General features: G+C 40.0%; 3 protein-coding genes across 6 annotated transcripts in view; all 3 read left to right on the plus strand.

Annotated features, from left to right (window-relative positions):
* Positions 1–18,365: 18,365 nt before the first annotated feature.
* MDM1 (Mdm1 nuclear protein) lies at positions 18,366–42,049 on the plus strand. Of its 4 annotated transcripts, none has more exons than XM_056516289.1 (15): positions 18,366–18,793; positions 19,831–19,936; positions 21,905–22,257; positions 22,775–22,891; positions 24,687–24,830; positions 26,387–26,520; positions 28,651–28,750; positions 31,881–31,919; positions 32,280–32,455; positions 32,853–33,134; positions 34,813–34,925; positions 35,041–35,141; positions 36,041–36,275; positions 37,338–37,406; positions 39,609–42,049. In XM_056516289.1, exons 1-15 carry the CDS (start codon positions 18,638–18,640, stop codon positions 39,713–39,715), a joined length of 2,232 nt encoding a protein of 743 aa, XP_056372264.1. In that variant the 5' UTR covers positions 18,366–18,637; the 3' UTR covers positions 39,716–42,049. The 4 variants fall into 4 exon arrangements, with proteins under 4 accessions (XP_056372264.1, XP_056372265.1, XP_056372266.1 ...); XM_056516290.1 differs by lacking the exon at positions 18,366–18,793 and adding an exon at positions 19,190–19,306; XM_056516293.1 differs by lacking the exon at positions 18,366–18,793 and adding an exon at positions 19,311–19,390 and having other exon boundaries at positions 39,609–42,048.
* Positions 42,050–51,340: 9,291 nt separating this feature from the next.
* IL22 (interleukin 22) lies at positions 51,341–53,773 on the plus strand. The gene is made up of 5 exons (XM_056481898.1): positions 51,341–51,535; positions 52,283–52,348; positions 52,444–52,587; positions 52,797–52,862; positions 53,261–53,773. Exons 1-5 carry the CDS (start codon positions 51,341–51,343, stop codon positions 53,372–53,374), a joined length of 585 nt encoding a protein of 194 aa, XP_056337873.1. The 3' UTR covers positions 53,375–53,773.
* Positions 53,774–66,868: 13,095 nt separating this feature from the next.
* Positions 66,869–71,355, plus strand: part of IL26 (interleukin 26) — a 6,141-nt gene continuing 1,654 nt past the window's right edge. Inside the window, exons 1-3 of the mRNA XM_056482634.1 lie at positions 66,869–67,039; positions 67,407–67,463; positions 68,873–69,004. Of these exons, the coding sequence (XP_056338609.1) occupies positions 66,869–67,039; positions 67,407–67,463; positions 68,873–69,004 (360 nt within the window). The remainder of the gene's footprint in view (positions 67,040–67,406; positions 67,464–68,872; positions 69,005–71,355) is intronic.

The following is a 71,355-nucleotide window of genomic DNA, read 5'->3' on the forward strand; positions in this document are numbered from 1 at the left end:
CCCAGAAGACTTGCTGAAGGCAAATTAGAGTGCAAACTCTGAAAGACAAGAGTAACTGCACTGCTGCTGGAGAGTGTTGCTGGAGGAGCATGTCATCTCAGGCCACCCTACCCGGGCCCAGGAAAATGCTGTTGGATGCTAGCTTGGTGCCAGAAGTGGGTGGTAGGTAAGTCTCTGCCTGCCAGAGAAGAAAACTCCCCTGTCAGTGCAGCTCTGTGTAGCAGTGGAGACACTGCATGTCCTTGGGGGAGCAGAGAAAGCCTCAGGGAACTCTGTGTTGTGTTTTGCCAGGACATCAATTTGCTGTAATCCAGCTGTAATGTGTGTTTTAGCTAGAAACCAGGTGCTTTAGCTTCCTGTTGCCTTGCTTTCTACCATCCCTCTTTTCAACACACACATAGACAATTCAAGTAACTTGACTCTTTTTCTTTGTTATAAAATACTAAATGGAAAGACCCTAAAGTGTCTTCTCCCCTTCTAGCAAAGCAATGAAGAAATAAGCATGCCAATCTCATTTAAATATTTGCTGGCTCTGTTGATATAGGAATGTTGAGCTAAGTCCCCAACTATATGAGAAAACAACAAACACAGCTAGTAAACTATTGTTTTTCAAACAGTGTCTAACAAAATGAGCACCATATTTTAAATGTTCACCCTCTAGATCTATCAAGCCTAATCATGTCCTTTATGAAAACAGTTTCTTTCTCCCATGCAGGAGCAGAAGAAGGGATAGAAGCTGTTCCAAGGACGTGGACAAACAAACACAGACCCTCCTGTGAGAGCATGACAGTGGTATTGGTGTAATGAGCTGGTTTTGGGTAGGTTAACACAACAAATGGAACTAATTCCCAGTGAAGGGTCTGGGTGGCATGCTCACCCAACACAGGAAAGTCAGGGATCTTCCAGCCCAGAGCCTGCCTTTTAGCATCAGCCAGCATTAGGTCCACAGACAAGCCCCAGTCAACACAACTGGTTCACAGAGCTCAGACACCAGCTCTAGTAAGAAGGGACAGAAATGCACCAGCTGCACTACCTTATTTTTCCCTCTGTGTCAAAACTTGTCTGACTCCTGAGAAGCACCTCCCATTATGTACTATAATTTTACCTAGCATGTTGTCTTTGACCTGTGCTGGCACAGCACATCTATCTCTCCTTGTGTATAGCTAATGTGTATAAATTTAGCTGGTAAGGTTGAAGTATTAGTGATTTGCAGCCATTTTGGACGACATTTTTACACTATGAGAGGCAGATTTCAGTTTGATGTTCATTGGAGCTGGTGATCAAAAAGCATGGAAGGGCAGAAGTGTTGCTAAAGCATCTTCAGGAAGCATTCATTTTGAATCTGAGATTTTTTGTTTTGTTTTGTTTTAATTGATATTTGACATTTCACCAAGCCTGAAACCTCCAGGACTTAATTGCAGTAAAATCAATGATACAGCAAGAGTAATGAGGTGTACCTGAATTACCCTGAAATAGATATAATTGCTGTGTAACTCACCCAGCAGGCCCCACTTTCCCCAGCCACAGCCAGCATCTTGTTGTTTTCCAAAAGATGTCAGGAGCCAGTGGGATAGAGCATAATCAGTCAGGGTGCTCTTGCTGTTTTGCTTTTGAATGTCATGTAGTGAACAGCATTTGAGAAGAGGAAAGGGTGCTGGAAGAGGATGATGGTTAGCTGGCACCCTGAGGGTGCTTCACACTCAAGTGGTGGGGAAGATGACTGTGGAAGTGTGATGCCAGGGTGGAGCAAGCACTGGTGCAGAGGACTTCATCCAGCTGGGAGGGAGGTCTGTGTAGATAGGAATGGTGTTCTCCTTAGAACTGAGTCTTGACTTTCACTGCAGGACAGAAAAATCCTTGCTACAGGCCAAGAAGAAATGCTTCATAAATTATCAGCTGTCACCTGCTGGAGTCACAGCTCTGAGCCATGGCAGTTCATGGGGATGAGGGACAATAAGGTACCTGGCCAGGAGAGCTATAAAAGCTACTGCAATTAGGGAGTCTGTTCTGCCAGGGGATGCTGTGGTACATACATCTCTGCTCGGGAATTCTTGCAGCCACATCTCTGCTTCCTTTCTTTCTCCTGAAGAGAAACATTCCTAAGATGTGGTGAGTCCAGGCTGGATGTCTTCTGCTGCCTGAGGATGCTTGACACATTCTCTGCTGGAGACCAGCTACACACCAGGTTTCAACTTCTTTTACTGCACTGCCTCTTCTACTGCAGAGGTTTCCTTACACACAGAGTAACTCTGCCTTGATTAAGCTGGGAAGGCAGGATTTGCAGCCTGAAGGTGTGGTTTGGTGTGGGTGTTCCTGCTGCTGCAGCCACTGAGCTACAGAGGCAGCCTCCATGGCCCTCAGAGCTGTGCTAGATTGTCAATGAAACTTATTTTGTTTTTGAAGGGCAAGTAATTTGATAATTTAAGTATTTTAAAGTATTTAAAGTATTTGATAATTTAAGTATGTTTTGAAAGCTCAGGGAGATGTAATGGGAATACATAGTCATCTAGACTTCTATAAAAAATAATATAAGATAAATTTACCTAATGAGTTCAGCTTGCATATGTCTTAATAGCCTTTCCCTGGTAGTTTTATACTGGCTCCTATCATACATCAATGCCTCTTTTGGCACATGTAAATAATACACAGGGCACAATTCAAGATCCCAGAGAAAGCAACTTCACAAACAGAAATAAGTGCAGCAGCAATTACATAGATGCATTCACGCAATAGATCAAAAGCTGGGCCAAATTCTGCACCTTTTGCTCACAAAAATAATCCCTACTGATTTCCTAATGTTGCTGTGATAAACTGGGCTAGATTTTATGAAAGAATTTATGTTGCAATATTAATATTTAATATTAATATTTCATATTAGGTCCCAATGCCAAAGGCATTTTTAAAACCTTCCATATGTCTACCTAAAGCATAGTGGATGGGTTTCCTACACTAATAGAGAACATAATCAACTATTGTAAAGACTCTCTCTATATTCACCCTTAGTCATATGTCGTCTAACTGAAGTGCTACCATTGCAAGACTTTTAAAATAGCCTATTTGTCAACAAAGTAAAGATCTTAATCCAAATACCCTGTATCCATCAGTGTGGCTTAGAAAAGCAGTTTGGATAAAAATTTGAGGTGTAAATTTAAATATGCTATATGCCTAAGCGTGGTGAGCTGGGCCCACTCTTTGAACTCAATTTAGTCTGGCCTTTCCTATGCTGCTCAAAGAAGCAGAGCAGTGTGTCACATGAAGCCATATGCAATGTTCACTTCTTGCAGGGGCTATCCTAATTCACAAGTGTCACTGGGCACCATCACACAACACCTCCACACCACAACTCACTGCTAAGTTAAACCTGAGCTTATACTGTGGTCAAGTTTGCAAGCTGCACTTGCAAAAATGTGTGAAAAAAATAATTTTCAGGTAGACCTTCTTGAATAGCAGTGTCCAAGGTGGCAAGGGTAGCAATAACAGCATAAGGTTTTGTTTCTGCCTTGAGATCTAAGTGATTAGGCTGTGATAGATTTTCATTTTTTCACTCTAATTTCGGTTTCTGTGATGATGCCCCACTTTCTTACCAGGGAATCAGGAATGAGCTTGTAGGGGTAATGTGTGAGAGACAGATATTTTCTGTCTGATCCTTTGTAACACATGGCTTCTTCCAAAGTATTTTTATCTGGACAAAGCACTATACACAGTTTACTAGCAGAAAGGGGCTATGAGTATGAAAGTGTGAAGCAGAAGTAGCAAATGATTATCTCCTTCACCTTGGTGTTAATCTGTATCTTCAAGGACTGATCCTGTGCACATGCAGATTGTGCTGTTGACTTCTGTGGGATCAAGTACTAGAAACAAGCAGAGGGAATGATACAAGAAAGTGCTTTATAGCCAGTCTGCATGGAAGGAATTAGAAATACCAGGTGCAAGTTCAGGGAGAAGAAAGATGCAGATGTTGCGTTTTCTCCATTTAGAAACAGGCATCCAAAAATCAATATTCTTTATACATAGTCCTGAAATACGCTGCCTAAGGTGACTTGGACACTGCAGTGATGTGTGTCCTCGAAATCAGATCAATACAAACATCTGCTCCAAAGTCTACCTTAGTCATAACAAGTACAGCTACTGACTCCCCAGGACACGGGCAGCTCCTGCAGAAACTAAGCACAGACATGGTCTCCAAACATGTGTGTTTTTTGGGGATCACACTTCAGGTACAGTTTGCCTGATAATTTACTCACTGTAGGAATTCCAGCAGAGATCAGACATGCTTTGGAGGTGCTCTGCAAGAAGTAGAAAAAATACACTCAGTGCAGCAAATTTTGATAAATATATGCTGCACTGTTTAATTCAAATGTATACACTTGCTCTTTTTCTTCTCATAATCTAAATTAATTGTGCAGGCATATGAAATAAATATACCAAATTAGCAAGGTATCTGTCCTAGTACCTCTTGTTTCTTAACATGACCTTACAAAATCATCAAATTGAAAAATGATGGGAAGCAGTGAGACAACTGTTATAAGGGCAATGGAAAATTTCTCAGGCATTCCCGAAAATATTTCCATATTCAAAGGAATTCCTTCTATCTTGAAGTGAATATTGTTCCGGAACATTTGCCATTTTATGACACTCTCATTCACATTCTTCCAATCACCAGCTTTCCTAGAAAAACCATGCTTAACTCATAAGGCTAGATTTGTATACCTGTAGAAGTCATGGAGACTGAACTTGTAGGAGGACACACACCCATAAAACCTTTCTGGCCTCTTGTGTTTCGGGTGAGGTGAACTAATATAGATATTCTCCTTTTCTACACCAATGGAAAAAAAATTTGCCAGAAATTCACATACTTGACACAACAGTCAGAGAAAAATAGATGAGGAATTTCATAATTCACTCCCAATCTCACCTGGGAGCACACAGACTCCTATTATTTCTATAGTACTGCATTGACAGTCCCACATCAGCAAACTCTAGGCTTCAGTAGGGAATGTCTGTTTAAAGGAGACCATGTTGCTATAAAATATGTTTTTAGATTTTTTTTGTAGGCAGTTAAATAGCCTGTACCATTCAAATATGGCATGATGCCACCTAATACTTTTATATAATAATGGTATAGTTTGAATGGAGTATCTGTTGCTTTAAAGTAATTTTGCTCTCAGGAACTAAGGCAAATTGCATTTGTTTTTCTAAAACAGTTACCCTTAATGAGCCTGCGAGGAATCTATTTCTGAGAGGAGCATATTTGAGTGCAGCACTATTATTCCTAAGAAATTAGTCATATTGCATCATCAACACAAAACAATGAAACTAAAGAGCCAGGGCCACAACTTGCTCTCACGCACACTGTGTAACTCCACTGGGTCTGATTTTTGGGCACACCCGAGCTGAGCAGGGATGTGTCAGAAAAGCCAGCTATAGCCCCAAGGCTGCTCTGCTCTCCTGAGAAGAGTGTCCCACTGGCCTGGATGGCAGATGGGATGGGAGCACCATGGGCTTGGCCGTCTCCCTCCCTGCCCTTCCCGTTCCGATGCACCAAGGGTACGTGGCAGCCTGGTGCTGGATGAGAGCTCCCCAGGGAGAGGGCAGTCAGGTCAGAGACTGGCTGTTTCCCACCTTCCTTTGTCCTATGGGGCATTCAAATATTGAATCAGACAGAATCACTCCCCTTCCTGGCATAGAACAATTGCAGAAGGTTATAGTTTCTTATGCCTGTTGAAAAACAAGAAAGAAATCAGTATATTGTGGTAGACTTTGGAGAAAGATGCTTTTCTTCCTCTTTTCAAATACTACAGTGGTCTGTGTCCTGATAGACCTTTGCAGTATTAACATTTGTAAAACATATTTTTTAATTAAAATGGGCTGGAACAAATTTCCATTCTTGGTCCTGGATTGAGCACTTTGATTCACACTGTACTGTCAGTGAGATTTCCAACAAAACATTTGACACTGTGGAGCTACTTCAGATTTCCATGCAGAGAATTAAGATCAAGATCTACCCTTGACATCTGAGCCTTCCTCCAGTATAGATCAGGAGTTTTGACACTAATCCATGTTTAAGACTAAAATCTCATTCTATTTTTACTATCAAAAACCCCTCTCCTATGCTCTTTTTAGTAACTCTGCAACTTTATGCTTGTGAATATACCGTAGAGAGAAAAATTGAAACTAGTAACTAAAATAGCAGGAACACGATCTACTAGGCATCATCGTCTGAGCAGTTCTTTCCCCTTCCCCCACATGCCAGCCTGTTCTCGAGTATTAAATCACATTGTGAAGGCTGCCCTACAAAGGAGCACCTGAGGAAAGCAGCAGTAGTACACTAGGGCCACTCACATCCCTACGTGTGTACTTGTAACTGTGACAGATGAGGGTGAGAAAGCTACGTGGGCAGGGAAGTAATTGGAAGCAATCACAAAACAGACTTGCATAAGTGAAATGATGCATACAAGTAGTCTTTGGAGATTAAAGATATTTGGGTTGGGAGAGGAGCTTTAATTGGAATTGACCTTGTAAAACATGCTGCCTTATGTTCAGGCTTATAATCATGGGTGGGCCATCTGATCTATTTAAAAATGCCTGGTTCACATTAACCACCCAGGTTTTAGAGACAGCTTTTAGATGCTTGGTGGTATCACAGAGAACAAATTACCGTGTTTGAATATTGATCCAGCGCACTGGCAGTTAATGGAAATGAGTACAGATGTTTGGTGTAGCACCTTAAACAGCACTACCATGCAATGCTCTGACCTAAGAAAACACTTTCCTCCAGGAATATAAAATACTAATGATCCTACTGCTTCTTCTAGGACAGCAGATTGCCAGTTGCTGATCTCTACATAGATTTTTAGCTGTCACAGATAAAAAGATCTAATAAGCCCAGCAATTGTCCTAGGAAGATTTGGTCAAAATGAGTTCCTTTGATTGTAACACAGATTCAAATATTAAGACCAACAGTAACAAACATGCCATTTTGCTCAGGAAAGCTAAAAAGAAATGCTGTATTTTTGTGCACTCTGGGTTGGGGCATGTGAAGGGTGGGGCTGGAAAGGGGAAAAGCAGATTTTTATGAGGAAGTCCAGGGCTGCACTTTCAAGGGTCTGGATGCAACGAGTGCCTCTTTTGATCTCAAAAATAGCACACACCAATTGTCTGTGAAACAGCCCAAATTCCCACCCCTCTTTAGAAAGGAAGAGGGTGAATATTGGATGTTTTGAATTTGCAGAGTTTTGATTGTGAGCTGGAAGGCGCTCTCTCTCTCTCTCTCTCTTTTTTTTTTTTTTTTTTTTTTTTTTTTTTTTTTTTTTTTTTTTTTTTTTTTTTTTTTTTTTTTTTTATGTGATTTTATTTATTTGGCAGATATGAGTCCCAGCAATTCACTCTGCAGGTACTGTTTCAAGGTCTGCTCCCTGGGCTGTTTCCTGCCCTGTCACTGCCGTGGGACCAGGGAAGCCAGTGTCTCACAAGGGGCACTTCCAATGGGAAATAGGGTGAGACCAAGCTCTGCTCCACAGACAGGGGAATAGGATGGTGAAACATCTCTGCTTGAGCTGAAAGCCTGATAGAAACAAAGGTTCTTGTGCAAGCTCCTGCCCTGTGCAAGCTTCAAACTTCAGGGTTTCTAAGTGCCCATGACACATCTCTTGCTAAATGGCATATAATTGACAACTGCATGTAAATTGTAATCCTTCTCGGGCAAGGGACTTGCAGTGTGAGAAGACACAAAATGCCTTAGAAGAATTTGAGAATTGATGACTGAAGCTTGTACTAATGAAAAGCCAGGTTTTAGCAAAATGAAGTTTTTTCTCAGAAAAAGTTTGCTTTCCTCTATGTAATATATAAAGGAGTATTTCTCCCCTTTCTTACCTCATTGGCCAAAATTGAGAACTTGCTTTATTTTCTGCCAAAAAAAACAAGTTTCCTGTAAGGAACTCTTTCTTTCTTACCCCTGCAGTTTCTGACTGGCTTCATGTGCATAACCTCCGTGACTGCAATGTCTGGGTGTAGCATCACACTTCCAGGAAACCAAACCAAATTCACATTTGACACAAATGACTCAGGAACTTAGAATAATATATTAAAGTATGCTGTCTGTGTAAGAAATGGGAATTGTTAAACCTATTTTTAAAGGAAAAGTCTCTGATCTTTTTTCTTCCTGCAGCCTTAGACTTCCTTAAAATCTTTTGACATGCCTCAATTTTTTTTCAGTCTTCTGTTGCTAACCTCTGTGCAGGCTTTCAAGTGGATGCTGTCCAGAAATCCTATTACAATAAATTTACTGTATTAAAAAATATCTGAGGAGGAAATAAGATATGGTCATATTATTAAGTCTGACTGCTCACCACTGCCAGCTTTTCATCCAGCCCTTTGTTTATTGTCATCTTATCCTGCACTTAATCTCATTTAAAGCATAGGTGCTTTAGTGCAAGGACCTTCCATTTTCTTTATTTTGAGTGCCTTCTGCATATATGATACCACATTTAAAGCAGATCTTCTCTCTCTTTAAAGTGCTTTCTACATTTGTAGTGCCACAGAAATAAATTGCTACAAAAGCTTAATCAAGACTTGACAACCTAACCAAAATGTATTTCTGTGGCTCTTAGTCTCCTTTGCTGTAAATAGCAAGGCCAGCTTTCCTTTGCTTTAGGAGAGACCAATTACCATATTTATCTAGAAATGCTGATTAAAGGAATGGATTAGATACCAGCAAATCTGAGTAAGAAATCAGTAGTTTACTAGAGTGCATGTCCCTAAAGAAATCTTGAGGATCACTTGTTTTAACTTGAATTATCTTGGGATCTCTATTTGGAGAGCCATAATGTGGAGTCTTCCAGGTTGACAGTGCTCAGAGGACACGAGAGCAGCTGTCCCCAGAGCTGCAGGGCAGGGTCAGCGCTGACCTGGGGGCAAAGTGCTGCCGAGACCTCTGTCCTCTCACTCTAAACCCTGGGTTTGCACTGGGTGAGTTGTGTGGCCGCAGCCGAAGGAAATGGGACCACAATGGCAGCCAGCTAACCTTATTTTTATGATGTGTCCATATCACTGCAGCTCCAAGAGCGGGAAAAAAAAAAGAAAAAAAAAAAAAGGCTGCCTTAAATATAAATATTTCTGCTGCAGAAATTGAGAAAAAAATCCCTTAGTTATTAGTGATGGATTTTCATTTTTCTGGGGGGGAGGAGGCACCATGAGGCTCTGTTCCAAGCACATCCTCCTCCCGCCCTGCTCAGAATGCTGGTGGCGGTGCTGGTCCTTCACGGGCCGGATGGCAGTAGAGCACCCAGCACCCAGCGTGTCTGGAGATGGTTTCTGATGCATCCGGTTCCTGCCACCTACTGGTGACAGTCCCTTCGGCAACGCAGACAGCGGTTTCACATCTTTACACGAAATAAAAAAATAGCAGAGTATACTTTCTAAAGCACAGTGTCTTAGGTTATGAATCAGTACACTGGATGCTCCGGTAAGTTCTGTCTTTCATCTCCAAACCACACATCAGCCCTCAGAAGACTGCAGATGATATCCTTGACTTCGGTGAAAGAAAATGCCAAAGGCATGTGTTAACATCTGTAAATCTGCCTGCCCGCTCCAGCTGGCTCTGCCTGGGTCCTGAAGCCAGAGGCAATGCAGTAATGAAACAGAAGAATAGAGCAGCACTTCACTCGGGCTATTCTCACTCATTGCCATTCCTTCATCTGCCCAAGCCATCATACAGTTGTCAACAGCCCATGCATTGCCTAGAAGCCCTGGAAGGTGTATCTGAAAAAATAAATGTTTCTAGGTAGCTTTATTTAACTGATCTTGTCTTTCACTTTGATTTGTGATTATTGTCTTAACCCAGAATAAATAGATGTAACAATCAGTTGTCAGCAAACCTGCAGTATATTTTTAATCAAAATTCTTCTATATCCTTCTATGTCCTTGTTCAGAGACATTTTCAGCTGTGCTTAAGCAAAGTACTTATGAAGACTTCTCATCTTTTTGATTAGACAATTTAATTCAGGGAAAAAGAAAATATACAGCATCTATCCACATTGCAGTGTTGGAGTTGTACCAGGAATGAATCTGGAGCAGCAGATTTATTGACCAAAGCACAACAGAAGAAATTGTTGACTTCAATCTTTCTGCACTGATTGAGCCACAGAACAGACTGCAGTGGAAATTTTCTAGTATTGTGCATTCATGTATGGTTTAATGGATTCAGGCCAATACTGAAAAGAAAGTCAGCACACAAATCTTTAGAGAAACTGTCACACCATAAATCTGCATCCTTCCCACTCAGAGACCAAAGATTCGACTTGCCCTGGTGAAGAGGTAGGAAGAAATCTGAAATTCTGAATTGCTTTATTTCCCAGGAACATGGAAAAATGTGGCACTTCTGCCATTCTTTTCTGGAAACTGTTAATTAGCTTTAAAATAATACAGATAATCTATGAGTTCTTCTGATAAGAAATGTTGATAAAACCTCTTGCTAATATGTAACCTTTACTCTGGAACCTCAGTAGATAGTCCTGTTGTCTGTGTGATGTGTGATCCCTGGTCTTGTTTTCAGCCATGCATCCTTCTTCCAATAAGCCTTTCTGCCACTGGGATTACCCAAAGTACCCAGGAAGAAAAGAAAACTTCTGAATGCAGCAGAAATGATCCTAGGCCAATAAAGGCTTTTTAGGGATTTAATTGGTGCTCCTTAAATAATCCAATTCAAAACACAATGAGAACTATGTTTGAGAGATGAGCCATGCATCTTAAGGAATGTAAGAAATGGATTAGAAAAGCAACATTTGCTGAAGATTAAATATTTTATAGACAGAAAAAATGTGATAAATATGGCTTCTTTAAGCTTTCTTAATACAATGCTTTCAGTGTTCAGTGAGCACTGGGGGTGGAGTAAAAAATGCAGATGTAAATTAGGAGGAAAATCACCTGGAAGAACTTCTGCATTAGAATTATATTTTAGAGTTGTAGTCAGGATAGATGCAGCATGTTATGACAGCAATCAATGTAATATCTTCTTAAACAGCAAATTGTTTATTTGAAGATGACTATGTCTGGGAAGGAGTAGAGGGAAAAAAAAATCAAACATTAAATCTCAAACAATTTTTCTACGTTCGAAAAGGCAACAACTTCATAGAGGTTGCCAGCATGAACTACACCTAAAGGACAGACTGAAAAATGGAGAAAGCCCCCAAAAATACCATTCTATAACATAAGAATAATGTATCAGCTGTGGTAATGCAGTCAAGCTGGATTGACTTTTTGGACAACTTCCTGTTGGTAGTGTTCAATTAACAAGCTAAATGATACTCAGACATCCTCCTGGTATTATTTTTACAAAGTTTAATTTCTGATAAGACCAGAGCAGACTGAAACTCTCCTGTTTTTGGTTTGGGGTTGTTTTTTTTTTTTTTTTCAACAAAAATGTAAAATATTTGGAAAATTTGATACTTTTCAATTGGAAAATTTAGATTTGCTTGTCAACAGGTGATTGCATATGAAATATTTAATGTCCAGATGTTTTCCACCAGACAAAATACTCTATCAGAAGGTAATGCCACACTGGAGGCTTGCCTTAGACCCTTTTATCCAAATATAAGGTGGGATATAGTTTTCTACTTGCCTTAGTGGACCCAGAAGTCCCACAAATGGGTGTTAGTCACAAACAGCCTGTCTTTATCATGCTGCTACACTGGGCACATTTCTATTTTAAAATAGATATTTGCAAACCTACCTACTGCTAACATGGCTTCTCTCCTGCTATTTTACATCCTGGTACAGATGAAGGATTGCTTTGTCTGCTGAGAGAATTTCAACTTGAATATGATAGTAGAAGTGGTGGAACACCTGCCTGAAGTAACTTTTCAAAACAATTAAGTACCACGACATTAAAACCATGCTGGTTTTAATTCACTGTGACATTGCTCTCTAGGTTAATGCTTTCACTACCCTTCCTCCAGAACTAGTTAATTTTTTTCCTTCTCTTGAGGTCATCAGGAATGTTGGTCCTCACATCAACAGAACTTTCAGGATATGACAGTTTCAACTTTATCTCTTCATCCGTTGTTCTCCTTGAGGGTTAGATTCTGTCAGCTCATTGCAACTGATGATGGTGACACCCAGAACATCGGCAGGTGGAGATTTTAATCACAAAATCTTTCGCTGTCATTCCAGATGAAAAAACAACAAAGTTTATTAAGATTTTGCCAAAACTGACAACTAATGGTTCTCATGAACCACCACTCTCATGGTCAGGCTCAAGCCACTGACTAGAAAATAAAAGATTGTAAGACCCACTCCTTTTTAGATCTCTTGGCAGAGATGATCAGGCAATGGCCCTATATTTAGATCTGGTCTGTGGAAAGGAAAGGGATACCTTCAGTAGACTGTACCTCTGAGTTTGCTCCATTGATTTCAGTGGGAGACACCCAGGTGAAGAAAGTTTCAGCATTTTGTTCCCAGATAATGTCACAGAAAGAAAAACCCTAATGAAATTATCTTTGGAAGTGTACCATAGCAAGTCAGGTATTTTGAAATTAATCCAAAGTATCATATTTAATTGCAGCTATTTTCTGAAAGCTGTTAAGTACACAAAGATCTGGTTTATCTGAAGTTGAAAAGGCATCCAAGACTAAATTGATTGAAACTTAAATTTTGGGTACTGAGACTGAGCAGCTGCGATAAGGACCAAAGTACTGGTTGGGTGGCATTTTCCTGTTCAAGTGGTATTGGAAACTTTAGATTTAGACACAGATTGAAAGAAAATACTAGAAACCATCTTATTTGTGCAGACCAGCTATAAAAACAGTGCCCATTTATAAAGGTCCTGAAGGCTCCCACCACTGGGAGGTCTGGCTGCCAGGGCTTGGGAATGATGCAGAGCCAGTGCAGCCCAGGCAGAGGTCCCCAGGCAGTGCTGCTGCCTGGCCTCAGACTATCCCCACGTGGTGGTTTTCCTCTAGCTGGGAATGTGTGGAGTCAGGATCAACTGCACAGGTCTTGCATTCAGCAAATCTCATTAACAAGTCCCTAGAGAGCAGCAGGGACCACTGGGCTTCTCCCTGGGACCACCAGGGCTATGGCCAGGCTCAGCCTCCAACTCCACACCTGTGTCCCCTGCAGCCAACACAAAGACATGCTGTCCTCAGCCAGAGATGAGTAAGGCCCTCCAGGAACACCCTCAGCTTGCTCAGTTTCCCTGGTGAACATTGCCTGGAGGAAATAATTTCTTGAAGAAACTCAAGATATCTGTGTCACAGTGACGTATCTGCCCGAAGAAGGGACTTCAGGATTTTTGCCAACTGCTGTTTACACAAGACATTATTAGAATGGTGTCCCTGGGGGGCTGCAGATGGAGGAGGAGGTCAAAAACAGCTGTAGTATTAAATATTAGATTTCTTTGTGCTCATATGTGTGTCAGACAGAAGTGAAGCTCAGACAACTAAAGAATTTCAGCTTTAGTAAGGACACGCTGAGAAGATCATTAAGATTTGATTTCTGTGGCATCACCTACCAGGCAGGAGCACATGATGGCACTTCTGGTGAACTATCCAGAGTACAGAGTTTGTTATTTATACTGGCTTTATATTGTCTGGGGGGAACTGATATGGTATGGATAGAATATACTCAAAACCAATAAAAGCTGGAACTCTTTTTTATCACATTCAAATCACGTGCCTGCAGCACTTTGCACCATAAGGCTGCAGTGTTTTGATGCAGTACTCAGTGCCCTAAAATATTCCTGTGTATTGCCTAACATAATTCCAACTGTAAAGCTGATCTGCAGTAACCAAAGGGTTATACAGAATGTTCAGAAGCTCTTTTTCTTGTGAACAGCCACAACCATGTGTCAGAACCAGGTACACAGTCAAACAAATTTCTTGCAATACATAAATACAGGTAAGGAATGTGTACACCAGTTGATGTGTGTGTGCCTAGGGCAGACAAAGGCCAGGAGAACAAGATTTTCATTCTATTCTACAGGGCTGTTGAAATAAACTTCTGTCTGTCCACCTCCTGAAGGATGCTGCCAAGAGCAGCAGGAAAGAGGATAGCTGCTCACATCCTGATTCCAAAACATAAAGAACAATCTCATTTGGACAGAGTGGCTAATTTGCACTCCCTTAATGAGTCTTCCCTTCTAAATGGATATGAGTCAGCATCAAGGAAATGTGATTTCTTACTGATGTATGCATATAGCACCAATAGTGTGATAACAGATTATTGTTACAAATGGCATACAGAGCAAAGCAAAAAATGAAAAATGACAAAAATAAGGTTCAGTATGTCTCTTACCAAAGGTTTTCTTAATATAACGTAGGGAATTCTGTCTGTCTACAGTGACTATGAGCTTCTTTGCCTTCCCTTTTGAGGCTGAGCTGTATTACCTTGCCAACCCAGCTGAGCCTGCCCACCAAAGCCAGGGTACTTGAGACCCATCTCATGCTTCCATTGTTACAGTGCAGCTACCAATGCATCAGATCATCCCGGGATAATACTCACACACCCTGTCTACAGGAGTTACTCCCTGAGGGGTTGTCAGAACAGATTATTTATGCCAGCATTGCACAATTTTGCTACTGCAGTACACAAATTTATGCACCTTTAAAAACAGAAAGGAGATTATTTCTATAGTATGAACAGTCACATTGACTGGTAATGACTGAGGGCATAGAGCTGCACACATATCACAAATTAATGCCCTGTGCTCCCTACAGAAACAGAGATCACTGTTTACATGTACAAAGTGTGTGCAAGCTCCTTTGCTGAAGGATGAGCAGCTGTGGCTTCTCTGTGCTCTTCAGGCAAACACTAGATCAAAATGACACATGCTCTGCTACTTTCTTTTTTTCTTCTAATGTAAAAAATGAAGTTTGCCATGGTTGCCCTTGCATCATCTACGCATATTTGAGATACTCTGTTCTGCTTCTGAACCAGAACTCTACACTTGTCAAAAACTACCTTGTGCTTTTATTTAAAAAACAACCCTCATGATTAGCAGATATCAATCCACAGTTCGAAATCTCATTATTTTCACTTTAAAGAGGGAGGAATCATGGGCTAAGGATGCTGATTTCCAAAATGGTCTGATCTAAGACATTTTAAAGATTCAAGGCCACCTTGGGTTGCCATGGAGGTTGGCAGCCCTTGGTTATGGAAAGCCCTGCTGTGCTGGCTCTGGAAGTTAAAGTTCTCAAAGGCAGTCATCACTTTTGACAGTATTTTGCCCTAAGAATATACAATGCACAAATAAGTAGATGGTAGGTTGAGAGTTGGATCTGTCTATCCATATTTCATGTTTATGACCTTTCTTACAGCTATAAAGAAGAACTATATAAGCTTTTTTGCTTTTCATAATGAAATTGTACCAGAGAGGCAGACTAGTTTAAGATGATAAGAGTTAATTCTTGTGCCAAGACCAGGGACATGAAGCCAAGATATCTTCAAATCCAGACCCCTGCAAGCAACAAAACACTGCCCTTTAATGACTGCTGGATCAGGTCGGTCACTTGAAAAAGGGATTGAAACGAGTTCTAAAATTAAAGTATTTTTAACACTGCAGTATTTTAATGGGTTGTAAAATAAGCTGGGACAAGTTTTCACATGAAACATTTTTTCTTACGAGTAAAAACCATGGGACCTAAGCCAGGCCAGCTGTGCAACCACTCCTCCTTTACTCCTACACCAGTGAGTGCCAGAGGCTACAGACTCCGGAGGCAGAGATGTTTTATTGCTCTTGTTTGATTGCCTTTAGGCTGACACATGGAGTAGAGCTGTCAGGCTTCATGGCAAGCTGTGTCTAGCCTTTTCTGGCTGGAGGTAGGGCTGCTGATACATCACACTCTGAGTTTTGGCAAGAAACACCACCAGTGTTAAACCAAAAGAAAGAGACTTCAGGTTACCAGCTCCCTAAGGAAGGGTTGCCTGTGGTATCCAAGTTTACAAGCAGTGAGAGAAACAGGTCATGGGAAGGTGCCTATTTAGTTAGATGTAATAATTAGCTGTTCACAGGCTGAAGTTCAAGTAAAAGTTACTCAAGTCTTGAAATGAATACTCAAGAGCACAGGTGTCAAGAGACAGATAAGCTCAAAGATTAGGTCTGGATGTGTAGCAAGATGTGGTCATGCTAATGGGAAAACAAACTATGAAAAGAAAAAAATATGGGACACAAATCACTCATTTGAAATTACGCACATAAAAAATCAAAAGAATTTTTGCATGTGGTTTATCAAAAGGAATTGCATCTTTTGATTAATTTGAAGAATAGCAACAAGATAATCTAGATCTGGAGTATGAATCATCAAGGCAAATTAAAATACATGTATTTGCTTTATAGGAAATAAAGGAAGAAGATAGTCAACCTTTCAAGTGTTACAGAAACGTGAAGTGCCTTGAACACAAAACTATTTAGATGTCTAATATAGCAATACAAGTTTTAAATGCTTATTTTTTTAGCCAATAAATTATACAGTCGAGTTACTGATGGATACACACTTGCATCACTCTCTGCAAGTTTATGTTCCAGAAGACTGGAAACAATCCTTTCCTACTTTTCCAGATTGTGAGTCTGTGAATGCAGTGCAACTATTTTCTACACACAGATCCATGTTTATGTTTTCATTATTCATTTACTCATTTATTTATTCAGCCCTCATATGGAAATACTGGTACTGGCCTAAGCATCTTAGCATTCTTATATCATATAGCCTTGAATACCTGTATGTTCAGTAATGTGTATGCATTGAAGTGGCTGGTATACATCAGCAGTGATAAAAAACAGGAGGTAAAGACATTAACAGTTGACATATCTATTAAAGTGCTTCCCCTACATGAGCTATTCCTTTCTCATAGCTATAAAGGAAGATCTAAAATGCAACTTAAATCAATCAGTGCATAAAGAGGAACGTGAATTGCATTGTTTCAGAATAATTTATTGTGTTTTATCTTAAAAAATAAAGAGATCTGATGAAATATAAAAATCTGCATATCAGGATTGTGTGGTGTCCTACTATGCTTCTGCACTAAAGAACCAAACTCATCTCCAAATTAAGACAGCCCCAAAACATCTATAAAAGCATTGTTGTGGTTTGGTAAATGAAAAACACCCTAAAAACATACAGAAATTATGTTTGGCCTGGTTTCCATACATATCAAAGAGGAAAGATTCCTGGCAAACCTGGAATATGTATTTTGAACATTGTCTTTTTGCCAGCTGGCTTTTCATATTCTGTAGCAAGTTTGCATATTACTTTAGAAAATGTACTGAACTAGACCTGATTGAACATTATGAAATAAATCACTGTAATAACAGAGCAAACAACTTTATATGGTGGACCTAGCAGTTTCAAGTGTAATTGGCAAGTAAATTATATCAAAATTGTTGTGTTGATCTTGAAATTAATGAATAAAGATGTGTGAAACTTGAAAACACTACCAGTGCAGCACCTTTCTTCTGTTCCCCCTGCTGCTGTTCACATGGCAGAAGAACATTTTACTTTATGTGCAAGCTTTTTCTTACAGATTGGTGCTCTCCTCTGTCTCACATCTGTTATAAATATTATAATATGTTTTGGATATGTTAGATTTTGTCTAATTAATTAAACAACAAAATTAAATTTAGCAGCATTTTATTAATACAGCAATTGTATATAAATGAAGACAATCAGAATATATTAATTACATAGATTTAAGTAAATACAAAATTTAGCAGTGAGTAATTTAGTATAATTGAGGCTTGGTTCAAATAAAGCATAAGCAAAACCGACCGAGGGATACCCCGACCTGGGGTACGGGCAGGGCCATTCCTCTCACACCGTACCAAATCAGTCAAGCTAAGAAATCTCACTTATATACTGTTTACTAATACATATTAATACAGAATCTTCTAGAAATCTCCTCCTAGTTTCTATTCCTAAAATCTATGTCACTATATTGTGTTCCACATGCTTCACCAGTGGTCAGGGGTCTCTCCTCCTTTTGGGGCTCTTGTTTCTGATGAAGGCTCTGGGTCTTCCTCAGTGTTCGCTGTTTGACCTCGCAGGTAGCACAGGCACACTAAACTTAAAGTTACACAATTAAATATATGTTCCCAACAGGCCTTAGTCCAGTGTCCAGTGCTTTGGAATCATCCCACTTTGGCCCAATTCAACATCGAAAGGTTTATTTCTAGTTGCTGTTCTTAGACCTATCCCCTTACTATCCTCACTCCCACCAAACATCTGGAGGATGATTCCATCTGCTTTGTTTAACCATTTCCTTTATCCTTTTTGCTTTATAACAATTTTTCTATAGATTATAAAGCAACAATTTTGCTAATATTGCTGCATTTTAATCACATATATTACACATCGACATTAAAAAAACTGTTGCATACAGGGTCCCAGCGGACCCAAACTCTGTTCGAGTGAGTGGGTCTGGCGCTGACGCTGCTCCCGTGCCTGGCAGGGCGCTCTGCCGAGGCAGAGGTGACACAGCCCCGGCTCACGAAGCTGTCCCTGGCGCTGGGGACAGGAACGGGGGGAGCTCGGAGCCACGGGCAACAGGCGATGTAAACAGAGCCGGGCTGGGGCGGCACGTCCGTCCGCGCACTTGGGTTCTTACCACCTCCGTTCTCTTTAACGTGGCACGGTCAAAACCAGCCAGGATGGAGATGAGCAGGGGGAAGGCAGTCAGAAAAGCGACCCCCGAGGGAAGATCGGAGCCAGAAGGTGGATTAGGATCTCCGGAGCGGGCGGCGGGCGCGGGGGAGGCTGCGAAGGCGGACCGGCAGCTGCCGCGCCGCCGCAGATGCTCCAGAAGGGTAGGAAACTTGGTTTTTCCTTTCTCGAAACGCTGTTTTTGTAGTAACATAAAACTGCATGCGTGGACACGTGATTTTTTTTGTAACCAGGCGCCCAAGCTCCCCCAGGCCTAGCGATGCATTAGCACCGGGTTGTACTTCCCCAGACACAGCGCTGGCCGCACAGCACGGTTACCGGGGATCAGTGTGTTAGTGTGGGCACCCCTCTGCCAGCGGGGGCGGCTCCCCCAGCGGCCCCAGGGCAGGCGGGCAGGGGAAGCGGCTCGGCCCGGCTCGGCTCGGCACTCTCGGCCCTGCCCGACACTCTCGGCCCGGCACTCCCCGCCCTCACGCCCGGGGCCGCGCCGCGCAGGCGCCCGGGGGCCGAGGGGAGGCGGCGGGGCCCGGCCGAGCGGTGGCCGCCGCTCCGCCATGCCCGTGCGGTTCAGGGTGAGCGGGGCCCGGGGGCCGAGGGGAGGCGGCGGGGCCCGGCCGAGCGGTGGCCGCCGCTCCGCCATGCCCGTGCGGTTCAGGGTGAGCGGGGCCCGGGGGCCGAGGGGAGGCGGCGGGTCCCGGCCGAGCGGTGGCCGCCGCTCCGCCATGCCCGTGCGGTTCAGGGTGAGCCCGGCGGAGCGGGGCCCGGCGGAGCGGGACGGCCGCGGCCCAGGGGCGGCAGGAGCGGGGCTGCGGCCGCTCCGGGGTAGCGGGAAAGGGGAGGCCCCTGCCCCACGGCACCGGGCTGTAAAGGCAGGAGGAGCTGTGTCGTGCGGGTGACAGCGGGTCCAGACTGCATTTGTTCCTGAAGTCAGACATACGATGCGTGTTTTGGGTTTTAAGTATTTTATATTATTTTTTGGTGCATGAAATGCTCCCGCATTTTCTCAGCAGTACTTTTGTTCTCCATCGGGGGTGGGTTTGGAAGATGAAGAGCAGCCTGCCAGCTTAGCTCATCCTGCAGCAGCGTGTTGGTGTTTGCCGCCTCGGAGATCTGTTGCTGCAGGAACAGGGAAGCACGGGATGCACCGGTGGCTTGACAGACTCCTCTCTGTTTGCTGTAGGGGCTGAGTGAATACAAGAGAAACTTCAAATGGAGAAGCCCAGAGTTCTGTAGCCCGTCCCAAGAGCAGAAATCCTTGTGGGCTGGACTTCGGTCGGATCAGTTTGGTAAGTGCTGCCTTGGTTGCTGCCAAGGCCCGCAAAGTTTCGCTGTGATGAGTGCATGGCCACAATGAACTGTTGGTGTTTACCGTTTGTACACTTTGTAATTGAATTAAAAGTATCGTCTTGGTCATCATTTAGATAGAATGTGTTTTTGATCTCCATATTCTTTATGGCTGCAGTGAAACTTTCTTTTCAACTGGTGCAATTTATATAAACCTTGGGAAAAAAAGAGTAGTTTCTGACATGCAGCATGAGCTAAGACCCAGCATGGAACACAGGTGCAGTGTTAACCCATATAGCATATTTCAAGGGATTGGGTTATCAGTAAAGTATGGACATAGTAAATAAAAGTAATATTTTACAGGGAGGCTATCTTGGGGCAAAGGTTGATAAAGTAAAATTGTTATGAACCAAACAGATACAGTTAACTGAAAGAGAGGGTCAGCCACTACAGCGAAAATCTTGTGATATTGCAGTGTAGGATTTAAGGATTGTAGACATTATCATGACAGGGAAATGTGGGGCTAGAAAACAGGAGGAAAAGGAAATAGCAGTTGGATTGAAAGGCCTGTAGGGAGCTGAAGAGTGATGACAACTTCAATGTTTTGAAAAGGAGTAGTAAAAAATAGTAGTTATTGTAGTGGTGCAAGGCAGAGTAAAAAAAAATCTGTGCAGTTCACTGCAATTGCATTGTGCAGTCTGTGTAGTTAGAGTACAATGCTTTCATTCCTACAATAGTAAGTGTTCTAAATTATGGCCTTTTAATTAAGAAATTACTGCTGGCTATAGGGTTTTTTTTTAGACAAGGTGCTAGACAAATAAATAATTTAATCTTGCTAAAGGTTATGATTTAGGTATATTACTGCTTTTTTCCATTACTGCAAAATACATCTTTCTTTAACCTTGCTTTCCCTAGCACATGGGTCTCTGTATGGGTATCTCTTATTGAGGACTATAATTGTCATGAATTCTGAAATGCTTAAACATCTAAGCATGTTAACTTCATTTAAAAATAGCAATCTATGTTTATTTTCCAGTCAAACTAAACTGCAAATTTTGCAAGCATTGCAGTAAGCTCATGACTTAGCCTTTCTCACATTGTGATGGTGGTTTTGTGCATGCTTACTGTAATTTTTCTGCATATTTGTGTTAATTTTCACTCTGACCTCTTTTCTGGCCATTTAAACACCCACATCTTTAAACGTCACTTTTGGTACCTCATAGGATTTGCAGATTGTTAATTTATTTGTGGTTCTTTCTGTTGAATGACATAGCTGGCAATTTTAGGAATCTCTTGGAACATTACAGCAGAAGTTGACAGCTGCAGGTGCTTGGAGTGTCTTTCTGCTGCTTTTCCACTGGTGGGGTAGTTTTATTTTCTCTTGCCTGTGTAAAACCCGGCAATTCTTAAAGTAACTTGATTCTTGGCTTTGTTACAAAATATTTTTTATTTTGGAAATGTTTTTGTCTTCATACTGTAAAAATTGTCAGTTATCTGAGATGGTTTTAAGTTGCAAGTGGATAGAGATCTGCCACAGTCAGAGGGAACCTGTTGAGCAAGGTGTGTTGTGCAGGTGCAATGGGAAGTGCTTGTAGCATACTTTCTCCCCACAGGCTGGTTACTCTGTAGCTGTGTTAACTGCATTTTTTTCACTGGGTGTGTGAGTTTTGTTGTTGTTCAGCTCCCAGAATCAATTGGCACAAGATTGTCCTGTGGACATTTTTGCTTTATAAGCAAAATCCAGCATGGTTCTGGGGCACCATGTTCCTGTCTGTTTAGTGGAAAGGAAGGTCATTTGCAGATAGGAACGAACACAGAATTCCTCAGCCATGCCCGTAATTCATAGTCGGTCACTGCTCCAAGCTTTCTAGTAATCAGCTGTATGATAAACTTTCAGTTTATTCTTCTTATAGAGTGATACTTTGTCGTCAGTGAATGTTTCTGTTAAATCTAACATGGCTTTTTCTCAGGAATCACAAGAGAACCAAAATTCATTTCCAAGAGAAGGGTACCTTACCGTAATCCACAGATTTCAAAGTCTCTTGAATGGACAGCAGATTGTGATTTGAATGACCCACTGGAAACTGAAGCTGCAGAGTTGCACGCTGACTACAACAACAATAAAGTGAATCAGGAAAAACTTGAAACACCTGAAGGACCCAGACTCCCCCCAGAAGTTCAGTCACATGTGGTAGATTCTAGTGGTGAAATAGCTCTTGCACTTGCAGAGAACAACATGAAGAAATCACCCTCAGAAGCTTCACCAAATCAAAATGAAGCATTTTCATCTCCAAAAAAGGAATCGGAAAAAATGGGTAATGGGGTAAGCGAATAGTTTTGTTTTTTTTTAAATTGACCAGTCTAAAAATTACTGACAATAATTTCACACACGTGTTCAGACTCTCTTGTTGAACTCTTTCCTTGGTTTTATATTTTGATACTCTCTTGTAGCTTCTTTGTTGGGAGAGCAGTGTGTTAGAGACCAGATTTTGGTGCTACTTAATTCTCTTAATTAATACTCTTAATAATTTAATAATTAATAATTAAAATTAATTAATTTAATAATTAATACTTAATACTCTTTATTTTCATCTTCAGAATGTATCATCACTGCTGATTTCAATTAAACAAGATTTAGCCGATAATATATATGTATTTTTGGGGTAGTTAACTATAATGAGAAAATGTACTTTGCATTCATTTTGTTCTTGAAACCAAAATCCAAACCATTACTTTGAAAGCGTGTGTTGATGTTTAAGTTGCAAAATATTGTAGGAATTGTAGGAAAGGGAACAATCATTGTTATTTTTTCCTTTTTTTTTTTTTTTTTTCATTGTCAGTTTCACAGAGCCCTTCAGAGGAAAACAAACATAATTATCCCCAGAAATTCTGAATATCAAAGCCAGTTTGTCTGGAAGAGTCCTCATGAAAAGTCACCAATACTTGCAGCTGAACAGGTAACATTGTAGAATCCAAAAACCAAATTAATACTTTCTTTTATATATTGGCAAAGTTTTCCTTTCAAAAAGATTTCCTTTTTTTGCTGTTTTGGTGGGGGAACAACAAACCTTAATGTTATTACAAGTTTTTTTCTCTCTCACTGTAAAAAAGTGTAGCTGAATTGGATTTGTTTCCTTGTGATTCTTTATTGTGGTCAGCCTAAGTATTTGTTCTCCTCAGGCCTTGTATCTCGTTCTTTCTAACAGGGTCCTGTTCTTCTGTTTGCATTAACTTATCTGTGTTGCCCCAGTTTCTTATTCTCAGTCTCCATCTCTGTGCACATACACTTCTAAGCCCTAGAGTGTGTCTCTCATGAAAACAGCTTATATTTTAAAGTGGAGTTTTCTGATTTTAAGATACTCTTGTGATGTTTTAATACATCTCATGAGCTTTTGGACCTTGTAGGGTTGAAAATGCTGCTTTTTCTGGTGAGACCACAAAGAGTAACCGAGTGTGAGACTGCTTTATGTTTTCAATTAACTGTTGCTGAGATGAGGACCTCGGAGACTCAGTCTTTTGGTCGTTCTGCAGTGTAAAACAGGCATTTCTGCATTTGTCTTCTCTTTCTTCACTAGAAGCATATAGTTTATTGGGATTACTAGAGATGATGTGCTCTTTTTATCCTCAGGTGGTGGATTTGTTCAGTAACATCTTTCAGAGGTGATAAACATTGATAACAAAGATAATCGCTATCCTGTTCTTTTCTGGTGGAGTACCAGGCATTTGGATTTACTGCAGGATGTGTTTCCCAGCAGCCCCTTATCCAATGAAAACTCACTGAAATACATGACAGTAGTATAGAGAAGCCAAAGGATCTTTTGAGGAAGAGGCAGTTTCCAGAAAGTCACCTTATGGAAAAAGTCAAAGAGAATTCCATTTGATTCTATGTGCAATCAGTTGATAATTTCGTTATTAATGCTTGTGAACGTTGTGCTTTTTTCAGAAGAAAGACTTTTTTCACACCTTACATAGAAGAAGAAGCAGTGAGAATAAGTCTATAGGCACTATACATTCATGGATAAGTAGAACTTAGGAAAAATTTAATGATAAAAATGGTACATATTAACTAACTGTTATTCTTCACTGTTGATATGACTGAGAATATACCTCAAGACTGACAATCCCTTTCTCTTGACAAGATTCTGTCAAAATATCGAAGGTACCAGAGTTGTAAGTCAGACTTAAATTCTCACAGCAAATCTATGGAAAATGCATGTTTCTAACATATGGCACAGTCTTGAAATCTGGAGCCCCATGAGGAGATAATACGTGACTACATATTAGACAAATTCTCTACCTTGATTTATAACACTATATTAGTTGAAAAGGAGTGGATTTTAATTTGCCCAAGCTCTAAGCATCCAGCTCTAAAATTCAGAGCTGTTTTCTGTTACTTATGTACTGAGGACTCAGATGGAAATTTTATGGCTTGCCTTTAAAAAACCATGATCCTACATACAGCTCTGGAGGTGAACAAAAAATAAAATAAGCAAAGCCTCTGATAGTAGACTTCCAAAAGTGTTTGATCACAGGTTTCACTGTGTCTGATTTGGTTACTTTTAAATGCATTTAAATTTCTCTTGAATTTCTCCTAGAAGTTCATTAATCTACACATGCTGTATTTGTAGAGATAACTATCTCTCTGCTAGTATGTGAGTATATTTTTGTAAGTTAACAGATTTTGAAAACTTAGCCTTAAGGTAAACAAATCACACTTTTTTTTCTTTGTTTTGTTTTCTTCCTCCCACACAGCTGATTTGCAACACAAAGAAATCCGTACCTCCGGTTAAACCTCCTGCCATTACTTCTGAAACTGCAAATGAGAGAAATTCCAAAGGGTCTCCTCCTGTTAAGAGTCCACGAGAGACAGGTGGTTCAGAAGAGAAAGAATTCCTGGTGTGTTAACAAGCAAATACTTCCCAGAAGGAAAAGCTTTAGTAGTACTTCTGCAGTTTTGATCGATTCTATATGGGGGTGGGTTTAGGTTGAAATTTTTTAGTGTTGCTAGTCACACTGGACTCAGTAGTGGTTTTTGCTGTAAAGACCAAAAAGAATTCTGTACAGCTCTGCTCTTTGGGGGTTCTGCAGTGGGTCCTCTGTAGAGCATTTTTTTCAGTTAAAAGTTTCTGAGTTTTGAAGTGGGTTTTTTTGTTGTTGTTCCCAATTGACACTTTGTTTTTTCGTAATTAGGATAGTTTCTGCAATCTAAATCTTTGAATTAGACTCTGATTGGTACCAGTGTTGTGTCTTGGTGTGCAGTAGGGCTAGATGGCAGGTCTGAAACTTTTTGAATGTCATGAATCAGAGAGAGGGAGAATTTTCTCCACACAGTGGCAAGCAGTATCTCTGTATTCTTTCCATGTCATCTGACTTTGCTTCCACTGGGCATACATCTTCCTTTTTTGCCTTTCTGAGTCAGCTCCCTTAGGACTTGTTCCAAAAAGCTGTCATTCTGGTTTTTTAGGAATCTTCTGGCCTGGGTTGTGCCAGCTGTGTGATGCTCCTGGTTAATCTGAGTCTCCTCACTACCTGTCTCTGTTGCTGATAGAACAGAAAGGACTATTGTCAGTCAAGGTGTTCATTAGGACCACTGCTGAGCAGAAGGTGTACTTAACATGCAGTGCCTTGGCTTAAACTAAGCCATTGATACTTCTGAGGGGATTGTTGGCTTGGAGGTTTTATAATTTAAAACTCAGACCTGCCCAATTCTTTAAATCCCATCTGGGGTTGAGAAATTTTATTTCTCTTTTGCCTCTTTAGGGAGATATGAAGAAAGCTTGAAAAGCCTGAGGCTTTTAGGAAGCATTTTTCTGGTTTTGATTTTGGAATTTCAGGTAGTTTTTTGAGAACAGCTAATAAATTAAGAAGAGTCATGAGAAGGGAATTTTTGTGGAAGTGCCTTAAAACTCCTTGTTTATGCCAGTACCTCGTCTCTGATGAATATCTTGAAAATGTTTTGGGAGATTTTGGTGGGCTTTTAAATTTTTAAAAAATTGAATTTGAACAATTTCTGGGAAGATCTCTAGCAGAATCAGAAGTCATGCATTGGATTTCTGAAAGACTGAAACAATCAGAAAAAAATATCTTTGTTGTAAAACCCAAACAAATCAATCTAAACATCTATAAAACAAAATAAATATCTTAAAATTTGCCTTTTGGACTCGGGTTAGAATGTGCAGATATTGTATTATTTTATTGCTGTGTTTCATATTGAATTAATTCTTTAGAGTGGTCAAAATGGATCATCTAGCTAGCAGAATGTGTCACTCCATCTTAACTTTGGCATTTTGCTAGTTTCTTTTTGTGTTAGCAAAAGAATATGATGTTTATATTAAATATTCAAAACAACTAACACTAAAATTAACTATTTGGAAGTTCTTGATGTCAAAAGAAATATGAGGGTTTTCAGATTGTTAGCTAATATGGTATTTTTAAAATTATCTTTGCCTTAGAGTAAGAGGGAAGAACCGTTTCAAAAACCAGCAGAAGATGCAGCAAAACAAGGGAAATCAGAACAGAAACATCCTAAACAAAATAATAAGCAACATATCAGTCCAAAGCCCCTCACTTTACATACAAGTCGTGGGTATGTATAAAACAGGAAAACCTAGACTAGTGAGTAGGTGTACAGCAGCCCAATTTTTAGAATGATGGACTGTGGACCTTTAACCACACCCATGCTGCAGTTGCAGGGGAAGATGCCCCTTGCAGCGCTGAGATTGAGCTTCTTGGGGATACATCTAAACCTGGTGCTAATTTCCATCCTCTTCTCTGGGCAGTGGAAGCTTTGTAACCACTCCTGTTCATTTGAACCTTTGTGATGCAGTAATAGTAGTATTAATGAATACAATGTGAATGAAATAGAATCAGTGCAGTGCTGCTGCTAAACTCTCAACAGGTGCTTTGGAAGTCATAGTCACATTTCAAACTGCTTTATCTACTGTGCCCACTCCATGCCTTAAAACTGTGGTGGCTGTACTTGATGTCTGCTTGTTCTGGTCTGTGAGGCCTTGTGTGCCTGAGTAACAAGATCAAGCACAGGAGGTAAAGGAAAGAAATCTGTCCTGTTTAGAGTAATCTGGCAAGCATGGAAATGAAGTGAAATTATGTGTTACTGAGTGCTATCAAAGTATCTCTGTTTCTGCCACATGCCTACATTGCAAGAATTGAACTCGTATTTCCATTTCATACACATCTGAGTTATGTCAAGAACAATAAAAGCCAAGAAATAGGCTTTAAAATGCAGAGATTAATCCATCTCTCCTATGTTTATGCTTAATGTATGCCTCAGCAATTGCTTTCATTCTTTATGACAGTGTTAGGGAATTAGATTGAAAGTGGGAGAGGAGACTTACCTGTCTGAATGCTGTTGGATATTGGGAGTTGATTACAAAATGCTCACCCAAAATTCTTATGAAATAAATTTGGGTTATGGAAAAGTGAGTGGATATAGTATAGCTAAAACTTTTAACTATTTCGTTTTCATACTCATATTGTAATATCAGTTTTACAGGGAGTAATGTGCAAAATTCTTGATGGTTTGCTGGGGCTCTTTTCATCTAAGGGCAAGTTTCTGCCTCTTGTGACTTCAGTGGAGTAGTGCAAGACAAAATTCTCTTAAAAAATTACTGGGCAGATAGCTGTCAAAATGTGCAGATTCTCAGTGTTCAGACAGGATTGTTACTTGAATGCAAGCTGTGTTGCAGTGCGTGGCCTGCTTTGGCAGCAGACTGCAAAAGGGATCAAGGCACAGCAGTGTTGTGTTTTTAGTGCTAAACCATTGGTTTTGCAACCAAAAGTGAAGGATTTCTGTCAGCTTTAAAGAAAGGGACATATTGAGAGAGATTTTGAACAGAAAGGGTTTTTTGACCTTCATTTTCTTTTTACAAGGTTCATTTTATTGCCTGACTTCAGGCTTTTATGACCTATTTCTGGAGAAGGATTGAAAAATAGGGCTTTTCCATCCTGTGCTGAATATATTAAAATTAAGTTGGTAATGTTCTGAAGCATGATTAAATCCAAAAATATCTTTAGATTTAAGCTGATACAGCCACAGTTCAGTGCTTAAGGACTTGAAGTACTACTTACTGTCTACCATAGGTTACATGATGTTAATTTTTCTGTGTTTGTATGTGTGTGGCAGAGGGGAAAAATGAGCCCATTTTTTCAAGTACTGAGGCCCTTTGAAGATCAAAGCCACTAGGACATAGATGAATTACACTGACCAGTGTTCTGGCAGTCAGATGTTCCTAGCTCCAGCAGCTCACCCCACCCATATGCAGAGTGCCTTTAAAGTGGAGTTCATAGAAGGAAATGTCTCAGACACATTAATGCCAAACCAGGCATTTTTACTTAAATGTACCTTCATCAGTGACTTAAATCAGGGTCCCAGATTTTGCATTGAAGTAATTGAGGTTGATGTGTGTATTGTGTTCTGCTTGTTGACTGTCAGGGCAAAAGCTTCTGGTGGAAGTGTTGCAAGGAGAAAACAATAGGAGTAACTACTTGAAGGGCCACCAACTGTGAATGAATATTTTTCACAGCTTTTCTGGTTGTGTTTGGTTTGAGTTATTTGTGCATAGTTTTTTTACATCTCACTGACATTTAGGTGCAAGCATATTTATGCTTGTTGAGTAACTTTAAAAGTGCTCTTAAAGAGTGTTCTGGATATCAAACATTACTTTTTTTTTTTCTCTCTTCATTCTTGATTTCTTAGGAGGATGAACACCGAATATAGGTCAAAATTTTTGTCTCCAGCCCAGTACTTGTACAAAGACGGAGTTTGGTCTCGTATTAAGAGTAAAGCTCACAGCCAGGTGAGTATTCTTAGAAAATCTGAAGTCTGATTTATTTTGATTTTTAGATGCAAAAACTTTGAATTGTGGTATTTATAAGATACAGTTTTGAGATTGTAACGCTAATGACTCAAGCTCCGAAAGGTGGGTATACAAAGACAATTAATTCTTACAAGTCAGTATAATACGTAAGGGGGAAAAAAAAGAGATGATGAGACTTAAGAAAAAAATTAATGTGACCTCCAAAGTCAAAGGGAGAAGTTTTGTTTCCCGTACAGTCAGGATCATTCAGAGCAGAGTCTCTTGGGGCAGGTAATGTTATTCTTAATGTTCAGCCCAGTTGTAACAAGCAGAAGTGTTCAAAATACAGAGCTGAATGCTAGGAGAGTCCAAGGGAATAAAAACAAAAAGGACAACAATGTATTCAGCCTAGGTTGGCTTGATGGTCAGGCTCAGTTCGTTGGCTTACCATGCATGAATCCATTCAAAGCAGTCAACTGCTTTGAATTCTGTCATACACAACATAAAATTGAGAATTTTTCTTGCAAGTTTCAGTCAGTGTATTTTCTTGTAGTTTATTCAGAAACTGCAATCCATATTTATACTATATGAAGTCATTTCACAGAACTGTGAAAATGCTGAGTAGTTTCAAGACCACAACGTTTCTTAGCGTTATTAGGTGTGATCCCTGCATTAGTCAAGGAAATCAAAACCATTAATAGTGTGCTGAGAAACTGCTAGAGCTAGCTCTGCAACACTCTGATTTCACTGAATTGACATAGTCTTCTCCCAGCTGATAGAAGGAGTCTTTGAGAGACACTGTGCTGCTACCTGTGTGGGAGATACTTGGAAATGTGAGTTTCATCAGTTTGGTCCATGGTGACGTGGAAGATAGAACAGGAGGAAAAGGTTCTGGGGTGCTGGACTTTGAGACTAGAGGTTTTCTTTGAAAATAAGGTTCTCTGAGAATTGCAGGAGTAGTCTGGTAGCTTTCAGTTCTGCGTTTTCTTGCTCGATTTAATCTAGCAAGTAATTTTTCTGTTAGCAAAAGAAATAATTATAGAATACATACAAAACATGGAAAGAGAAATAGGTCTCAATACTTAAAGTAAATTAAAGTATGAGATAGAGTTTGTGTACACGTGCATGACATAATCCATTCTGTGTAAATGGCCTTAAGAGGATGTTAGAGGACTGAAAAGAAGCAATATTTAAATTTTTATATACATTGATATATGCATTATATTTACTGTAAACTAAGGTTTCAAAATGTTATGAACTACTGCATGCAGCCTAAGTGGTGTACTGAATGTTTCTGTAGAATATTATGTCATTTTTCTGACACATAATACTTTAATTTATTGATGTTGCATCATGAAACATTCAAACCAGTAAGGAGCAATGCTCAGCTTCAAGAGCAATTGACTGGTAGGTAACTAAAGGTTGGGCCTTGGGATACAGTGTATTTGTGGCACAGTCAGCTGGGAGGATTCACTGCAGTACAGTTGAGGGAAAGAATGAGGAGACTGCAAGAGGAGGATAGATATTCAACTTTACATGTGGCATTTAATTAGAATATATGAAAAATCAAAGATTTCCCACACTGTCAAGATATGATTTGAGTGCATGAGACTTTTCCACAGAGATTTTCTTGCTGAAAAGGGAATTGCAGGAAACTAGAAATAAGTTACTTGGCACGTGGGTGACTTTCTGTCCAAAGCAGGCTTTCTGAAATTCTGAGTCCAAACAGGGAAATGCCATAATGGAATCCTGGTGTGACCTTAGCCATAGTGATTACTTGTAGGTTGCTTCTCTGCAATTTATAATTAAGGGTGCTTTTCAGTAGTCGAACAAAAAAAAACTTTTCCAATTGTGCTTTTGAAAAATTAATGTGGGCAATTCATAATCACAGTAGGACTCTCTAGGGCCTGTGTCCTGCTGAGTTAGTGCTGCCTGCTGAGTTGCTGAAGGAGGTGGTTGTCCTTTGTACTTCTTCACAATTCAATGGAGACCTAGTATTCTTCCTTCTCCTGTGGTACCCTGTTGCTCTGGATTTACATTCCTTCTATTCTGGCTATCATAATTAATTTTTTATTCTTTTAATTAAAGTGAGTAATCCAGTAAATCACTTGCACATCAACTTTTAAATTCTCCTCTGAAAATGACAAGCATATATTTTTAATGGGCTATTCTTTGGAAGTTTACTGGGTCAAATTGTGGGATGTTAGCTGGATATCCATCTACTGCATCCAGTTACTTTTAGTGGGATTACCTGAGTGTAGCCCACTAACTCTGTTCCTTGCAGTAGGAATGGTGTGAAATCTGTCATGAAAGAAGGATAAAAACAGAAAAGCTATGAAAATGTGGTAGATGAAATGTCAGTATTACTTTCCTGCTCTTTGACAAAATACTTATTTCCTGTGGATGATTTTTTAGTAAGTCAAAATTTACATGATATCACAAAGTTCTTTTTAATAATTTAAACATAAACTTCTTAGTTTTGCTTTTTCTCCCTGCACTCTAATTGTGTTTGGGTGAAGGACACAAGACAGCCAGTGCTTAAATGGTCTTAACTGTAAAAATGATGGTGCATAATGTTTGAAGAGGGGGATTATCACTTTTATTGTTTTGGAGTAAAACTGACACCTGAACAGTTTCGTATCTCATTCTTGCAGTTACTGATAGCCTAGAAGGAATAATTTTGATACTATATCTTGCATACAACAGCACCCAGAGTTCTTGTATTAATCTTTTCACTAATATTTATTTAGCTAGGCTCAGTTGCAGTGTTTGCAGCATACAAACTCAGTATTACACATACACATAGATCTGTTGATTTGAATTTATCATAAATTACTGTAGAATGTATTTATTATGTAGAATGTATTTTTGAGTGTAGGTGTTTAGAAATCTGAATTAATTTCCTCAAGCTTGGCAAAAGACTGTTGGAATGCCAGTGCTGACTGTACTTGTTTGAGAGCTTTTGATTGAATCTCAGGGAGGCAGCATAGAGCTATGTTGACAGGCTTTTAGTATTTAATTTCTTACTTAGACTGAAGTAAAGTTACAAAGGTAATAATAGCAATATCACTTTTGAGTGTTGAGAGGAAAAATAAGAAACTTAAAAATAACTCTGTATTCTTCTCTTTAGGCATCTCAAAACACCTTAAATTCCATGTGGTATATGGAGGTTGGTTGCATCCAAGTTCCTCTTTCAGTGTTTGGAGCACTGTGTCTGAGCGCTGATGGAAAAATTAGAATCCAGCACTAAACTTATTGATAGCCGCTGCATAAATTTTTGTGTTCATGGAATGAATCATTGGTGATTCCGCTTTGGCTTCATGGCTCAAACATGCTTACTGAATATATTATTTTGCTTTCCTCTTCTTACATTTACTGTGGCATGCAATGTTTGTGCTGTGGCTGGCCCTGTATTATGAGTAACTTGCATTTCTCTTCTAGCTGCCAGTAGCTAATGCAAATATTTATAGTAGCCTAATAGTGAAGTTTGAACAACTGTGAAACTTATGAAACCTTGATGTACATGTAGGTGAGAGAGCTTCGAGAAAGAGCAAAAGCTTACAGGCAAAGAGTAGAGGGAACACACTTCTCCAGATACCATTTCAATCAGATCCTGTCTGATAATAACAGTCTTTGGGATGTGTCCTCAACTTCCAGTTCAGAAGAAGGAATCAGCAACAACATCAGAGCACTAGATCTTGCCGGGTAAGGTCGTCGTTCCTGCCTGTTATTCTGCAGAAACTGAGCAAAAAGCTGAATATAGGCTTGTATGGAAATACTTGTTTTTTGAGCACTTCTCATAATCTAATTTGCTGTTGAAATTGAAAATACAGCCCAATTTTATATTGCATTTTTGGAAATGGTAATATAGAAAGAGTCTTCATAAAGTCTAGTTTGAAAATGGGATATGCTTAAGCATCAGATGAAACTAGTGGCAATTTAGCCCTTCATCATATCAGCTGAACTACTTTTTAATGTCTGAGCTGTTCTTATTGCAAATAGCTGAATTGGATGAATGTGTTCTATATAGACACATATATATTGTGCAAATCCATGATGCAAAATGCTGTGTTCAAAAATGTCTGTGTTCTTTCTTACCTAGTGTTTCTGAAAAAGAGGCTGCACCAAGCCCTGAAGTGCTACAGCAACCTGACTCCAGAGAACAACCACATCAGGACAGCACACAGAAAGACATGTCAGATGCTTTAACTGTTCCAGTCAAAAGACGTTTAGTTTGGGATGAACAAGAAGGTACTGAAGAAAGAAAAAATCAACAATTAACAGAAGAGAAAGAGGAAGAAAAGCCAGATGAGCACGCTGCAGTCGTGGCCCAGCAATTAGAAGAAAACAATAAGGATGCTAAAGAAGATAAGAAAACTGAAGGGTAAAACTGAACATTTTTTTAATACGTATATGTGTATGCATGTGTGTGTGTTTCCTCTAACAGGTCAGAAATTTGTAGGTTAAGTAGGTTTTGTATTGAAGAGAGTGTAAATTGATGTGGTAGTACTTCTGTTTTGAATAGTCTGATAAGGAAGGAGAAGATTTAAGACACTGAGCTGGTTTACGGAACTGGACCTATCATTAAAATACCGCATTTCTAACTTGCAAGACAGGAGTTTGTAGACTCCTGAATAATTCTGATGTTTTTGTCCAAAACTATGGGCCTCTTATTACATTGAATAGATTCTTCATTACACAACAGCCAAGTTTAGCAAAAATTTAAACTCATGATTTGCTTCAAGTTGACAGCATAGAATTTGATAGGATAGGATACATGCTAGTATTGTACTTAGGCATCTATTTTTCTTAAAAGATTTCATGGACAAAGATAAAGGACATAGGAGAAGAAAATAACTAATATCCATTAATCATCAGTGATTATGTTTGTAAACATGGGTGAGAAAAACATGGAGGGGTATATGCAAATAATGGGAGATCAGCTCGGTATGTGCATAGTAGTGTATTTGACATTTGAGAGATCCAAATTGTATCTAGTATTAGAACTCCCTGGTTTTCTACTGTGCAAGTTTTGCATACCTTTTTTGTGGAACAGTATTTTAGTTTGATAGACATTTAATTCTGAATGGCTTTGACCCTTGTAACCATGTCAACTACATATTTTATATCCCTCATTGCATTTTATCTTTGGTGTTGCAGCACTAATCAAAGGTAAGAAACTGTAATCATCTCCATTTGGGATAATACTGTGTATTCAAACCAGGCCAAAAAATTGAGATGTTAGACTCCAACAGATATTAAGTGCAGGCTTTCAGAACCATCATCTTGAAACCTTTCTAAGTTTCTGTTTAATTCTAGAGATAGTCTAGTTCATAGATGTCTCTGATTGACGTTGTCAAGTTTCTATCATCTTGCAGTGAGGTTCTATGTGTTCTGGGATGAGTGCTGGACTCAGCCATGCAGAGCAGCTTAATTCTTGCATGTTACATCTTCTTGAGAGCTAGAAATGAGGAATTCTTTGCCTAAATGTGTCTGTAATGTACTGATAGAATCAGGTTTCTCCACATTGTGGGTATGCTGCCACCTCCTTTTGAAATGCAGCTGGAGGCAGAAATGGTAGTGCTGATGTAGTTTATGTATGATGTATGTTTTTATATCAGGATGTACATTTAATAACCTAGGGGCTATAGTGGTTACATAAATTTGGGATCTTGGGGTTCAGTTCCACCACATTGAAGAATGTCAAGCCCACACTCTCACCTCTAAGGCAGTAACCATATTCATAGTTTTTCTGGGTTCAAAGTTTTCCAGCCCTCCTGTTTAGCCTCTGTATTGTGCAGCAGTATGCTCAGGGTTTTTCAGGACTGAGGGAGCCTGGATTTATAGCTTGAGACTTTTTAAAATACAGAAATTGAGGCTTAAGGGCTGGAATCCAGGACTTGCCTTGACAAGCAAATGTTTTAGCTACAGGCTGTTTGGTGTTAAGGCCTTAACTGTCTTGCCTTAGGCTTCATTGTAGGAGTGGATTGGAAGCAGCTTGAGTGCAAGACTCCTGAGTCCTTCCTTAGCTAATCCTTTAATCATTGCTCAATTTCTTTCAGTGAGAATGCCTTAATATTGAACACTTCTGCAGCTGTGTCAGATTCTTCTGAATCTTCAAGGAGAGGCAGCAGGACCCCAAGGACTCATCATGATCGCACTACCCGAGCTGTTGGTAAAAAGACTTCTAAATGCGAAGCAGTGTTTCAAGAACTAAAGAAAAAAAAAGTAATTAGTTTATTAAGTTATTTAATGTAATAAGGCATTTTTAATCTTTTCCAATACAATAGGAGGTACTGTTCTAGTATCTGCTTCTAAAGTCAAGTCTTCATCTTCACCTCAGAGAAAACAAAACTTATCAACAAACCCTACAAAAAAAAGGTCCTCCCAGGTGAGCTAGAAAACAGGCTTACTATTATGAATTTCAGGAATGTGCTTTTTAAGTAATAATGAATAATTTATTTAAGAAATACTTTTCTTGAGTTCTAATTTGCTGTCTTAAACTTGTCAGTATCTGTAACTAAAAAGGGTATGTCTGTATACATAGTTTTTTTGGGGTGTCAGACAAAGGAGTTGAGACTACTGGAGTGAGATTAGATGTGCTTCACTTTGGCTTCTTTGGCTAAATGCATGGGATCTATTTACAGAAAAATGAAAATGTTGCCAGTAGGATTTCCCCTTAATATTATTGTAGCCATTGACATAGGTTGCTCGAGATCACTCTCTCTCTCCAAGAGGGAGAGGTTAGGTGCTTATGTAAAATATAGGCTAATGTGCCATAATAGTTTCACTTTTCCTTTCCTTTACTTTGTTGTTGCTTTTACTTTGCAGCTTGAGTAGTTACTAAAAGAAAAATAGAAGTGTTTAGAAGTTGTAACCCTCAAAATTTTAATAGTTTTTTTGTCAATTTGTGCTTGCGCTATGTTCTACAAAGAGAGCTACCATTTCACTGCATACATCCTCTAGTAAGTTCTGTAATAGAAGCAGACACAATTGCATGAGAAGTTGGTCATGTTGTTGTTAAATCTAAAAAAGCACAGTTTTAGAAAATAAGCTCTTGGTTTGACCTGATTAGATTACTTTCAGTCCGTGTTAAACACTTTTTATTAGGAACAGATTTTTTTTCACGCTCACAGGCTTGGAATACTTTTTCTTTTAGTACTTGCATGAGAAGTATAATAGCGTAAAGTCAACATTTGCTGCGTATTTGAGGATCTGTACTTGGAGGCTGTATATGAGATGTGTTTTGTGCTTTTTTTGATCCTTCTTTTTTTTTCTATTATGTTGTAGCCGGATGGGAAAATGGAAGCCCTCTTTAACTCTGCACCTGCTGGGCTGGGATCTGTGGATCCTCTGCCACTTAGGCAGGATCTGTTACCTTCTAACAGGGTTGCTGATGAACAAGTTCCTCTAGCTTCAGCCCATCAGGAGGAGTCAAAGTCAGCAAAAAGGTGCTCTGTGCCTTGCTGGAGTCCCTCTCATCGTATTCAAGGGACTCTTAAGGATCCAGAATTCCAGCATAATGGTGGGTTTTGCTTATTAAATTTGTGTTAGAGTGATGCAGGATGTAAATGACTATTGTGCAGTGCTCAGGCCAAGAGGTGCTGAGCTTGCTGCCTTACAGTATCTATAAAGAATGTGCCCTTTATGAACAAAAGCCTTTTAACTTGGTTATATTGTTGGTTAGTCTTGCTGAGGAAATGTGCACAATATCCACCTTAGTTTCAGATTCTGCTAATATCACTGTATTACAGTGATCAATTTGTTGTCTGATTTTGCTTTATTAATTTCAACAAATACTACTCATGAGAATAATTTGGTTTAGCATGAACAGCTCTAAATTTTAATATTTAAGCTGCAGCTGGATGGTGTGACACTTTTCCAGCTGCAGTTGCTAACTGCAGTGTGTAATTGGGATCTTTATGATTTTGAAAGAGTTGTGGATTTATGAGAGGTAAGCTCCTTAAAATTATTTCTGCAGGATAAGAAAACTGGAGAGCTTTCTCTAGAAGGTTTATTGGATATTGAGAAAAACCTTTTCTTAGCTGAGGAGGGATTTGTACTGAAGCATTTAAAAAGTTTTTAACAATGTTTAAGGGTACTGGGGATGTAAATTTGATAAAGAAGAGACTCCTTGTCCCCTTAGTCTCCATTCCAGAAAGACTTTCCATAGCTGCTTAAGGTCCTGTAGTTCTTGGTCCTTTGATTACAGAGATTAGCTAAAAAGTAGTATTTTCATTCTAGAACAGAACAAGTAGTTGTCAGGTTAAGTGGGAAGGTGAAATGCAGATAATTTCCTCAGAAATATTAGAATGGGTACTGGTTTCTAGTTCTGCACCTTGAGTGCAGTTCATTAAGTGACTTGTAGGATGTACCAAAGAACTCTGTCTTGAGAAGAATACAGTGGAGCAAGATTATTTTACCTCATTTTAGGGTAAAGGAGTCTGGTAGAATTTTTATATGTGCTATTTATAAGACTCTTGTTTTGGAAATAATGTTACAACATTTTAAAATGTTCTAAAATGAAATATTATCCTAGTCTCTTCTTAAATGATTCAAAACTGAGCCTTTTGACTTCTTGTTGTAGGGAATCTTGGCAATCCAAAAGTGAGAACTTTCCAATTGCCTCTTCGGGAAAGAAACCGTAATGATGAAGGTATTTCTTGTCCCAAAGTATTATTGTATATTGTGTATGTAACCTAAATAAATTTTAACTTTTGCATGTGAGATATTTCTGAATGCAGTAAATAAAACTGGTTTATATGTTTGTCTGAATAACTACATTGTATTTTTATCAGAATAATTTGAACATGTTCAACCTAGTAATATGAAGTCCGAATATGAAGGTATATGGTAACCATTAAATGTGGCTGAAAATTAACAGACCATTGTAGCTCTTGATATGGATACTATAGCTTGCTTAGCTCCATACCTAAAATTGGTTCCTGCCCATACATTTTTAAGCCTTTGTGTGATAGCAACTAAAGGAAACTGCAACACAGCCCAGATTGCAGCTGGAGTGACTGGTTGCAACTTTAAAGGTACCACAGATTGTAAGATAAAGGTTTTGCATGGGAGACTTTAGCCCCAGATGTGCAACATAAAATGATCCTCTGACTTTAATTTTCCCACCTGTCCTGTGCTCAGTGTGTTAAGGGTGCTTATGGCATGCTGCTATTCTGATTGCTGTTTTGGCCTTTTTTAAAAAATGTTTGTTTTGAAGTTAATCTATGAGAGCAGCCATTGCACAGCTGCATCTTCTTGGCCTTTTTGTGGGCAGACACAAATAAACTCTTCCAGTAGCATGAGTCAACCAAAGGCAGTGATCTGCCATACACTTTTTCTCACTGTGGTGTCTGAGGTTGAGCCTCGGTGTGGTGCTGTGCTAGTTGCAATCACCTGTTTTTGGTTCAGAGTATGGGCAGAGCAGGTTTATATCTGATTGCAGTTTATTTATAGTTATACCCCAGAACAACCAAAAGCTTGGTTTCTGTACCCCTTGGTGCTTCTTTGCTCCTGGGGTTTTAACCAAGGTTTGGGCTGATTCTCTGTTTTACTCATTACAGTTGGCTAAAAAATATGTAAGTGGTGCAGATGGCTCAGCTGAGCTTCTGTGCAACTGCATAAAACATGCAAAATCCTGTAGTACTCTGCAACTTGCTGCACACAGATTGCTGCAAACAGATTAAATGCTGTAGCTGCTGTTTCTTTTTTATTTTTCCCTGTGATTGGAATGATAGTGTATGAGCTTCCAGAAACAGATGAAGTGTGCCAGCTGACAGATATTTTGTATGCCCATATTTGTTCATATTTGTTCAGGTACAAACCTGGGAGTTATTCCAATTACATGTCAATTTGCAGAAGTGCAGTTCACAGTTTTCTCACACATGGTAATGTAGTTGTTCATAGTGTGTGGTCCTGTTACAGGCTATTAGGATCACTGTATTTTAAGAATTTAGAAACTCTGCTGAAAAGTTAATTCAAACACTGACAGAGTACTGGCACTGTTTGGATTAAGTTGAGGAATTTTTTTCTTGGATTTGTTTTTTGTTGGTGAGGGGTCTTGAAGCTAGTGATACAGTCCTTTCTAATCATTGTAGGAGAATGGGTGTAATTAAGGTCATTTTCATAGAGACCATTCTTTACAGACCTGTAGCAACATTTTAATAATGCTGTTAAGGAATTATAATGTGCTTTATCAGGCAAGCAATATCAAGACTGATTAGTTTTAGGAGCTTTACTGTGTGTGAAATGGACCCTGTATTCAAAGGAAGACTCTTCAAAAGAATATTTCTAAAGCCTGCTTCTTCTTGTCTTTTTGGTAAACTTCTGTTTTCTTCAGAAGACATGTTCCTTTTAGCAGCTTTTGGCACACTAACTGGATTTGGCACAGAAGGACTCTTTTTGGCAACATGGGTTCTGATATTTTAGTCATTTTATTCTAAAGTTGTCTGCTTTGCTTGAAGCAGTGGGTTATTTTCAAGAATATGTCATTACCAGAGTCTAGTCTATATAGATTTTAGTGGCAGAGGAACAATTCCTGAGGTCTTCTGACGCAGGACAGTAAAGATCAAGATGACTTGGAGAATTGGGCAGTTCCCAGGTGAACACAGGGATCTCATTCTGGAGTTTCTCAAGAGATGGGCTCCTAATTCTCTTACCTTACATACTAGAGGCTTCCTTGAGAGGTTCTTCTCCAGCATGTCAGTTGCCAAGTAATTGAATTGGAGTGTATTGTGGTACTGTTTTAGCATCCATTGTCAAAGAGGGCATAAAAATATTCAAAAAATGTCAGCTGTGTTTCAATATGTATGTTTAATCTTCCTATTTTCTTCTTCCCTTCTTACTTTCCCCACAGACGACAGGTTGTCTCAGATTTCTGCTCGCTCGGCAGCATCTAGTTCTCTTGCATCTCAGATACTGGAACGAGCTCAGAAGAGGAAGGATTTCTGGGGCAAGGCATAGTTTCTCCTTCCTGTTGTGTAGAAACTACTCTGTAAAATGATGTATTTTGTATAGCTTGTAATGTACATTTTAAGAAATTGTGATTGTAGGTTTCGCACAGTATCCTTTCACTTACCATTGATATGGCCCAAATTTTAGGACTTGCCATCCCAGTTGAAAATACTGATGATGTTGAAAATTAATGTTCTTTATATATGAGAGTTAGGTTTTAATTCACTATGTTAGAACAGTCTTGTGAGGCTTTACTTTTTTTTTACAGTGGCACCTTTTGAACCTGAGATAATAATTTTTTTATGGAACCTGTGTGTGGCTTTTCAAGGTATTCTGCTGCAGTCATGCAGTATGACTTGGAACAGTATTCAGGGGCAATACCATCGTTCACTAAATACCTCTATTGCTTTATTTTATCAAGTTATCTTAAGGGCAGCTGTAGTGTATGTGTTTATGTTACTGTATGAATTGTCAGCATAACACAGCACTGTAATAAAGAGTTGCTTTTACTACTTACTGCTTTTAACCTTTTACCGAAAAATTCTTATTTCTTAATGACACTGACATAGAGTGTCATTAACTGTAAAACAAACAAGGGTTTAAGAAAAGCAAAGCATTATGGTTTGTTCGTTGTCCACAGGTTTTTGGCCAGGATGACTGTCAGAGTTCAGAGTGTACAGTACTGCAGTTTGTCAGCTGTACTGATATGAATGCTTGTCTTGTAGACTAAGACCCATGTTTAGTGCTAATTTCAGCTTCTCTAGAAAAAGCAAATTCATCCACCTTAGCCAGTGGTGTTCCTATGTTCCACTTCAAACTTGGGTATTTAGGACTAGTGATTTCTTTAAGTAAACTTAAAAGAATGGTTTTTCTTCTTGACTTTGATATTTTAATTACCTCTTATCTTAGTTTCCTGTTTCAGGGAGACTGATAGCATTATGATTGTCACAGTGAAAACTGTTTGTAATTTATACTGACAGCTCATTTTATCTTTACAAGTGATGCAGACAAGTTAAAATGAAGTAGAGGAAATAGGTGGCTTGCAAGCAGTTTAGTTGTGTGTGGCTTCAGGTTTTAATACTACTTAATTTGAAAATTTTATACAAGAACAATTTGAAATTTGTACACACTTGATTGCATTTTGATTTTGTATGTAATTATGTATGCATATTACTGAAAATAAAAGTGGTGGTTTGTTTTGTTTCTATTTAAGTTATGCTGGATAATTTGGCAGAGCCTATTACATTGGTAGTTCCCTGTTTAGTTCTGTGTTTCACCTATTCAGCTGGAATATCTGCAGACCTAAGAAAGACAAGATACCTCAGAGCTGATCTTCAGAAAGAGTAATTTATTGAAGCTAGATATGTTGACCCTAGAAATCATAACTGACTACAGATATTTTAAGTGGTGACTCAAAGCAGATGGGTGCCACACAGGCTGGAAAGGCTGCGATGCCCAAAGGGTCAGTCCCCAACAAAAAAACAGTGAGTAAATTAGTGCTGTCCAGTACTGATGATGTTTGAAAAGGGTGTTCCCTTCTTCCAGAAATTGTATGTTACAGTAGCTTCCTACCAGTGGAATTGTTTGAAACAACTTTTATTTTATCTCAAGGGCTTCTGGGATTGTTCTGTGGTGTGCATTTAACGTGAAAGTTATAATTAATCACAAAATTTCTACTGAAAGGGAAAGTATGCAACAGCTTTTATGAAAATTCCCATTTTTCCTCCAAAATGATAGTTTTATAGTGGAAAACTTGATGGCTAAAAGAGGAAGTATTTTTGTTCAGGATGGTATGTTACTGATGTGGATGCATAAATTTTGCTGTGTCTATCTACATTATTCATATCAGAATGTTCTTGTTTTCCTAGCCAAGAGTGCTGATCATCCATTATTTCTCTGTCATACCTGTTAATTGACTTTCATTAACTGTGTTCTCTTTCTTTGTTCTATATTTGCCTGGGTTTCATGGCTATCTGTCAAGCTGTGCAGGTCTGATTTTAAGGCCTGTAAGTCATAGATATTATAACACCATATGTGTCAGTTTTGCTTATAGTGTTGTATGTACTGGTGCAGGTGAATCTGGTACATCTAGCTGTGAATTTGTTAGATGTGTGCAGTATAGTACATGTATATTGATTTCTGCCAGGGAGAGAGTAGGTATGGGAAAGGAGGGAGGCATTTTTGTTGCATAGGGGTACACACCAATTTAGGTACTAGAATGAAATGAAAGTTCATGGTTTCTCACACATCACTGGACATTATTTCCCATCTGAACAACTTTTAGTATTTGACTGAAATTTTTTAATTGTATTTACTTTTGGACAGGAGTTTTTGAAGGGAAGTGTAGACAAAATACCTGGTTTTGAGATACTTCAGAAGCTTTGCACTAGGGTATGTTCTGTTGTCTTCAAGTCAGATGTAAAATTTTTTATGCCTGTTCTCTGCTCTTGTTTATCTTGTTCAAGAGGGATTTCAGACCAGCCTTCAAACATATTTCCTGTTGTGTTTTCAAGCAAGCTGAATGTGGAAAAAAATACTCAGAAGTGCACCCTTTATTAATATTTACAAGTGTGTGCCATGCACTGAATGCTTGTTGTTTTCTGTCAAGGAAACTTTAGAAGTCTTGAAAGTGGAGAGACCAAGTAGATAAATAGGGAGGAAGGTAGTTGCCAATAGGAGGTGTATCTCAGGAATAAACAACCTTGTGAGCTTGTCAACTTAAGGTCAAGATTTTCAAAGCCAACACATGATTAACTGACCCAGTCAGTAAATGTTGAATGTCTTCAGCTGCTGTTCCCAACTTGTCACCAGTTGGTCAAGGGAGGTGAGGGAAGACCTCATTGCAGTCTGCAACTTCCTTGTGAGGGGAAGAGGAGGGGCAGACATCTCTTCAATGTGGTTCCCACTTGCAGGACCCGAGGGAATGGCTTAAGGTTCTGTCAGGGAAGGTTTAAGTTGGATATTAGAAAAAGGTTCTTCGCCCGGAGGGTGGTTGGGCACAGCAACGGGCTCCCCATAGAAGTCAAAAAGTCAAAGCATCAAACCCGACAGAGTTCAAAAAGAGTTTGGACAGTGCTCTCAGGCACATGGAGTGACTCTTGGGGATGGTCCTGTGCAGGGTCAGGAGTTGGACTTGATGATCCTTGGGGGTCCCTTCCAGCTCAGCTTACTATATGATTCCCTAACTAACTGGTTTTGCATATACAGTCTGAATTAAGTCACAAAGCCACTCAGAAAGTAGTCTTCTAGTGATACTTTAATTACTATGAGTATGTTGTTATAAGGATTTTTCAGCCTTTTTTGATTAATAGATCCACATCTGAATTGCTGATGGGTTCCTATGTAGTGAGTAACAACCTCATGAGAACGGGTTTGGCTTCACCAATGTCTTGCAAATAGCTGGAGTTCCCTCTGCACCCAAGGGCCACAGCCAAAAACCCAGTGTGTGTTGCAGTAAGGTGAAAGGAAATGAAATTATTTACCAGTCACCAGCTTTCTCTTTCACTCAAAAATTCTTGGAGCTCAGGTAATACATTCTCCTTATCTGACTTTTGGTGTCATCACTTTCTGGCTGATAACAGAAAGAATAAAAAGGGATTTCCAGATCCATAATGCTCAATGAGCAAATCTGTAGTACTTGAAGATGAGGTAGGAAGCACCGCTTCTTTGAGCAATTTAATGTGTTTATTTGCATGTTGCTGTGTTGATTCACTCCATCTTCCTATTCTGCAAGGCTGAGCTGACACCTAACGTTCTGGTGTCACAGCAATTCTTAACCATCTGGTGAAATGTGTCATCAGAGAGCCCTATCACCATTTGATGCAAGTGGAAGTTTTGCTGTGACCTTGTTGGCCAATTTTTACTGTTGCCTGAAGAAAAATTGTTTCATTACCTAGATGCACACAATTGTGTGATAAAGAAAATTGGCCAAACAGTACTTTTAATTGTAAGTGGCCTAAAATTGATGTCCTGATTCTAGCAGTTATTCAGACCTTTGCAGACTGGAGCTGGGGAAGAGAGAGTAGCATGGCGGAGCTGTAGTTAACTTTTAGTTACGCAATAATTTCTTTGGTTTTTTGTGTGCTGGAACCCAGTAGGAATGTGTTAATCACAATGGCAGTGATCACACCAAAAGTGAAACCTGAAGAGCAGATGGTCAGTAACAAGAGAGCTCCAGTTTAATGTAATTTCAAGTTTCAGTTTGCTTTTTGATTCAGTTTTTCTATTGTGTCAAAGAAGGACATCTGGAGTTCCATGCAGAAATGTGAATGGACTTCCTAAATATACCAGTATTTCCTACAGTACACTTGTGTGGGTTGTAAGCTGACCTTGTGTGGCTTCTCTTTTGCAGGCAGTGTCCTAGAGAAGCCTGTGGAGTGCCTGAGGAAGCCTGAACTTGGCATGTCAAACATGCTGTGCCTGGGAAACTGAAGGATGGTGCTTGGTGATGCTGTGTGGTGTCATGTTAGGGTGGAGGACTGAGAGCTGCACGAGCTTGGTGTGCAGACTGACTGTCCTTTGGGAAGGCAAGCGAGGTCTGGTTTTTGTACAGCTTTCACAGCTTCTGTTGGATTGCTTGTTGCATTTATGGGGCTCTGTTAAAATTGTAAGAGCCAAAGCACTCATTTGCACAGAGGTTGCTCTTTGCAGGAAGATTGGGTTGTACAGGTAACCTTATGCCAGGGTAACTAAGGTAAACCTGTGAAGGTTTCAAGTGGACCTCAAGAGTTTTTCCTTTTAACTGTGCTTAAATATGATGCACACATATACTGTCTGTGTATGTATGTATATGTGTGTGTGTGCTGGAACAGAGTTTTTTTTTTTCCAGAGTAGCTAGTATGGGGCTCTGTTTTGAAATTGTTCTGAAGATAATGTTGATAACATTATATGATACAAAGGTGTTTCCTTTATTGCTGGGCACAGGGTCTCCCTACTCCATGTGCAAGAAGTTGTGAGGAGACACAGCCAAGACAGCTGACACCAACTGACCTTGGGGATATCCCACACCATATGGTGTCATGCTCAGCATACGAAGCTGGGGAAGAGGAAGGAAGTGGGGGGACATTCTGCGTGATGGTGTTTTTCTTCCCAAGTAACCATTGTGCATGATGGAGTCCTGCTTTCCTGGGGCTGAGCACCTGCCTGCCCATGGGAACTGGTGAATCATCATTTTGCCTTGCTTGTGTGTGGATTTTGCTTTACCTATTAAACTGTCTATCTCAACCCATAGGATTTTCTTACTTTTACTCTTCTGATTCTCTTCCCCATCCCATTCCAGCGGGAAGTGGATGAGTGTCTGAGTGGGGCTTAGTTCTGGCTGCTGGCTGTGGTCTCGCAGTTGTGTGTGCATATGTATATATAAACAAGTACAATTTTTTTAAAATTCAAGGTGTCCTTGTGTAATACTGTCATGTGCTGGGATGTCTCCAAAGCACCTAATTTAGGATGTGAATTAGAATACGAATGGCTAGTAGGATCCAGAAAGAAAGTACTTTTGGATTTCTCATTTTCTAGGCCCTTTTCTGGTTACTGGATTCTTGTGACACACAAATTTAATCTGCAGATGCACCCTATTCTGGAGAGCTGGGTGCCAGGTCTTGCTTCAAGGTTGGCTGTGTGCACTGGGGAAACCTGCTGAGGCTCAGTGCTCCCCCAGCTATAGTGTGCCTGTGAGTTCCCAGAATGGTGCTCTCGTGAGGAATGTTTATTTGTGTTTCCAGTGGGAGGCTGGCTCCAGCCTGTTGTGTATTTTAGCTTGCACGACACATGGCTAAAAACAGATAACCCAGGAAAACAGCATCATAATTCCTTTGCTATTGCTGTTTTTCTGGCCCCATAAATCTCACATTCTTGACAATAGTTCTATTCCAAGAGGAAACTCATTGACTGACAGAACTCTCTTGGGAGATTGGCAATAGCATAACCCCAGTGTGGGGAAGGGCTGGGACAGGGGCTGTTGGCTTCCTAGGGATGGACACAAGTTAGAAAGCTGCTGTTAGAGACATGGGAACTGTCACCTTCTCTAATGTTATAGTGAATAGCTGAGCTGCCAGGGGCTCATTTTCAGGACATGAGCTCAGAGTCTCAGTGGAGGTGCTGGTATATGAACAGTGTCTGGACACAAGTACTTCTTAAACAACGTTGCTTCCCTTAAAAACAGCTTCATATAATTACTCTGTTACATGATAAAACTGCTAGTAACTTGGTCAGCCAAGGTGCTGGGGCTATTTCTTAACCTGAATGACTGTTTTCTTACTGGATTTTGAATTATAAGCCAGTTTGCAGAATTCTGTTCCCATTTAGAGTGGTTTTCTTTGAGCTATGCTATGTCATTAATTCCACTTCATCATGTTACTGAGTCACGGCTGTGCAACCGCACTGCACATTAACAGGAAGCCTAGAAGATTCAGTTCACCTGATCTGACTGTTCCCAAGACACAGTTGGATACATGTAGGTCACTATATGAAGTGACAAAGCCTTATAATATGTATGTGACTTTACATGCTGAATTAAAAGGGTTGCCATCTGGTGGAAGGGTTCATAGTGGTTCCTTTAGTGCTGTGAGGCTATGTGCACTGACATGGTCTCAATTCTCTTTTTTTTCCTCTGTGTGAACTGTGTCGACTGCTATTGATAAGTCTTATTACTTCTGTTTATATTTTACTGATGTTGGCAGGAGTTTTTTGAAGAAGCAAGACTATTGGACTAACATCCATTGCAGTTACATTGAACAGGTTTTTTTGTCTTTGTTTTTGTATTAATTAGTTAATCCTTTTGAGACTGCAGTAGAAGTTACTACCTCAGTGATCCTGGTAATAATGAGATATTAACACATTAAGAACATTGGAAGCAGCAATATAGTGTTGTCTCAACCTATCTCCACTATATTAATGTTTCTGAGAATAAAGTTATTTAAAACAGGTTTGGGGTTTTTTTTGTTTGTTTGTTTGGTTTAGTTTGGTTTTGTGTGTGTGTGTGTATGGCTGTGGTTGTTGGTTTGTTGGTTTTGGTTTTTTTTTTTTGTTGTTGTTTTTTTTTTTTTGTTTGTTTTTTTTTTGTCCCAGAATACAACTTAAAATTGAGGCCATGAGTTCTTTTCCTCTTGGATGTCTCAGGATACGAAATACCAGCTTTATGATATAGCATCTTATAGTTAGGAGATCTAAAAATGATGTAACAAAACCAAGTGAAGGTCAGAGACAAAGATCTTTGATGAAGTATCAGATATAAAAACCTAAGTGTTACTGTCAAAGGAAATGTGTTACTCTGTGTTACAAAACTGTGACAGCCAGGAAAGATAGGAGGTGGCACATGGTCTTCAAAAACCCCAAGTCAGCAGTGCCTGTACTGAGAGCTGTCAAAATATTAAAAAAAAAACAAACGTGAAGCCAACATATAATGGTCAAGTGTCCTACATGTCCTCTCCCAGTCTCTGTATTGGTACCATTTCCTCTGTAGAAATTGAATCCCTTCTGCCATTTCTAATGATTGTGCCCAGAAGACACTTGTCTCTGTACTAGGATGTTTCCATAAGGAGTGGCTGGATTACAGAAAAGCTTATTTCAGGTTGTGTGGAGAATTAATTTCCATTACTGAGATTTTCATTGTTGGCCAGAGAGCTGATTAAAATAAGGCTTTACTGAAGCTTTAGCTGAAACAATTCCATAGTCTGCTTTCATCTTTGGAAGTTTGAAAGTCTGGACAAAAGCAGAGAACTGAGATAAAATACACCTGACAGCTGACTGCTTCACAAAGGAGGGGGAGCAAAATGAGGGGATGAGTGTCACCTGAAACCTGAGATGGAGTGTGCAGTTTTAGGTGTTACATGACCTTTGGCCCGTTTACACAAGAATCTCCATGCCAAATAAAAGACCCAAGAGCACAATACACAGGCTGGATTTTTTTACATGGCAACTCTGGACAGAATTTCTAGCTCAGTGGCCAGTCTTGACATTTCCAACAATGCAGGATAATCATTGAAGATGTACTAAAGCCCAAGAAAATTCCTGCTAGTATGGTGCTGCTGATACGCAGGAGCTGAAAATCAAAATATGTCATTGATTGCTCACCTGTGACCTCATTCAAAGTCAGAAGGAAATGTCTGTGGCTTTAGAAGCTGATGTGATGCAGAGTTCCAGTCCTCCTCAAAAAATCCTCTGTCTTCAAAATGGGTCAAGAAGTCATTGTCGAGAATATTTACCACTATGGTTTCTTAATGAATTAGGGAAGTTCCATGTAATTAGACTTCAAAAGTTTGTAGGTGAGTAAAGTAATATGACAGACACTTAATTCTTGGGGCAGTACCAGGGAGAAAAAGTGACCTGTGAACAATTTCCAAATAATTTCCTTAATTAATTTTACTTGAAAAAAATGCGGATAGTAATTTATAGAAGATTAAAGGTCTTTTTTAATTTTTTTTTTCATTTTTTAATTAAAATGAAAGCAGAGGAGATACATTTTCTTGTAAGAATTTTGTATTTTAAACAGAGTTCCTAGCCTTAAACATTAAAAATATCATTAAACCTATTAAAAAAACATGAAATAAGAAAGGGAAATTACTTCCCCATCATTTTTCAGATGTGTTTTGTCCAGTTTACTCTTTCTTCACAAAGCAAGACTCTGCAGTGATGGTTTCATCCAGAGTACCACATTTTAAATGAAAGGCAGCTTTCCTTCCACTGGTCTCTCCTGCTGTGCAGTTCAGGGTAGCCCGTCTGGGAAGGAGAATTTAACCAAGCAATTTCCCTGAGGTTCACCCTCAGTGCTGGTTCAAGATCTTGTTTTTCTAAAGTCTATTGTATTTACTCCTCAAACAAGAATCAAATTAAACCCTTCCTCAAATGTAGCAGAAAATACAGAGCTGAAGTCTCTCTCTGGACTTCAGCTGGGGACTGGAACGAGAGCCAGCACTAGTGCAGGTTTTTAGCCCCATCTTTCCATGGGATGTATTGCTGGATGGGTATCTCCCATCCAGATTGTGGTAGCCACTGGAAAGAGGTGGTAACTGTGACTAGTCTTTGTTCATTGCAATCTCATAACAGAAATACAAGACCCTGGGAATGGGAGGTGTATCTCCACTCCCAAAGAAATTCTATTGATGCATTACAAGGAATCACTGCAGCCATGACTGTGGCTGCACCATAGCATGCTCAGTCCTGGGAAGAGGCCAGAAGTGAATATGGGAACTGTAAAGTCTGCTTGTGTTAGTGTCTAGTAACATCTTGGCTGTTTGCTTTTGGGCTGGACTAAAAGGGTAAATAATGCAAAAGCTTTAGGAATGTCATAAAAACAGAATTTATAAAACATGAGTTAATTAGCTCGAAATTTGCATTTCAGCATCTCAGTGCCTGGAAAATAGCAAGGGAAACTAAACAAGTGAAACAGCCTCAGAGGGACGACATGATACCACAAAAAGTGGCATGGCTGAGATGGCTAACTATACAGATGGGAGGCTAACTTAAGTTTTTCTATGAAAATAGGTACATCCTAGTGCAGTGTATGGTTTCAAATAAAAAAGCAGGAAGACAGAAGATGTCCTTCAATTACTGCATAGGAAGGGGCAGAAGAAAGATTCAGCATCTAATTCCTCATTAATCTGCCTAATTTTGTTTAAATATCCATCAGGATGAGGGATGAGGTCTGCTCCTCACAGTGGCTTGAACTGGTGGGTGTGGTACAGCATCTCCCTAAGTCATGCACCCTTTCCATGGGATTGGAGCCACAAAAAGACGTCAGGCAAGCTGGATCTGTGTCTGATGAGTGAGTGACCAAAGAGATGGAGAGCTAACATCTGCCAGAAAGATAAGAGGACAGGGGATCTGACAGCTCCTGTTCTGAGTATGAGACTTCAGTTCTGATGGATGAGCTGGTGGAGAAACCTCAGTTAGAAGCAGACTTTGTTTATCAGACTGTGTTTAATACCTGGACAGGAGTTAGTGGAAATGTGTCAATACTTCAAAGCAGGATTTGTCAGGATTCTCCCTGTTTGGTCTTTAATGTCTGTCTTTTGGTTAAGTAAAACTCAACCTTTCATCTTCTCAGTAACCTGCTTCAAGCTGTTAGCTTGAAATATATGTGGAAAAAGGCTTTAGAAATATATTCTTGAATACCCTTGTGGCACATTCGGGTGTGAACTAGACTGTTGACATCCTGGGTCCAGACTCATTTTGTGCTGCCTGCTGCAGTCAAGATGCTGTTGGAGGCTGGTCATGTGAATGGGTGCCTTAGAAGGGCATGGAAAAAGAGATGGTGGTGATAGCTCCAGGGTGCAGCTTCAAGGGCACAGATCCGTGCAGAGCTGATGCAGCTGATGTCTAAGGGCAACTGAGGCAGGACTGAGACATGGAGGGATGCATTCATGCTGCAGATGCATCAGAGGAGGCTAAGAAATAAACCTTGTTCCACTCAGCTTTTAACTGCTTCCTTTCAGGTGTAAAAAAAAGATCTGGGCATTTCAGACCATGAAGTTATGTTGATAATGGCTCTTGTCCTGAGAACCTGAGCCACAAAGAATGGAATCCAGACAGAGAGATGCCCACTCTCAGAGCTCTCAGATATCCACTCTCAGAGGCAGAGCTGTAGCCTTGGTTTTCCAGATCTGTTTTCTCCTCTTTGTCACCTGTGTACCCTGTAGGTATTAGAAAATCAGGAGTTTGCATTTGTACCAGTTCTGTCTTCTCCTACATTACTGTCTACAGAAGGGTTGCAAAGTGTAGTTTCCAATTTGGAACACTGCATGGTGTTTGAGACTGAAGGTGCAGCACTGCCTTCATGTTAGCAGAAGAGCCTCAGGAACATGGAAATCACCTGGATAAGTACATGACCACAGCTCTGGTCTTTACACCTGATTACAGCCTTAAATACAAATTATATTTTTGAAAACGGGAATTTGGAAATCAGGCATGTGATAAATGGTCCTCCACAGTTTCTGTTCTCTCAGAGAGGATTGCACAGTGATGTACAGATGGCCAGTGACTCCAGTGGGCTACTCTATGGGAAAGGATATTTTCAGGGTAGGAGCCACAGGTGGTCAGTACTTTGGTTCTGATACAGTCCCTGATCACTTGTGTGCACCAGTCAGCAGCAGTGAAACCAGTCTTGTTCCACAGAAGATTTGATGGGTTTCTGCCATCAAATTGACAATCAAGTTTATTATAACTGGGACAGGAGACACAAACTTATAGAATTCTCAAATATTTTTATGCAAAAAGGATTCAGGATTCCTACCCTGGTAAAAGCCCCCGCTTTGTCCCACATTAATATTTGGGGTTTTTTTTATAGGAAACTGAAGATTATGATAGCCTTGAACCTGCGTTTGTGGTTAGATAGTGGTTAGATAGTTCTCAGAAGAGGATACTGGAAAGTAAGAGAATTGCTGATGTCATTTTTATTTCACCACCAGTACCCCCCCAAAAAAAAAAAACAGCTGAGAGAGATGTTGGTGGCCCTATATAAGGTGCAGCTCACCTCCTGCAGAGCACATCCAGAACCACAGCAAAGGTAAGGCTTGCAGCCTCTGTGCTGCTCTCACTTTGGCTCACCTGCTCTCCTTGGTGCTAAGGCTGCCTTCTCTCCCAGCAGGGCTGAGTTTGGTGTCTGCAGCCTGCTGGGACAGCAATTTCACACTGGGAGCCATGGCCGCCCTGCAGACCTTGTCCAAGAGCTTCCCAGGATGGGTTTTCTTCTGCTGCTGTTGCTGTCTCCCCCTCCTTCTCACCAGCTGTCTGCCTCTGAAGGGGGCTTCCCCTGCCCATCACACCTGCAGGCTCAGGAAGATCAACTTCCAGCAGCCCTACATCAGGAATCGCACCTACACCTTGGCTAAAACGGTACAGTCATCCCTGGGTCCTTCACAGCGGGGTCTGGGCACCTGCTCCTCTGTTGGTGCCATGACTTCTACCTTTGGCATTCCTCCCTCTTTCCCCTGCCTTTCTCCAGGGGAAAAACAAAGTGCATTTGCAGTTAAAGCAGAGTTTGGGTCTGTGGCAGGTTTATTGCCTGCTGGCTGTGTAGCCAGGGGAAGCTGTTGCTCTTCTGCTGCTGCTCCCCAAGGGAAAGACAGCCCCTGGGACAGCACAGCTGCTGCCAGGGTGGGTAAACTGTGAAATATGACATTAAGTTCCTCAGTTTGCTCAGTCCACTTGGAGCTGTCCATGACTCCAGCCACAGCCGAGCAGATGCTCGGGTGTCACAGTGCAGCTAGGGCAGGTTTCTTGGCTGCTTTTGCCACGGGTGGGTCTCCCTGGGTGCACACACTGAGCACCTCCCTGCAGCATTGTGGGCCACTGTGAGGCTGGCCACCTGCAGCATGTGGTTTAGTCACCACAACTTCTGACTTTTAAGTGGGGGATATGAATACACACTTGGGCTTTATTTTCCTGCCATACTGGCCTTGAATCTCACCCAGCTGAGGGGAGAAACAGACATGATGTCCAATCTTATCTACCTGTATCAGACTGTGGTGTCCATTCCCTCATTTTGCCTGCACTTTCATTGCTGATGAAATCTTTTGGGTTTATTATTAGTCTTTAAGTAAGGACCCCATCACCACCTGACACTTCCTTTTCTCCTCTCAGGCCAGTGCCTCAGACAAGGACACGGACAACAGATTGATTGGGCAGCAGCTCTTTGTTAACATCAGGGTAAGCCTCACATGAGGATCTGCTCTTTGCATCCCCCTGCAGCACTTAGAGCTCTCTTGCCTTGGTTTAACATGACCTCTTAATTCCATACAAAGGAAAACAACCGCTGCTACCTGATGAAGAGGGTGGTGGAGTTTGTAGTAGAAGATGTTCTCCTGACTGAAGTCAAGAACCAGTACCCTCATGTGGAGGAGGTGGCACAGTTCTTGGCATCCCTGACCTCAGAGCTGAGAAGTTGTGTGAGTAACACTGGGTTTCTTTCCCTCTGACTCTCATTGCTGCTCCTAAATCTCAGATTGCTACAAGCAGTGGCAAAAGCAGTGATATGAAAGGAAACCTCAGATCAAAGAGATGAAAGTCAGAGTTAATACAAAGGTGTGGAAAAAAAAGCTACTACATTGTTGCATATAGCTGTCTATCTTATGTCTGGATGTTTCCTTTCTTTTAGCAATTCTCGGGAAAGAAAGAACACATTGAAAAGAACCTGGAACAAATGAAGAACAAAATGGAACAGGTACATTTCCCTCAAACATTTAAAAAGAGCTCAAACTCCAGCCATTTGGATTAAGGCTGACCTAACTATGAAACAAACTCGATATTATTTAGGATGTGAAGCCTATGAGGGCATTAGAGAGGAAATTAATGATATTTCCCCTTCCAGCCCTCCCTCACTTGTCCTGTTAGCTCTCTGCACATGTTCTGGTAATTTAAATCTTGAAAAGTTAGGTTGCAGGAAACTTATATGCTAGTCTAGATTTGAATGAACAAATCTATACCTTATAATACAATGACCCTAACAGAACTGTGTGAGAAAATTAGGAAAGTAAATTATTGATTCAGTTTCTGTGACAGTCCTAAATTCAATTTTCCAAAAAATAACTAGTTGCTAAGATTTGCCTTCTACTTTTCTAGTTGGGAGAAAATGGAAAGACTAAAGCCGTTGGAGAGCTGGATTTACTGTTTGACTACATGGAAAATGCCTGTACTGATGTCCCAAAGAAGGGAGGTAACAAGAAGAAAAACTGAAAAAATTCTGGATCAGGCTTGAAGAGATGTCTCTGCAGACCTCTTGCAATACCTCAAACTGATTAGCTGCAGCTATGTCCATTCCCCCCAGATGCATTAGATTTTTCACTTGTGTCAAAACTAGCAAACTAAGTGGGCAGAGACAGGATGCATAATGCTGCCTTCTTTGAAAATGAAAACTCTAGGGCACTGCCTCTTGATTGCAACACAGGGCATTAGTTATTTACAATTCACTGTTCTGTCCTCCTCATCGTCACAGGAATGAGGAAACCATTTCTGTCTTTTGTGTACTGAAATTTGACACCTATGAATCAGCTTTGATCAAGGCAGTGATGTTTTGATGTGATGTTTTAGCCAGGATGTTTTGAGCCTCCTAGACAGAAATCTCACTTGCATATGTTGCCCCCTTCTGACCTTTGCCTGAAAAGTTGGTATTTCAGAGTATTTCAGAAATAATTTTTATCTCTTGTATTTAATGGTAACTTATTTTAAGGTAATAATTATACAATACTTTTATTTATATAGATTAATTGAAAAATGTCCAAGGAAATATATTTATGAAGCTTAACCAGAAAGCAACACTGCTTTATTATATGCAGTGGATATTTATATGCAGGTGGAATATTTTATAAATGCTTACACTTTAATTTATTATAATAAATATTTTGGTCCTCAAATATTGCCATTTGCAGAGCTTTTGCCTTTTCTTCAAACACAAGGGGGATGATACACATTGAGCTGTGGAGCTGCTGGACTAGTGGCTGTATTCTTGTGCCCAGAAAGGATGCAAGCTCTGCCTGGGGCTATGCTTCTTCACTATTGCAATTTTGACTTCTCACAGGCCAGGGCTTGGTGGGGAGCATGTCAGCCACCCTTTCTTGTAGGGGATGGTGGGAAAAATAACATCACTCCTGAAGGTCATTGCTTGGGTTCACGGTTCTGCCTCTGTACACGCAGAGACAGGATCCCCCTTGACTAGCTGCTGATGAAAAGTCCCAAACTGTCCCCATGGGTCAGATGATGTGGAGGCAAACAGGCAGCAGCTGCTGTTGAAAACTCAGAGCTCTGCATTCCCACAGAACATGCACACGGAGCACAAATGGTGTTCTGCAGCATCAGGGGTCTGAGAGTCCTTCAGAAGAGAATGTTTGGTGCCTGTTCTCCACACAAACTCCGAGACAGAAAAAAAGACCCCAAGGCCCTGAAACACTGTTTAATCTGTTATTGTCATGTCATGTCCTTCAGCAATGTCTCCTGGTAAAGACAAAAGAGTTGTTTTGGTGTAGCCAGGGAAAGTAGTGACTGGACCAAGGTTAAAGGGGTGGAAAGCATCCAAATAATCATAAAGCCAGAAGAAATATGTAATAGCAGATTCCAGCAACTGCTGAAGTCTTCTTGAGAAAGGCCTTACCATTTATTCATCAGGGCCACAAGTATCCTGTCCACAATTAAAAATGTTGCTCCTGAACCAGAGCAAATTAAAGATGGATTTTAAAATATCTGTCCATACCTATTTTGAACATGGTTTATGTAAACTGAAATCACAACACTTCTCATGAGAAATCACATATTAGACTGACATATGGTCTTGGGTAATGGATGCCTGTTGCCTGTCAAACTAGATGCATTCAACGTGGTTTACTTTTCCCCACACTTTCATTTGCATATCACAACATATGATTTGCAGGTCTGTTCACAGGCAAGGCAGAAAAGACTCAGTAATGACAGGCAGCCAGGATCTAGTACTGCATGACAGTTTCAGGGATTTAACCTTTCTTATATATTCAGGTGGATACATATTTCCTTTCTTCTGGGATAAGGAATGATGTTGGTCAGCATCCTTTCTCTTATCACTCAAACTTGTGAGAACTGACAGCAAAGGAAGAGAGTTTAAACAACAAATGAATAGTTCACTTCTCTTCACTGACCTTTGACATACACAGTCTTTCCTTGAACTACATCTGTCTCCCTTTATAGTCAGTGGAGGATAAGAGGAATTATACAGGTGTCATTTCTCTGGTCTACATTAGAGGTTTATAAAGATTGTGACTTTGGGCAGCATAACATGACTTTACCCTAAAAGTACCTGTTTTGTTCCTTAGTGATTAATAGACACCAGACCATGAGCCACATACATGCTGTTCCTTGTTGATAAAATCACTTCACAAACAGATAAATAACTTATTTCCTTCTTGTACTTCCTTTAGGGCTCTTCTACATTGCCCTTATTGAGTTGCCCTACCCAGAAATGTCAAATCAGTCTCTCAAGTTTTCCACACTGAAGCTAAACCCAGATTAAAAGCCATTTGTCTACAAAAGTATAAAAATGAAGTCGACTAATTATCAGCTTCTCCAGTGCTAAAAACCACCAGCCGGAAGACTGTACCACAGAAACCTCATGAGCTGGAGCCCTGGAAATGCCGCACAGCAAGCTTTGTAGAACTTCCCTCTCAGGTTTTCTTGCAGGATATGTGTGACTTGTGGATGTGTGAAGCATGGTGGTGATAGTCAGTTTTGAACAAAGGAAGTAGAAGTCAGAGCAGGTTTCCCTTAAGCAGGACAAAATGTCGGGGACAAACAATTACTGACCAAAAGAAAATAAAAATATAGTTTCAGTCAGGCAAGCTGAGTTTTAATTCAGTTAGTAGTTCCAGCTCAAAAAAAGAAAATCCTGCTGAAATGTTTCGTTCTGACATTTTCTAAACAGTTTGTGTTTTGGTTTTATGTGCATTTCTTTCAAAGGTTGAAAAGAGATTTGAAAGTAAAGTGAGCTGTTTTATTTTGAGTCAGACAAGTGCTTTGGGCCTACCCAAAATTAATTATTTTGGTTTAATTTTTCAGTTGGGTCACCAAAGAGAAACTCCATTATTCAAGCAATTCTAATTTCTGTTGCCCTATTTTCTTTTTTGTTTTCTTCCTCCAAGTCATGGTCTGTTTGCAATTCCCAGAGATCCTTGACTAGCAACCTTGGGCAAAGCTGCTCCTCACCCTTCATTGAGGACACCTCCACTGTGGGGGCTGCAGGACTTCTTCCTGAGCAAAAATTCACAGACCATGCTGCTGTCAGAGATGCTTTTCATTAACTCTTCCTCCTCTTCTCTCACATTTGATACCAGAACAGGTGCCTTTTTTTTCTACACAGATGTTTTCTAAAACATTTATAAATCTGCCTCTGAAATGTCATACTGTGAAGAGGGAACCCAAAGCATGAACAGAAGTTTCCACATCCTGCTTAGTAAGCATTGGTGACAGTTTAAGAAACATGTCTCAAATACATTGCCTGGAGTCTTACTCAGTTTAGAGATTTACATATTCAGTGTATGAATATATACTCCCCAAGTGACCCAGAATAATACAGGGTTGATCCTTCCAATTTGCTGCTGGAAGCACATTCTAGGCAATGCAAAATGTTGGAGCTATCCTGTTCATAAATCAGTGGCATGTGGTTATGTCAGCTTGTGCTTTAAAGCACAGTTAGTGAACAATTCAGTGCACAGCTAAACAGCTGCAGTGAGCAGCAGTAAATGCCTGATAAACTTTTCAGTCACAGTCATCATCAGTAAGGGTGTTCGTAAAGTCACTGTAACTGGGAGCAGAGCTGGCCTGCTAATGTGAAGCAAGATTTGCAGAGACATTAGAGTCAGTCTCAGGCTTATGTGTGATACTGCCAGGAACAAGGTAATGACCACAGAAAGAAGGAAAAACTGCAATGCAGTTCTGCAGGACCCTGGGGATTATTGACAGCCACTACCCAAAACCATGTTTCATAAAATAACATATTTAGGATAGAAAGTAATGCAGCCTCTCAGGGGGTCCAGACCAGTATTCTATGCCATCCAAGAATTTGTTAGAAAGTCAGATTTGGGTGAGGTAAACTGCAAAACACAGACTATACTAAGGCTGATGGCACTTCTGGGGCTACATATGATTCATAGCACATATCCATTTGTGACACCTTTTTCATGGTTCACACAAAGCTGCAGGCATTATCAGATTAACTTCAGTATGAACTTCACCACTAACAGAAGTGCTAAACAGCAATGCAAGTGAAAAGGTTTCTTCACAAGTCTAGGAAATCACACTCTCTGTTAACCTTTAAAATACAAGTCCCTGGCCAAGTTCACATACGTCAGTTTCTATAGTTTAATTTGGAATTAATGATGAATGGCTTGAAAAGAAAAGATTCCTACATCTTTCCTTCCCCATGGAGAAATCAATGTAAAAATTATATTGAGAAGTATCATTTATCCTCAGCAAACCAGCTCATGGGACCCAAATCAAAGTATTTTTCCAGTATGAAGGATTAAAGCACAACATTTAATATTTCCAGATTCTGGTCATTTTTCTTATCCAAGTTGAAATTAAAAAAAAAAAAAAAAAGACATTCTTCTAAACTAAAAGTATTTTCTCTTCAGCCAAGGGCAGCACATGGATATAAATATTTTGAAAAAAGACAGACTGATAAATATAGCTTTAACTAGCTTACTTGAAACTGTTTTATGCTTGTTTGTTCAAGAACCAGTAAGGCTTTTCCCCTGGAAATTGTAGCCCTAGTTTCAAATGACTGAATGCAAAGTGATCTTGTTTTCCAAAAACTGCAAAATTGCACCAATTTAAAGTTCTACAGTTTTTTTCCAAAAGCAGGATTTCTGACTCCTACTGCACATTTAAAGAATAGTGATGATGTTCCTCAAGATGTGGAAAGAATGGGGCAATCATGCATCTGTGGTAAAGTTTAAAAGCTGTGCAATCATGAAGATTGACTTTCTGATTAGGCCTTGTGATGTAAGAGCTCCACAATGGATCAGTTCATCCTGCATCTGGTCCTGCTCCACAGAAGGTGGAAAGAAAACACCTATTGACTTCAAAGTCTATAAGATCAGACTAGTAGTTTGTGTATTTATAGGGTTAATTATATTACCAAAAAAAAAATAAAAAAAAAAAGGAAAAAAATGGAAAAAGAAAAGAAGAAAGGTTTCAACACAGATAATGGAAGTGATGAATTGGACTGTTCTGATGAAAGTCTTTTTCATGAAAATCTTCTACATGAAAATCTAGTGTACTAGCAGAGGTTTCAAAATACAGTTTAGATACTGCTTGTCTTTGCAGTGACCTTGCATTTATTGTTGGTCTAAAAATATCCAGACCTTGTCTTAGGTTAATACTTCTTGCCAAACACATCTGTAAAGTTTCTGGTTTGACCAGCTTTTCTCCTTTAGTAGTTATCCTTTATAATGTGAGTCCTGACAGTGTCGAATGGGGGAAGAAATTTCAGATTCTCTCTTTTTCATATGTTGTCACCAAATAAATAAATCCTGTGACTGAGATTTTTAGGACATTACCAGATTTGGGGACCAATTCTGGGGCATATTTTACTTTAACAGCTCAAAAAGAGAGAGTGCTTGCTTGTCAAGGACAGCATTTGACAAAAAATATTATTAGTTTGTAGTCATTAATGTTACCATCAACACTGTGTTCATTTCCCCTCTATGTAATAGAGGTTCAATTAAGTTTAGGAAAGAAAGCATCATGGCTTTCCCATGGTGGGAACTGTGTGTGTCTCAGAAAATGCAGGACATGAGATATCTGGTTTAACTTGGCATGTGAGCTTGTAGCCTCCAAAACAGGGAGCTGCTCAGTGTTGTCATTTTGCTCTCATTTTAATACCTGCCAGTGAATCAGTTCTTACATGAGATGGATTTCTGGGAACTCAAAACAACTCAGTGACCAAGACTCTGATCCTGCAAATCTCTGAAACACCACAGCTGTCCTCATTTTGGTAGTGGCCTTACATGAGTCAGCTGCCCCAGCTGTGTGCCAGAAGGCAGCTAGCAGAGCTGAGGTGCTGCCCATGGGCAGAGCCTGGACCCCATGAGCCCCTGCAGTGGTACACACTCAGACATCAGCACTGGGTCTGCAGCTGCCCTTGCAAATTCCAGGCATGGACCTCAGGGTGATGCTGCTCACTAAGGGCAAGTGAAAGACCCAGAACCAAGCAGCTTTTTCTGTGCCATTTTGCTTTGGAAACCTTTTAGCAGTAAGAATGTAACTGCATTAGATTTCAATTTTCATTTCCTAGCTGTTTTCCATTGGTACTTGCAGTTATGGATTTCACTTTCTGTTGGCAACCCAGTGAAGCTGGAAATGAATAAATAATAGAGAATGTTTTTTAGGGGAGGTGGATATGTGAAGTTTCTCTGAAAATAGGAAGACAGGGGCAACTCTTTTTTTTTTTCTACACTGCTGAAGAGTAAACCAGAGAATTTCTTAGACCTGCAGTATGAAGTTTTGGCTGGCAGGTTTAGGCTTACACAGTAATCTCATTATCAGAACCAAGATAAGAGAGACTGATAAATTACCTCCTTTTCCTTGCTATGTGTATATGATAAATAAAATGTTTACTTTTCCAAAGTGACAGATTAATAAAAATAAACTTTTTTAAAAAAAGTTGTTTTGTTGTTTAAATTGGAAAAATCATCAAAAGTTTCCTGTTCTAAAGTGAAAATCTCAATGGATATTTTGACATCTGTGGCTTCTTTCTTTCTTTTCTTTCTTTCTTTCTTTCTTTTCTTTCTTTCTTTCTTTCTTTCTTTCTTTCTTTCTTTCTTTCTTTCTTTCTTTCTTTCTTTCTTTCTTTCTTTCTTTCTTTCTTTCTTTCTTTCTTTCTTTCTTTCTTTCTTTCTTTCTTTCTTTCTTTCTTTCTTTCTCTCTTTCTTTTCTTTCTTGTTATATTTTGTGGTATTTTATTTTTTTATAACTTCTAGGAGTCTTGACAGTACAATCTCTATTTTATAAACCCTGCCAAAAGAAACTCAGATTTTACAGCACCATCAGGTACTTCTCTAATGACCTTCCAATGCTTTGGCACTTCTCATAAGTAAATATTTGGCTGCTATATCTTTCCTAGCAAGAAAGTGCCAGTTGTGACCATATCTGATCATTAAATAAGTAAACTTCCCCAAAAATCCGTGTAGTGATGAGTTCATTGAGAGCAGCACTTCACAAAGAAGGAAGATGCACAGTGGGAAGTGGACAGGCTGAAGCCCAGCAGGGGCTGTTGGATGGAAGGTGGGAGATGGTTCCCTACAGCAACTCTGACTGGAGGGATCGAGGATGCTTCTGAGGGAAAGGCAGCACAGGGAAGCACATTTATTGCCAATAAAGGGTTAAGTTCACTGGGGGAGAAAAGCACTTCCAAACAGAAAAACACTCTGGGAAATCATTTCTGTTGCTTCCCTAGCTTTTGTTCTCTGGTTCTGCACTGGAGGTGGCAGACACCCTGCAGAAGAGTCCAACAGGGTCCAGCAGTGGCCAGGATTTGGGAACAAATCTTCCTTGTGAGAGAGTTGACCTGAGAGATGACTTGGCAAGTTTTTACATTTTTCTGTTCATGAGGTTTTCTCTGTTGTTCAAAATTGCCTGGCTAAAGCTAAGATTCAGCTTTCAGTAAACAGAAGAACTTTAGCTCCAAACCAAATGGATGGTTTCACCTCTTTACTGAAACTTTGGAAATATACTGCAAATATTTCCTACATAGGATTTTTATTTTTTAATGAAAGATTATTCTTGCCAAAAAAAAAAAAAAAAAAAAAAAAAAAAAAAAAAAAAAAAGAATGGTTTTTCATATTGTGGTGCATGGACATAATCAGCTGGGAGATTCAATGCCAGTCTTCCTGCCCAGCTCCCAGATGCTGTAACTCATAGAGATGTATGGGCAATCTCTGCTGGCATTGCCAAAATGCTGAGGAATGTTCTGGGTTAAGAAACAGAGGGGGAAAGCAACCCCTAAAAAAATGAAAAAAGAAGCAAGAATGAAGGTTTAAAAAGATCATGGGGAGAGAGAAAACTGAAAAAGTGGTGCACAAGAGCAGAAGGAGGACAAGCTCTCCTGGGTAAGAGCTGTGCCGTGCAAACTGACACACTTCTGCCAGCCTAGCTGCTGTGGGCATCCTCCTCCCCCAGAACCAGACCCAGGTTTCCATGAGGTTGGCTTTTTCCTTTTGTAATTTTAGCACAGCCTTTCATTGATGTCATGATGACATTACAAGAGAAAGCAGGTCACAGACTTTTGAACACTCCTGTATGCCACAAGAGAAAATGAGGAGTTTGGAATAGCCACAGCCCCATGTGGAAAGGCTGAGCTGTTCTTGCTGAGCACACTGCAGAAATACTGCTCTGCTGGGATTTCCTAGTGGGAGTTTGGTGGTGGCAAGAAAATGCTTTCTAAAGAGTTTGAGGATTGAATCACTGTTGCTAAATGAGATCAACTGTTTGATGGGAACGATGCTCAAACATTTTTTCATATCTGTTTCTTTCATAATCTCAATTCTCAAATGCAAGACCACAGGAATGTGACTAGTAAGGGCTATATACATAAAGCTTTTATGTCTAATTCAGCTCCTTGTCCAGCCAAGAACTGATTTTTAACTATATTACTGGACATTTGAGATGTATCTTGAGTTACTCACCACTGAGTATCTTCTGAAGAAGTTAGTTGTCCATAAAAGGTGCTACTGCTTAGACAATTATTTTCTGTTTGTTGTCTATTTGTGCACAAATGCAAAATTTTAGTTCTTGTACCTTGGTGGTTTCAAAATGGACACTGAGCATACTCTGTAATCTTTCTCTGAAAAGGCTGAATACATTGAACCCTCCTCTCAGATTTCTGAAGTAAAACCAACTTCACAGATAATTGTCACCATCTGTCACCAAAAGGAAACACCAAAGCAGGCCAGTAGCACAGGGAGATTCACCACTTGAACCAGTCCTGAGAATGACAGAGGACTGACAGAATGTTTTATAGCAATTTGCTTTTGAAACTTACTCAGAAGTTGTTACACATAAAGTGCAAAGGGGTGCAAATGCCCAGGGAAAATACAATTATGTTTGGGGCTTTTTGTTTTGCTTTGGGTTGATTTGGTTTAGTTTGTCTTCTTCATCTGGGTTTGAGTCTGATTTCTGCTTTACTTAATAGCTTAAAATTTTTATGAAATTTGTGTAAGGCATAGATTGAAAATCTTCTGAGAGAATTGGATTTGTGGACCTGGTGATGAAGTACCAGAGAGATAATTAAGGGACTGGAGAGCCTTTTGTCAGAGGACAGGCAGTGAGATTTGGGACTGTTCAGCCTGGGGAAGAATCAAGAACATCTCCCCAATGTGTACAAATGCCTGGAAAGAGGAAGCCAAGAAGAGAGCCAGGCTGCTCTCAGTGGTGCCCAGTGACAGGACAAGAGGCAATAGGAAGAAATTAAAATCTCTGAAATTCCCCCTGAACATAAGACTGTTTTCCACTGTGACCAAAAATTCACACAGGTTGACCATAGAAGTTGTGAAATCTCATCTTCAGAGATATTCAAAACCTGACCAGACACAGTCCCAGGCTGCAGGTGGCCCTTCTTGAACAGGAGTGTAGGACAAGATGACTTCCAGAGGTCACTTCTGACCTAAATCTTCATTGCTCTTTGGCAAAGGCAATTGAGGGGCACCCAGACAGGCAGCATGAAAAAGGGGTGAACAAATGTAGGGATTCTGTGTGTAGGGATGGGAAAAGCACCAGAAAACCATCCAGTCCTGGACATCCAGTGATTTTCATTTTCTTTGCACTGTCTTTATTTCATTTTGTGGGTTTATTTTTCCTAACCAGAGCAGTGTGTGTATAATATGTAAGCTGCAGCTGCTGGTGCACCATCTATTTGTGCTCTTGCTCCCCCCGTGTTAAGGACTACTGAGGCTACTGGGTCACTGTGTGCCTATATGCTTGTGTAGGTAATTTAGGTAATCTTGTCTGAAAAATTGGCTCATAATAGTTCTGTATTTGTACAAAATCCATAACAGCTCCAAGGGCCCCTATTATACCAATAGAAGGTCACAAGAAACAGTTTAACTCTGGTGAGTATTTAAGGCTTACCTATGTGTTCATTACAACCATTTTTAGAAAATTACAGACTCAGTAGGAGCTTCTCTTCTCCAAATTACTCTCTCCAAGGGACCTACTAGGGTATCCCAATTTTTTATGTCCTAGCAGTAGTTTTTGTTAAATCTCTCTAAGCTTCTTTGTTGTTTATCAAATGATGTTTCTGAGGTCAAGCACCTCTTCATGTAGACCTCTTATTTTTCAGAAGACCAAAGTGAATCAAACAGGATAAGGAAACAAAAGAAATAGTAGAGAATAGTCTTAAGAGAAAGCATAACATTAGCAGCAGTTAAGCAAATATGAGTAATGTTCATAGGAAGTGCACGACATTTAATTTTAGTTATACTAACAGGAAATGAAATAAACAGAAATTGTGGAAAGTGAGAAGGTTCATAAGAAAGAAACAAGACAAAGCCTTTTGTGGATGGAGATCAAAAAGCCATTTAAGCTGCAAAACAACCAGTACATATGATTGTTACCTTAAATGGACCAACAGAACTTTGCAGCAGTGGAAGGTGCACATGTTTGTTCTCCACAGATCAAGAGAATTTAATGTTAATAATATCTACTAAGCTCATGTAGATCAAGACAATTCTGTGGCTCACAATAAGGCAGGGAAGAAAGGATCTTCCTCAGGCTGTTGCTTTCATGCACTCACATAGGTCATACACAGCTTTCTTTGAAACTTTGTCCCTACACAGGGTAAATCAGGCAAGATTTTCTTATCCAATGAGCTGACTACTCTGGTGGCTTTTCTTGCACTTTTTTCTTAGTTAATCTTAGTTTTTCTTAGTTATTTTCTTTCTTGTGGTCATAAGCTTTACACATTCTGTATAGAAGTAACACATGAACTTAATTTGTGTTATCAGTATTGTATTGCTCCTGAAGTATTTGCCGATAGTACATCTAAAATTTTCCATTAGAGAGAGAGCCCATTCCATCTGGGGCAGGCTCCTTGAACTTCTCTGGTTTCCAGCCTATGCATGGAAGCCAACATGCTTTGTGGTGTGCTTTGTTCTGTCTTCAGACTACCTCTGGGTACATCAGTTCCACTGCCCATGCAAAGCTGTGCAGGTACTTTCTGTCTTCATTGCTATAAGGGTTGGTCCCCAAATTTGCTTTTTCTTCTGCTTCTTATAACTTTAAAATACTGAGTAATGCTGGTTCTTTGGTATTCTGTATTACTTATACCATAGTTATGTCTTAGTGCCAAAGTGGCACTAAAATACAGTGTGCAAAGTGCTAGACGAGACCCAGAAAGAAAAGACCATCTTTATTCTGAACAAGTAACACATGAAAAATTTGAAGAATATTGGCTATTTCTTGACTAGAAACCAAATAATCATATCAAAAATTGTAGAAGTGCAATTGATTTTGTTATTAATTATAATTTGTTATTAATTGGTAGCCCCCATTCTTTTATGAAAGGAGTCATAGGAAATCCCTATTTTCTTTTTATTTACTTTTTAAAGTATGGCTACTTTGCACTTGCATCCATCTGCATCCTTTTACACCACCCAGTTGAAAATTCAGTAAGACATTTAGTGATTCACATCCAGAGGTGTCTGGAGCTGAATGAAAAGGTGTCACTTACAGCCCTGTAAGTAAGGTGATAGAAGATTTCACAGAAGAGACAAAATGAAACTTGTGGGCTCAAGGGTTTTCCAGCAACATTAGAAATTTCAGAGCTGTCGAACATTATTGATTTTCTTATGAAAAGCCACTGCAGACCCATTGATTCCATTTAAAGGAAAACCGTTGGCCCAGGAGACCACACCAAGGCAGTTTTGCATTCTGACTGCATTGCTCTCACCCAAGATCCTCTTCTAGGAACAAACTAGCAATAAGAGGCTAACCTGCTGTCCACGTGTCATGTGTGCTGAGGTTCAGTGCACCTCCTCTGGCAAGCCTGACCAGCATTTAGAGTGTTTAAATACAGACCACAGCTCACATGGGCACTAAAATGCACATAAAGCCTCAGACCATCATCATCTTCACTTTCCAAAAGTCTAAGATTTCCTTCCCTTGTTGGTAATTTTTGTCCCCAGACCCCATCAGCACTTCAGTGCTGGTGAAGCTACTGTGATATGTAGATGGTTCTGGGGAAACATGCATTTCCCAGAGCTGTTCCAGGTGGGATGATTGAAGAACCCTGTTTGGCCTGTAGGCTGCTTGCATGCTTGTCTGTGTAAATGGCCAGTGGGATTGAGGCTGGAGTGAATTAATTACCCAGCTTGTCTCACCTTTCTTCCTCCCAGAGCTGACACGTCCTGGGCACAGGCTGGTGGCCATAGAGGGACAAACAGCTCTGCTACTGGATCTGACAGATCATGGTCACTTTATGTCATTTCAGTTGCAGTTTAAACCACTTTTTCTGATCTATTTAAGGCTTTCTATGCTGCTTTTGAAACATTAAACAAGTAAAAATTCTGTCATTTGTGAATATTTCAGGGGCTTGCTTTTATATCCAACAAAAATGTTCTAGACCAAAACCTGCTTTCTTTGTCTTCTTGCACACATCTCATGCGGTTCCTGGATCTTGACATTTGACCTAAAACCATCCTTGGCTTAACAGCCTCACAGGGCTGGTGTTACTTCATGATTTCCAAGTTATCCTTGGAGTGATGTCCTTGCCTGTCTGGAGTGATACCTGAGAAACCCACAGCATTTTGCTGTCTTGGAAACTGGCCAGACACAGAGATTGCCCAATCTGTTTAGCCACCTTTGTAAAAGAGTGATCATCAGTTTCTACAGTTTTACTATTACCACCTCTGTGTTGGGTGTTCTGGGGTCTTGCACATTATTGCCCAGTGCCCACGACTCTCAGTGGACTTTTAAAGTGACTTGATAGCAAAGGATGCCCTGGTCCTTCCACAGAGCCCTCGCTGGAGCCCTCTCTTTCACAATAAGCAGCCTACTGCTCCTACTGGGACAAAGTCTGCCCTGGAAAAAGACTACAGAATTTAAAATAGGCAGCAAACACCTTTGCTAGTAGATGCCATATCCTGGAAAAAATACCTTTCTCAAAAACTGAGCAGGGAAGTTCTAAACACTGTGCAGTCCAGCTTCCTCATAGATAACTGATTTTATAAAGCTTTTCAGGGTAAATTAGGAAAGGTTTGTTTTCCTTTCTGGGCCATTACCTTTCAGAAAAGTGCTGCCATAAGGTTTTGTAAAAAATTTTAAAAAAACCCCCAAAACGCATTTGGCGAAACTAAACTAGCGCTCAACTACCTTTTCCTCCTTGACCACCACCTAAATGAAAGACTTCTCATATGATAGGGAAGTCCTTCTTTCTTGGAAACCTTGGCCCTGTTACCAGTAAATATGGAGATATAGTTTAGAAAAACGTCACAGATGATTGTGGTCGAATTTGTTGAAAGTGGAGCAAGATGTATAAAAAAGCACAGCACAAACACCGACCAGCCACCACATGAGCAATAGGTTATCTGAGTGAGCATCTCGGGGAAGAAGCTGCTTTGAGGGTTAACAAAATTAGGTTAACCTCTGTCATCTAACCAGTCTGGCTGCATCACACATGCTGCTGTGACTGCAGAGGCTCGAAGATTTGGGAGCAAAATGAAAGGATGTTCTATTTTCAGATCTGGGCATTTTTTATTTCTGCTTTGTCTTTTTGCTGTGGAAGGCAAAAAGTCACCTGCAGGAAAACATACCTGCCGAAAAGGACTCCTCTCCCAGGTGACAGAGAACCTGTATATCAAGGCAACTAGTTTAAAATCATCTGTTCCTGTAAGTTGATCCCACTAATTGAAAAAGTTGATTTTATTTATAAATGCTTCTTTATTAGTTTAATTACTGAGCTTCTGGAAACTTTAATAAGTTGAATGATCTCTACAGTCCTGAGAGTCAGGGTAATGCAGCTACTTCTTTTGTAAAGGTGGGAAAAAATTATGCATAGAAGATGCACAGAGAGGCTGGATGAGATTTCCATGAAATAAATTTGCAGCTAGGCTAGGATTTGCTGAGTCTTCACCCTATGTCTGAAGAAGATGATAAAGATTAATATTACTGTTACTAATTTTTGTACAAACCAGGCTTGAAACTGTCTCCCTTCCTCTGCTTGGGTTAATTAATACTATCACCTTGTATTTTACAGAAGGATCTCATCAAGACCACGAGACTGCTTAAAAAGACTACAAAAATGTTGTTTATGGTAAGATTTATATTCATAGTTTCCCATTTTCTTACTTTGACTTTCCTCTGGTCAATAGAAGCAGGAATATGTAATCAAAAGCAATGACAGCTGACGCAAAAATCACTTGTGTTTAATTGGGAAAGACATTTATGAAAGCCACATGCTTAATGAAGTTCTCTGCTTAGAGGAAGAGTGTATTTCTTTTGCAAGAAAGGGATATTCCCCTGAACATGAAGGGACAGTCAATCATGGTATGGGGAGAAAGAGGTGGATTTGGAAAGCCTGCCTGGAGGCATTTCTTTGTAGGCAGCTGAGTCATGCTCTGCCAGGGAAGTTGGGGTGAGGATGTTTGTTGGCCAGGGAGCAGTGTGCTTGTGCTAGCACTCACTCCTCCTGTGAGCCCTGGCTGCTTGTGAGCCCTCCAGGAATGCTCCCAGCCCTCAGAGGAGGGCCAGAGCCACAGCCAGTGTCCTGCAGCTGAGGCACCTTCTGCAGGGCTGTGCAGCACCATGGATAGCCCGAGGATGCTGCAGAGAGCTGAGCTGCTTTGAGCTCAGGGCTCTGCAGGTGCACTGGAAGAGGGACATCAGAGCTCCCAGTGCAATTCAGCATGGGGGTGAGAAGCAGACCTTGGGGAGCCTAATTGTAGCTCACTGGAAGTGTGTGAGATGTTTCAGTTTTCTTCTTGCAGAGCTCTAGTCTGCAGGGCCAACTGAGTTGGTTTATCCCTAAGTGTAGACCAATTGGCCTTTGATGCCCCTGGGACTTCACCAATTGCCTTGGGAGTGAAGGCTCCTCACTTGTCTGTGGAACCTACACACAGATATCCACATTTGAGTGGCCAGTGCATTACCCTCCTGACAGGAATCTCACACCTGACACTCCATTCCATTGCCTAAAAATAGGCATATGATAATTTGAAACACCTTTAGATGTCCAAGAGAACCCATAGGTAAGGCAGATAGGACACAGAGTTGACAGGATGACTGTCTGGAGCTGTCTTTTCTGGAACAGCAGACAGGGATGGGCTGGATACCCAACAGCATATCAAATGGCATGGGACAGTGATGTGGAGGAATGGAAAAGTGACACCCACCATGACTCCTACAATTTGGCCAAGATGGTCTTACTTAACTCCCTAGGTCATCTTCCATTTACTCTTTGTGTGTTAATTGGTTGCTGTCACTTTTGTTCATGATTGGTCTTGCCAATAGTCCTGTGCCTGCCAGCACAGCACCCTCCTGCCTTTCCTTCAGAAACCATAGAGGTAAATTGAGCTGTTTGAGACAAAAGGAAGCACATCAATTGGATACTAAAACTCACAAAAATGTTTTATTGATTGCACACTTTCTAAACATGCATGTTTTTATGAGGCTGAAATTTTAGGCCAAAGTTGACCTGCAAATCATTACTTGATTTGTTTTCAGACAAACTGCAGTGTTCGAGATCAGCTCCTCTCCTTCTATGTGAAAAATGTCTTCAGCCGTCTTGAGGTAGGAAGGGACAAGTTGTACTTTATTAGTGCCTTCCAGGTCCTGCAAGCAAACATGGATGCCTGTGTGAGTATATTCCTGAGAGCTAAGCTAACTTTGTCCATCTGGAAGGTTAGGGAAGGGCTCCATCTCAGTTTCTCAGCAGATGGAGAGGCAGAGGGTGATTCAGAGTCATGGTGTCCCATGCCACACGGTACCCAGCTTCACAAGGGCTTCTCCACTGAGCCCAGGGATGTTTAACTCCTTTCATTCCCTCCCAGAGTGATCCTGTGGGGAGTGTGCAAGGTGGTGGTGATCCCATGGAGCCAGGCCACTTCCCTACTCACGATGTCACCTTGTGCTGCCCTCTCATCACTAAAGCTCAAAGAAACAGGGTGATCGCAGGGAGAAATGTGGCTGCTCAAGTTTCTGTGATGTAACACTTTCCTTCTTCAACAACATACCCTCTGCAGGTGTAATCTTTACTCACATGTCATCTCTGCTCCTCCATACTGAATTTTGAAAGAACTGGTGGTGTCTCATGAGTAAGCAGGGACCACAGTTGTGAAGCACATGGGAGCAGCTCCTATGTATTAGCTGTGCTCACAGGCAGAGCAGGTTGTCAGAGAGTGATGCTGCTCACAGCAAAATGTCTCCAGGTGCCCCAGAGAAGAGGTGCTTTTACCAACTCTGCCTAAGTACCAACAGGACAGCAGTTAGAGCACTCTTTTCCCTGTGCAAATATACTTACTAACATACCAGGTAGGGCACTAAGGTGATGCCATCCCTTGTTGGTCATTTCTCATCTAATTTTCAAGGTGTGTCTTAAAACTAAATATCCTATGGATATTTTTTCTCCACTAAACCTGAAGTCCTCACAAATAACTTTGTGCCAGGAAGTGGAGCCTGACCTAGGGTGAAATATAGCCATAGATATCTCAGCAAACATCTTTTGTGATTTTAAAAAGTGAGAGTAGGATGGCAAGTCAACGAATTAATGAATTAAATTAATTGAAACTTTGTCTAATCTGAATTGCCTGGTAGCATGAAAAAAAAGGACAGTTCTATGTGCACAAAAATATTTGGAATGCAAAAACAAATAGCTGCAGAGATCTTTTTGCAGAATTATAGGTCAGAACTCAACTGGTATATTTGCATAATGCAAAAAGATTCAAATCTTAATGGGAGAAAACTTAACCAGCTTTCAGGTTCTGTATTTCAAACTATGTTAAACAGTTGTGATTTACAGCCATTATTCAGAGCAGTCTGCTGTAAACATACTGCTGTGATTATTTGTGTCTGTCAAAATTCCAGATAATGTTGTACTTCCAGAATGTGTTAATATAATTTCAGATGGTATAATATGCCTTATAGAGATTACATTCTTGTCTGGAAAAACAATTACATTCTATGCAAATGCCAGTACACACAGGAGTTTAGACTGTCAACTGTGACTGAATTCAGAATATCCAGGGGCTGTAGTTTGCTAGATAGCTTTGTAATACATTTGTTTCTCTGCTACATGGAGACAAAATGTTGCAGGTTTCTCAGAGCTCCTGCATTCTTTTTCATAATTACTGCCAGTGTTTTACCCAATAGAAGTCTAAACATAACAACTTATGTTTTTGGGTCTTAAAAAGTGCTGCTAAGAGAGATAAGACTGCCCTTGCTAGAAGAAAAACAACAGCTCTTTGAGAAATGATGGCTTACCATGATTTTCTAGGAGACAGCTCATTTCTGGAAACTAATATTTTTTGAAATGTTTTGAATATGTTTTGAAATGATGTATTAATTCAAACCCAACAATACAAAAGTATATGAAAGAACAGCAAAAATTTTTAATAAAGTGAAAGTAATGGGTCCTTTGCTAATAGTAAACTTGAGATTTTTTTGTCATATTATTCCTCAATAAATTAGCACTCATTCATCCATGTACATGAGCTCTTCAGTTGCTATTATCTAGTTGAGCTACAAGATGCTTATCAGAAGGGATTCCCACCACGACAACAAACTTACATAATTAATTGTTTACCTTTCAAGAATGAAGTTCTCTATACAACTAAGGGAAACAGTGATACATTTATGGTATTCTCCTTATATTCTTTCACAAATTTGGGCTGTAATTCAGCCAGCTGGAGGCATGTATGCTACCTAAAAATCCTAACAGTGTTTGCCTCCCAACCGCTTCCAATGATTATACCACAATATTATGAGTCTCACCCGGCCAGTTCTTGGTTTTGTCCAAACAAGGAAGCATTAATATTTTTCAATGGTATAGGGCCCCAAGTTCAGTTTTTAAAAATAAATAAGTTTGAAAATATCTAAACTGATTTTCTGCCATAAAGCTAGACTTTTTCATTCAGACTATGACTGCAAGGTCAAGGGAATGACATTTTTCCTTGGATATTTAGAGCATCCACCTGCAGCACCACTGACCT

This window comes from Oenanthe melanoleuca, chromosome 1A (assembly GCF_029582105.1).
Source record: "Oenanthe melanoleuca isolate GR-GAL-2019-014 chromosome 1A, OMel1.0, whole genome shotgun sequence".
Taxonomy (NCBI): Eukaryota; Metazoa; Chordata; class Aves; order Passeriformes; family Muscicapidae; genus Oenanthe; species Oenanthe melanoleuca.

Excerpts from the sequence above, each read along its gene's own strand:
- MDM1 (XM_056516289.1), top strand. The coding sequence starts at position 18,638 with ATGGAGATGAGCAGGGGGAAGGCAGTCAGAAAAGCGACCCCCGAGGGA. Across the intron at positions 31,920-32,279 it reads ATTCCATGTGGTATATGGAG|GTGAGAGAGCTTCGAGAAAG; the intron begins GTTGGTTGCATC and ends ATGTACATGTAG. Across the intron at positions 32,456-32,852 it reads AGAGCACTAGATCTTGCCGG|TGTTTCTGAAAAAGAGGCTG; the intron begins GTAAGGTCGTCG and ends TTTCTTACCTAG.
- IL22 (XM_056481898.1), top strand. The coding sequence starts at position 51,341 with ATGGCCGCCCTGCAGACCTTGTCCAAGAGCTTCCCAGGATGGGTTTTC. Across the intron at positions 51,536-52,282 it reads CCTACACCTTGGCTAAAACG|GCCAGTGCCTCAGACAAGGA; the intron begins GTACAGTCATCC and ends TTCTCCTCTCAG. Across the intron at positions 52,863-53,260 it reads TGAAGAACAAAATGGAACAG|TTGGGAGAAAATGGAAAGAC; the intron begins GTACATTTCCCT and ends CTACTTTTCTAG.